This window comes from Oncorhynchus mykiss, chromosome 16 (genome assembly GCF_057628025.1).
Source record: "Oncorhynchus mykiss isolate SJ-2025 chromosome 16, ASM5762802v1, whole genome shotgun sequence".
Classification (NCBI taxonomy): Eukaryota; Metazoa; Chordata; class Actinopteri; order Salmoniformes; family Salmonidae; genus Oncorhynchus; species Oncorhynchus mykiss.
Window position 1 is genome coordinate 56,341,374 of NC_143037.1, and position 70,658 is coordinate 56,412,031.

At 42.7% G+C, this 70,658-nt stretch overlaps 4 protein-coding genes across 16 annotated transcripts; 1 reads left to right on the forward strand and 3 right to left on the reverse strand.

The window, feature by feature from the left end:
• Nucleotides 1-7,545: 7,545 nt before the first annotated feature.
• On the reverse strand, nt 7,546-34,881 carry arhgef10lb (Rho guanine nucleotide exchange factor 10 like b). Of its 10 annotated transcripts, none has more exons than XM_036947254.2 (28): nt 34,287-34,881; nt 31,318-31,372; nt 27,886-28,167; nt 27,694-27,721; nt 26,565-26,629; nt 26,310-26,375; nt 23,899-24,198; nt 23,677-23,816; nt 22,561-22,641; nt 21,381-21,489; nt 20,668-20,849; nt 20,256-20,435; nt 19,964-20,080; nt 19,571-19,663; nt 18,457-18,627; nt 18,100-18,245; nt 16,253-16,407; nt 15,516-15,631; nt 15,267-15,394; nt 14,670-14,770; nt 14,375-14,496; nt 11,423-11,509; nt 10,998-11,218; nt 10,489-10,646; nt 10,053-10,195; nt 9,654-9,825; nt 9,217-9,342; nt 7,546-9,035 (listed from the first exon to the last, which is right to left on the reverse strand). In XM_036947254.2, the coding sequence occupies exons 2-28, from the start codon at nt 31,343-31,345 to the stop codon at nt 8,464-8,466; spliced, it is 4,089 nt and encodes a 1,362-aa protein (XP_036803149.1). In that variant the 5' UTR covers nt 31,346-31,372; nt 34,287-34,881; the 3' UTR covers nt 7,546-8,463. The 10 variants fall into 10 exon arrangements, with proteins under 10 accessions (XP_036803149.1, XP_090059565.1, XP_090059566.1 ...); XM_090203439.1 differs by lacking the exon at nt 26,310-26,375 and adding an exon at nt 17,731-17,772 and having other exon boundaries at nt 34,287-34,742; XM_090203440.1 differs by lacking the exons at nt 22,561-22,641; nt 26,310-26,375 and adding an exon at nt 17,731-17,772 and having other exon boundaries at nt 34,287-34,860.
• A 2,472-nt stretch (nt 34,882-37,353) lies between these two features.
• Nucleotides 37,354-44,745, forward strand: LOC110492294 (protein RCC2 homolog). Of its 3 annotated transcripts, none has more exons than XM_021566496.3 (11): nt 37,354-37,559; nt 38,628-38,848; nt 39,026-39,119; nt 39,290-39,433; nt 40,713-40,933; nt 41,051-41,165; nt 41,337-41,503; nt 42,528-42,708; nt 42,984-43,162; nt 43,311-43,388; nt 43,499-44,745. In XM_021566496.3, exons 2-11 carry the CDS (start codon nt 38,642-38,644, stop codon nt 43,601-43,603), a joined length of 1,491 nt encoding a protein of 496 aa, XP_021422171.3. In that variant the 5' UTR covers nt 37,354-37,559; nt 38,628-38,641; the 3' UTR covers nt 43,604-44,745. The 3 variants fall into 3 exon arrangements, with proteins under 3 accessions (XP_021422171.3, XP_021422172.3, XP_021422173.3); XM_021566497.3 differs by lacking the exon at nt 37,354-37,559 and adding an exon at nt 37,680-37,881; XM_021566498.3 differs by lacking the exon at nt 37,354-37,559 and adding an exon at nt 37,705-37,833.
• Nucleotides 44,746-46,144: 1,399 nt separating this feature from the next.
• Nucleotides 46,145-48,881, reverse strand: LOC110492295 (large ribosomal subunit protein eL22). The gene is made up of 4 exons (XM_021566499.2): nt 48,782-48,881; nt 48,152-48,265; nt 47,005-47,129; nt 46,145-46,331 (listed from the first exon to the last, which is right to left on the reverse strand). The coding sequence occupies exons 1-4, from the start codon at nt 48,791-48,793 to the stop codon at nt 46,187-46,189; spliced, it is 396 nt and encodes a 131-aa protein (XP_021422174.2). The 5' UTR covers nt 48,794-48,881; the 3' UTR covers nt 46,145-46,186.
• Nucleotides 48,882-57,226: 8,345 nt separating this feature from the next.
• Nucleotides 57,227-63,943, reverse strand: LOC110492296 (protein-S-isoprenylcysteine O-methyltransferase). Of its 2 annotated transcripts, none has more exons than XM_090203445.1 (5): nt 63,805-63,943; nt 63,000-63,088; nt 62,391-62,560; nt 61,931-62,148; nt 57,227-61,590 (listed from the first exon to the last, which is right to left on the reverse strand). In XM_090203445.1, the coding sequence occupies exons 3-5, from the start codon at nt 62,554-62,556 to the stop codon at nt 61,405-61,407; spliced, it is 570 nt and encodes a 189-aa protein (XP_090059571.1). In that variant the 5' UTR covers nt 62,557-62,560; nt 63,000-63,088; nt 63,805-63,943; the 3' UTR covers nt 57,227-61,404. The 2 variants fall into 2 exon arrangements, with proteins under 2 accessions (XP_090059571.1, XP_021422176.2); XM_021566501.3 differs by lacking the exon at nt 63,805-63,943 and adding an exon at nt 63,526-63,781.
• Nucleotides 63,944-70,658: the final 6,715 nt, after the last annotated feature.

Sequence of the window (70,658 nt, forward strand, 5' to 3'; positions counted from 1 at the left end):
ACGTGCACACACACATGTGACAGAGCAACTTCAATAGGAACTGCATTCACTGAAATCACAATTATGCTCTCCCTCCCCTCAATTTCTATAGCATATATTATTGCCATATGATGGGATTGAAATGCTATACTTACATGTTATCACAGATCCTGATTGCAAATCATGTTACTTATATTAGATGCTTGAAATAATGCATATCTGCAATGTTTTGTTGGCTTGCATTCTGTCAGGTCCTAGAGCCTTGGGACAGTGGCATTTAATCATTTTAGAGTACAGATTACCTGTAAAATGGGTCAGCCAAATAGCCTTTATCCCTCAGATAATCAATCAAAAACTGGATTGGGTAACTAGGATTGTGACATCATAGCCTCACTAGCATGAGACAACTTTTAGCCTATTTAAGTCAAACATGCATTCAACGAGTGTACTCAATGTACAGTCTACAGAAATTGCTGTATGATACAGTGCATCTCGTCATGGACAAACTAATCATTTTGGATGGCTGTCAATACCTTGGAACTGTTAACAGTCAATCTAGGCTAGTGTAATGAATTTCAAATATGTAAGACAGGTAAGAAAATAACGTTTGCAGCCTATAATCATTGCAATGTCATTTCAATCTGCAGGCTTTAGAGCTACAGCCTAACACAGAAGTATGTTACATGTGAAATATATAGGTTAGTAAAAATTGTCTACAGCATGGAGCTTTAGAAATAAAATCAAAACTTTTTAGCTAATAACAAAATGCTCCATGTAGTACAAAAAACGGAGACATACCAACAGCTAAATCCAAAACATATACGAGGATACACAGAGAAAAAGCACAAGTCATCTTCCCCGTTCGTGTGGTCAAATTGACACTCCATCTGTTTTTCAGGCGATAAATAGTTGATAAAGTGCCATCCACAATGCCCGCGGCACGGGATCTGGTCCCCATTCGGAACGCTTCATTCTGCACCAAAAGGCAGAGCTACTTTTCTGTTTCTGTCAAGCGACCAGTGAGAAAATAAATCCTCATCCCGATATTGCTTCCAGAATAGTGTGAGGATTAAAAACTACAACAGATTTGATGTGAATAAAGTCTCATCAGCTCTTTCGCGCTCTCTCAACACACGCTTACGCGTGCGTGCGCAAACACCTTGGTGCTTCCCCTCTCTCTCACATTACATATATATACATATATACATATACGGTGCCATTCAAAAGTTGACACACCTACTCATTCCATTGTAGAATAATAGTGAATACATCAAAACTATGAAATAACACATATGGAATCATGTAGTAACAAAAAAAAAAGTGTTATAAAATATATTTGGATTTGTTTATTTGAGATTCTTCAAAGTAGCCACCCTTTGCCTTTGCACAGCTTTGCACACTCTCGGCATTCTCTCAACCAGCTTCATGAGGTAGTCATCTGGAATACATTTTAATTTCAAACAGGTGTGCCTTGTTAAAAGTTAATTTGTGGAATTTCTTTCCTTCTTAATGTGTTTGAGCCTATCAGTTGTGTTGTGACAAGGTATGTGTTATACAGAAGATAGCCCTATTTGGTAAAAGTCCCTATTATGGCAAGAACAGCTCAAATAAGCAAAGAGAAACAACAAACCATCATTAGACATGAAGGTCAGTCAATCTGGAAAAGTTCTAGAACTTTGAACGTTTCTTCAAGTGCAGTCGCAAAAACCATCAAAAACCATTGCTATGATGAAACTGGCTCTCATGAGGACCGCCACAGGAAAGGAAGACCCAGAGTTACCTCAGCTGCAGAGGATAAGTTCATTAGAGTTACCAGTCTCAGAAATTGCAGCCCAAATAAATGCTTCAGAGTGTTCAATTAACAGGCACATCTCAACATCAACTGTTAAGAAACTGCGTGAATCAGGCCTTCGTGGTACAATTGCTGCAAAGAAACCACAACTAAAGGACACCTTTAAGAAGAGACTTGCCTGGGCCAAGAAACACGAGCAATGGACATCAGACCGGTGTAAATCTGTCCTTTGATCTGATAAGTCCAAATGTGAGATTTTTGGTTCCAACTGCATGTCTTTGTGAGATGCAGAGTAGATGAAAGGATGATTTCTGCGTGGTTCCTACAGTGAAGCAAGGAGGAGGAGGTGTGATGGAGTGGGGGTGCTGGTGACACTGTCATTTATTTATAATTCAAGATACACTTAACCAGCATGGCTACCACAGCATTCTGTAGTGATACACCGTCCCATCTGGTTTGCGCTTAGTGGGGCTATCATTTTTTTTCAACAATGTCCCAACACACCTCCAGGCTGTGTAAGGGCTATTTGACCAAGAAGGAGAGTGATGGAGTGCTGCATCAGATGACCTGGCCTCCACAGTCACCCGACCTCAACCCAATAGAGATAGTTTGGGATGAGTTGGACCGCAGAGTGAAGGAAAAACAGCCAATAAGTGCTCAGCATATGTGGGAACTCCTTCAAGACTGTTGGAAAAGCATTCCAAGCTGGTTGAGCGAATGCCAAGAGTGTGCAAAGCTGTTATCAAGGCAAAGGGTGGATACTTTGAAGAATCTGAAATATATTTTGATTTGTTTAACACTCTTTTGGTTCCTACATGATTCCGTATGTGTTATTTCATAGTTTAGAAGTCTTCACTAATATGCTACAATGTAGAAAATAGTAAAGTCTTCCTTGCTGAGTGGCCTTTCAGGTTGTGTCGATATAGGACACATTTTACTGTGGCTATAGATACTTTTGTACCGGTTTCCTCCAGCATCTTCACAAGGTCCTTTGCTGTTGTTCTGGGATTGATTTGCACTTTTCGCACCAAAGTACGTTCATCTCTTGGTGATATAACGCGTCTCCTTCCTGAGCGGTATGACGGCTGCGTGGTCCCATGGTGTTTATATTTACGTACTATTGTTTGTACAGATGAACGTGGTACCTTCAGACATTTGGAAATTGATCCCAAGGATGAACCAGACTTGTGGAGGTCTACAATTTATTTTCTGAGGTCTTGGCTGATTTCTTTGGATTTTCCCATGATGTCAAGCAGAGAGGCACTGAGTTTGAAGGTAGGCCTTGAAATACATCCACAGTTACACCTCCAATTGACTCAAATTATGGCAATTAGCTTCTAAAGCCATTACATAATTTTCTGGAATTTTCCAAGCTGTTTAAAGGCACAGACAACTTAGTGTATGGAAACTTCTGACCCACTGGAATTGTGATACAGTGAATTATAAGTGAAATAATCTGTTTGTAAACAATTATTGGAAAAATTACTTGTGTCATGCACAAAGTAGCTGTCCTAACCCACTTGCCAAAACTATAGTTTGTTAACAATAAATTTAAGGAGTGGTTGAAAAACGAGTTTTAGTGACTCCAACCTAAGTGTATATAAACTTCCGACTTCAACTATATGTATTGTATATAGTTTTTTTTGTGATGTGGTTTTCATGTAAGCCCTTGGGCTTCAAACCTCACCTGCACATCTTTTAAAAATTTGTTTTAATCTGTATATCACTTGTTTTCTTTGGTGCAAATAAATGTAACTAAATTAAACAGTAGAAGACCCACTGCAAATACCCAGGGTGCACTTCATCTCATGTTAGTGCTCTACAATGAACAACAAGCTTCTCAGGCTCGCTCCGTCTTCTGAGCAGACACCATGACAGACAGCTGTCATCTACTGTATCTAACAGAGGACATTGTAGGCCTTCAATACAGTACACCCAGTCCAATTATTTTGAATTATACGGTGATCAGAGAAATAAACACTGGCACTGTTGTGAGACTTGATTCTTCTGAAAATAGGCACACTCAAGGCCTAAGCTTATGCTTGAAGCCTGCAAGCATTGACTCTGCGAAGGAGGAGGTCGTGAATGAAGCACTGACAGAAAGCTAGCAAGGAGATTACTTTCTCTCTCTCTCTCTCTCTCTCTCTCTCTCTCTCTCTCTCTCTCTCTCTCTCTCTCTCTCTCTCTCTCTCTCTCTCTCTCCCACTCACAGACCAACTTGATCTCACGAGCCGCTGGGGGTGGAGTGCCATTCGTCTGGCAAGCGAGACTACAGAGCCAGACTCAGATCCAGAGACACACAGATCCAGGCAGACACACGTGCACACACACATGTGACAGAGCAACTTCAATAGGAACTGCATTCACTGAAATCACAATTATGCTCTCCCTCCCCTCAATTTCTATAGCATATATTATTGCCATATGATGGGATTGAAATGCTATACTTACATGTTATCACAGATCCTGATTGCAAATCATGTTACTTATATTAGATGCTTGAAATAATGCATATCTGCAATGTTTTGTTGGCTTGCATTCTGTCAGGTCCTAGAGCCTTGGGACAGTGGCATTTAATCATTTTAGAGTACAGATTACCTGTAAAATGGGTCAGCCAAATAGCCTTTATCCCTCAGATAATCAATCAAAAACTGGATTGGGTAACTAGGATTGTGACATCATAGCCTCACTAGCATGAGACAACTTTTAGCCTATTTAAGTCAAACATGCATTCAACGAGTGTACTCAATGTACAGTCTACAGAAATTGCTGTATGATACAGTGCATCTCGTCATGGACAAACTAATCATTTTGGATGGCTGTCAATACCTTGGAACTGTTAACAGTCAATCTAGGCTAGTGTAATGAATTTCAAATATGTAAGACAGGTAAGAAAATAACGTTTGCAGCCTATAATCATTGCAATGTCATTTCAATCTGCAGGCTTTAGAGCTACAGCCTAACACAGAAGTATGTTACATGTGAAATATATAGGTTAGTAAAAATTGTCTACAGCATGGAGCTTTAGAAATAAAATCAAAACTTTTTAGCTAATAACAAAATGCTCCATGTAGTACAAAAAACGGAGACATACCAACAGCTAAATCCAAAACATATACGAGGATACACAGAGAAAAAGCACAAGTCATCTTCCCCGTTCGTGTGGTCAAATTGACACTCCATCTGTTTTTCAGGCGATAAATAGTTGATAAAGTGCCATCCACAATGCCCGCGGCACGGGATCTGGTCCCCATTCGGAACGCTTCATTCTGCACCAAAAGGCAGAGCTACTTTTCTGTTTCTGTCAAGCGACCAGTGAGAAAATAAATCCTCATCCCGATATTGCTTCCAGAATAGTGTGAGGATTAAAAACTACAACAGATTTGATGTGAATAAAGTCTCATCAGCTCTTTCGCGCTCTCTCAACACACGCTTACGCGTGCGTGCGCAAACACCTTGGTGCTTCCCCTCTCTCTCACATTACATATATATACATATATACATATACGGTGCCATTCAAAAGTTGACACACCTACTCATTCCATTGTAGAATAATAGTGAATACATCAAAACTATGAAATAACACATATGGAATCATGTAGTAACAAAAAAAAAAGTGTTATAAAATATATTTGGATTTGTTTATTTGAGATTCTTCAAAGTAGCCACCCTTTGCCTTTGCACAGCTTTGCACACTCTCGGCATTCTCTCAACCAGCTTCATGAGGTAGTCATCTGGAATACATTTTAATTTCAAACAGGTGTGCCTTGTTAAAAGTTAATTTGTGGAATTTCTTTCCTTCTTAATGTGTTTGAGCCTATCAGTTGTGTTGTGACAAGGTATGTGTTATACAGAAGATAGCCCTATTTGGTAAAAGTCCCTATTATGGCAAGAACAGCTCAAATAAGCAAAGAGAAACAACAAACCATCATTAGACATGAAGGTCAGTCAATCTGGAAAAGTTCTAGAACTTTGAACGTTTCTTCAAGTGCAGTCGCAAAAACCATCAAAAACCATTGCTATGATGAAACTGGCTCTCATGAGGACCGCCACAGGAAAGGAAGACCCAGAGTTACCTCAGCTGCAGAGGATAAGTTCATTAGAGTTACCAGTCTCAGAAATTGCAGCCCAAATAAATGCTTCAGAGTGTTCAATTAACAGGCACATCTCAACATCAACTGTTAAGAAACTGCGTGAATCAGGCCTTCGTGGTACAATTGCTGCAAAGAAACCACAACTAAAGGACACCTTTAAGAAGAGACTTGCCTGGGCCAAGAAACACGAGCAATGGACATCAGACCGGTGTAAATCTGTCCTTTGATCTGATAAGTCCAAATGTGAGATTTTTGGTTCCAACTGCATGTCTTTGTGAGATGCAGAGTAGATGAAAGGATGATTTCTGCGTGGTTCCTACAGTGAAGCAAGGAGGAGGAGGTGTGATGGAGTGGGGGTGCTGGTGACACTGTCATTTATTTATAATTCAAGATACACTTAACCAGCATGGCTACCACAGCATTCTGTAGTGATACACCGTCCCATCTGGTTTGCGCTTAGTGGGGCTATCATTTTTTTTCAACAATGTCCCAACACACCTCCAGGCTGTGTAAGGGCTATTTGACCAAGAAGGAGAGTGATGGAGTGCTGCATCAGATGACCTGGCCTCCACAGTCACCCGACCTCAACCCAATAGAGATAGTTTGGGATGAGTTGGACCGCAGAGTGAAGGAAAAACAGCCAATAAGTGCTCAGCATATGTGGGAACTCCTTCAAGACTGTTGGAAAAGCATTCCAAGCTGGTTGAGCGAATGCCAAGAGTGTGCAAAGCTGTTATCAAGGCAAAGGGTGGATACTTTGAAGAATCTGAAATATATTTTGATTTGTTTAACACTCTTTTGGTTCCTACATGATTCCGTATGTGTTATTTCATAGTTTAGAAGTCTTCACTAATATGCTACAATGTAGAAAATAGTAAAAAGAAAAACCCTTGAATGAGTAGGTGTGTCCAAACTTTTGACTGGTACTGCATATATACACTGAGTGTACACCCCCCCCCCCCCCCACCCATACCCCTCCCCAATTTGTCAGGACTCTACATGGTGTCGAAAGCGTTCCACAGGTTAGCTGGCCCATTTTGACTCCAATGCTTCCAACAGTTGTGTCATGTTGGCTGGATGGCATTTTGGTGGTGGACCATTCTTGATAAACACAAGAAACTGTTGAGCATGAAAAACCCAGTAGTGTTGCAGTTCTTGACACAAACCAGTGCGCCTGGCACCTACTACCATACTCTGTTCAAAGGCACTTAAATATTTTAGGTTGTCCATTCACCCTCTGAATGGCACACATACATAATCCATGTCTCAGGTCTTCAAAATCTCCTCTCCATCTACACGGATTGATGCCACTTGTTAAATCCACTTCAATAACTATAAGGGATCATAGCTTTCACCTGGTCAGTCTATTCCATGGAAAGAGCAAGTGCCCTTAATGGTTTGTACTCTGTGTATTTATTTAATGCATTTTAGGATACATGTGAAATATAAAAACATTGGCCAAATTTATTTTGTATGCATTTTTAAATGTATTTTAATGCTTGACATAAGTTTTTTTACAAACAAATGTTTCACATGTATTTTTTTCGACACACACACACACACACAGTAGCACCATGTCCCCCTCGGTGTCCAAGATAATAATGGTAGTCTGTTAGCTTGTATCTCAACTGCCTCCCCAAAGGCATTCACTGAGTTGGCAAAAATCAGCAAAAGAGCCTGTATCAGACCATGATCTCTTTATTCAAATAACAAAGTAACACACTGTAAACACACTGTCCAAAATAAGTACCTGTCAAGCATAAAGTAGCTGAGACATTCTTTCCCTTGGTGCTTTTTCTTCTTCACATCTTCTGGATTATTGAAATGGAAAACAGGACATTAGACAAAATCCTCACAGAAAGACAGGACAAGATGTTATTACACAGTATGTTGATCATCAAGTTGATTTTAGAGAAATGTTATATGTAGATTTCTCTTTTTCCCCCCAAAAGCGGGATACCTGTCAGTGTACTGTATCTCTACTTTACATTAAGTTAACTGGTAACACTTTACATGAACGTACCCTTTAAGGTGGTGGGGGGGGGGGGGGGGGGTGTAAAGAGTTTAGAAGTACTTTATAAACATGCTCCCATACACCCTAACATTAACATTAGCTGTCATGTTGTGTGTTAGCAACACACGTGATACACTGGCAATAGGAGTCAATTAGAGTGACAACAAGAATCGAAATCGAACATTCGTAACTGTCACTTTTCAATCACTTGTCAATTATACTTTTTTCAAGAACGTGCAAAATGCAAAATTATGTGGAGTGAACCTCCTCAAATTCCATTTGACGAGACCCCCTGGTCTAGATCTGCCAGACTGAAGAAGCATCTGCTGGGAGGAGTGTGTGTGAGGTCCTGAAACATGTCAAACACAGTTTGCAGCACACCACTACTCCCTCAGACTCCATCCAGAAATCCAACCACCAAGGTGGTAGAGGAATGTACCATCCTTTATAGCCCTTCATGACAGTCTAGTCATCCTGAATATATATTGTTTAATAGTCTCTTCTTCATAGAGCACGCAATACATCAGGCGAGTGGGAGGAGCCTGCGGAGCCAGCTCTCGTCTCGTCCAATCAGTCTTGTATCCTCATGGACTCACTGTTAGTGGGAGTTGCCAAACCATGAGCGTACTTTCATCTGGGTCCCCATTGGCTGCTATAGTCTCCTCCCCAAGTCGACGGAACCCCCTGCCTCCGGAGAAGACGGCAGCCGAGGTCACCTTGTCCTTCCCACGCCCCTCCCTGGCCGGGGTCTGCCCCCGTACCCATACCTCAGGGTCCTCGCTCAGCTCGTAGATAGAGCCGTCCTCAGGGCTGTGCTCCGGGGTCTCCGGTGGGGCGTCACATGGGCTCTGGTCGGGTTCGGCTGTCAGCAGCTTGCCGGGCAGCTGGGTGGTTGAGCGGAGGCGATACTGAAGCAGCATTCCCTTGGCCTTGGTGGGCTCTCCCTGAGGGGAGGAGCAGTCAGGTTGCGAGAGTGACTCCTGGGACAATTCATTCCTCCGCTCCCCACCCTCTCCTCCTCCCGCTCCCCCATTGGCCTGGTCGGCAGTCTCGCAGACAGAATCCCGTTTGAGCATGTCTGGGGACAGGGTGCTGGAGGTGACCACAAGGAAATCCACAGGGCCACAGTGAGCGTTTAGAGACGTCATCCCTTTACCTATGGGACAAATAGCACACAAGGCCTCGGTTAGAAAACACACAACTTGATTGGTGGGTTGGTTGGTTGATTTTATTACACAATTATAATACATAATACAGCCAGTCACACCAAAGCAATGGGAGTAACCGGATGCCAGTTTTCATGTGAAAACGTCAGTTGTGTCTGTGCTAAGCCTGACCTGTTATTTTGGGGATACCCTCCAGTTTGGGCACGGGCAGGGTGACGATGATGCCCTGGGCAGTGCCCACCCACAGCAGCCCCTGGCAAATGAGTAGGCTGGTGACCCGGACGCTGCCCTGCTGCCCTGGAAGAGAGACACAACCACCATTCTGTCACTTCCTCCTGTTCATGTCAACGTTACAGTTGCCCTCGTCAACATTTATGATCCATTCCTAGCCTCTATGCCAGCCTCTTGTGTATATCTGAAATTATTTAATAGATTATCACCAGGGGTTAAATTACACCTAGCCTTACATAGGGCAATGTGGAGCTAATACCAGTTTCTCATACCTGTATCCAATCCTTTTAGACCTACACAAGTGTCTAAGGACTGGTTTTGAATCATGTAAGTGAAACAAGTGGTCGGTAACCTGTGACCTTCTACACTGTACTTGCCTGGGCTGAGGAAGGTGGAGCGTGTGGAGATGTTGATCTCCTGCAGGTGCTCCAGTGTCTCCGTGTGGAACAGGCGGATGGATGAGCCCTCGGAGAAGGCCATCCACACCCCTCCCCCCGCCCGCACCATGTGACTCACACTGACCAGTGGCTCAGGGTGCGCGTCAAAACTCTTTCAGAGGGGGAGAGAGAATTAGTGAATGAATGAGAAAGAGGTGTTATGATCCAGCGAGATAGGAGAGAGGTTGTCAATTCACGTGTCCTTTCCTTACTAGCTACAGTATCATATTACACCTATCCAATCCTTTTCGGGTCATATAGTCGCTCTGTCCCTCTTCTCTTCCTCATTCCTTCAGCCCTCTGTAAATGAGGGTGTATAGAAGGGTGTGTTTTGCTAACCTGTGTGTGGAGGCTGGAGCCCTGGATGACGGTGACGTGGTTGGCACAGCTGGCCCACACAGCATTCTCTAGGGTTAGGAGGGTGCGGATGGGGCCACTGCCCACAGTCACCAGCCTGCACGATTCAGGGTCCCACAGCCCCTCTGGAAAAAAGAGAAAATGGTCAATGTTAATGATGGTTACTTATTTATATATCACATTGACTTAACCAGGTAGATTATTGAGAACACCATAGAGAAACATTATTATTATATTCAATTTAAGTCTATGAGAGCACTGTTCAGGAGAGTGTAGTGGTACAACAGCAGACTGAGAGGCAGACCTATAGGCCTATAGTATGTTCATCTTGATGTTGTCTTGTAACTTGTAATGGAATACCTTGATTATACAAGGACATGGCAGGATACAATATTATACAGTTGGTTTGCGGTCTCACCTCCACTCTTCCGAGCATAAACAGACACTTTTCCATTCCCCAGCCCAGCGAACAGGAAGGAGGCAGAGTGTTTCAGGCACAGAACTGGACAACTGTCTGGGTTGGAGAAGGTCAGCAGGCACTGGGTCGAAGTGTCCACGGTACCGTACACATGAATGCTGGGAAATGGAGTTCATGAGAAATAGGGTGACCTTTTACTAGTTATATGACAATGACATGAGGCAACTTGAATTCTACTGATAGAGTTGTGTGTGGCCACTTGGGCTGATACGTTCCGGTTTCTACTAACATTGATATGGACAATACAAAAGTCACAATGAACTGAATGGTAAATGTTAAGTCTGGCACTTTTTTCTGATTTGTTGGGTCCTTGGAGAATAGTGGATAACCAAATCCAAAAGGTGCAGCATGAAAAATTCAGCCATGTTCACTAAACACATGGGTGTCAGCATATTGTGTAAACTCATTCTGCAGTGTTTGCTTGTACTACAGTACACACAATGACTCACTTGCCATCCTGCAGGCCTACACAGATGGTGTTGCCAGTCCTGGCTGTGCTCTTGACAGCAGCCTCCCCCTCCCCTTCCTCCTCTGTGGGACAAGGCTCCATCACGTGATCCAGACACAGGACTGGCGCCCCCATCTGGATGGACTTGACCATGCGCGGCATGGAGCGGTTCAGAGAGAAGATTTCCACTTGACCATGGTTGCGGTCACCTCCACTGGCCACCTGGTCATGACAGATACAGGATGTTAATGGGGCTGACCAGCTATCGAACACAGGTCTACTGCGTGACTCTAGATCACCTGAGCCCGTTGAGCAAAAAAAGAGCTAAAGCCTAGGCTTAGGTTACTCATCACATGAACCATTATAGTTAATTGGACCACCTTCGCTACACTTCACCACAACTCAACCACGGTTTGCAGTACTCACCCAAAGGTAGCCCTGTGGCAGAGAGGTGCTGGCTGCAGAGAATGCCAGCAGGGCACATTGGACCGGGTTGTGAAGGGCCGTCTCCAGCTACAGACACAACAAACGCTCACTTTTACCCACAGACCTACTGTACTCAGTTATATAGCTACACGGAGTCTACGAAACGTTAGGAATACCTTCTTAATATTGAGTTGCACCACCTTTTACCCTCAGAACAGCCTGAATTCATAGGGCATGGACTCTACAAGGTGTCGAAAGCGATCCATAGGGAAGCTGGCCCTTGTTGACTCCAGTGTGTCCCACAGTTCTGTCAAGTTGGCTGGATGTCCTTTGGGTGGTGGACCATTTTTGATACACACGGGAAACTGTTGAGCGTGAAAAACCCAGCAGCGTTGCAGTTGACACTCAAACCGGTGCTTTTGGCACTTACTACCATACCCCGTTCAAAGGCACTTAAATATTTTGCGTTGCCCATTCACCCTCTGAATGGCACACATACATGTCTCAATTGTCTCAAGGCTTACAAATCCTTCTTTAACCTGTCTCCTCCCCTTCATCTACACTGATTGAAGTGGATTTAATCTCAATGTATATGTATTCGGGATTATAGACAATATATTGTATATTATAGCTAAATTCTGTCTATGAACGGGATATAACAGCAGCCCAGTGAATGTTTTAGCTGACCGTTCCTTTACCTCAGTAGCTTCATAGCATTATAAGAACATTTCTGGAACATCCTGCTAGACTTGATGTTCACACTCATGACAGCCTTATTCAAATGAAGCTGAGCTGTGGTTCTGGGTGCTAAGATTACACTCTGTGTAGTAAATTGTTTTGTTGAATAATTGAATCCAAATGTATTTATATTTGCAGCTGAAGACTAATTAGATTTCCAATGGGGTTTGATTGGACGAGGCAGATGATATTAGAGGAACAGGGATCAAAACAAATCAGCATGTTCTTTTCACACACACACACACACACACACACACTGAAGCCATATAACAAATTTGTTGACCCACAATAATGCAACATATGGATGATAATTGGAACATTGTGCATGTCCTCAAACAGAGTCTAGTCCATCGTCTCCGTATACCCTGCAGTGGTGTGAAGTCCCATGATAACTGGCATCTGCCACTGCTGCTGCATTTCCATACAAATGGTGTACATGTATATTTTCGCCAGGAGGACATTTTAAAAACGCCATCCAACACACACAAGCTCTCTTTTCAGAGACAGGCATCTGAATTTCAAATAGTTAAGATGAAGGGAATGGTGGTGAACAGTATGTAAGAGCTTGGAGGAGTGGAGGGAGTGTGGATACCCTTCCAGAAAAGAACACCGGGTTGCATTCAAAATGGCACCCTATTCCCTATATAGTGCACTACTTTTCACCAGAGCCCACACAGGGGGAATAGGGTGCCATTTTGGATGCATGTTGGTCTGTGATTTACTGTTTACTTGTAATTTATGCAGGCATAATTGTGGGAGAGCCTTTCCGGAGAGTCCAGGGGGGGTTTAGTTTAGAGAAACCAGCCGTTAGTCTTTCAATTTCAACTTGAAAAGACTACTTGGAATGCCATCCAGCATTTTCCTCGCTTCATGGATTATCTTCAGCAGTCAATGGCCTCAGCCGAGTCCCCAGAAATAAGGTGCTTACCCTTTGATCTCTCCTTTATCCCTAGACACAGATACTATGAAAGCGGAAACTGAATCAGATTCACTTATTTTAAAGGTAGAGTATGACCAGCAGTTGAGTATGTTGATACGTTTTTGGCAGTGTGTGTTCAATCCTCAATCAAATGTATTTATAAAGCCCTTTTTACATCAGCAGTCACAAAGTGCTGTACAGATAACCGGTCTAAAATCCAAAAGAGCAAGCCATGCAGATGTACAAGCAAGGTGGCTAGGAAAAACTCTAGAAAGGCAGGAACCTATGAAGAAACCTAGAGAAGAACCAGGCTCAGAGGGTGGCCAGACCTCTTCTGAAAGGGGGGGAACTTAGATTATCACTAGATCGGACTGATGACATGACTCCAGATTGAAACAAACTATGTAATTCATTTTTGTGCATCTTTCAGTGGAGGCTGTGGGTGATCTCTTTGCTCAAAAAATGAAACAGAAGAATAATAGTACCCCATCTCCTTAACAGGACATGTACGCACGCACAAGCACACACTCCCACAGGCTTTTACAAAAAGTTTACTTTCAACTACAACTGCATTATTCTAATATAATGAGTAAGTTTGGCACATTCAAGGTGCCAACAATGCATATTTCATATCCTCTTCAATCCTCGTTTCTTTAACCCTGCCAGGCAAACTAAGGGGGTGTGTTAGCATGGCATATCATTACACCTTTCATCTCAACATATTTGCTTTTTACTCAATAATGGCTTCTTTTGTGACAGCTCAAAATACTGCTTTAAGTTACGGTGCAGATTTTTTCTCTCTGAGTAACGGAAATGTGCCGGGGGAAATGCGTAGATGAGACCAAGACTTCATATCATCATACCAATCATAATATAGATGAACTCAACTCAGCAGTCTTGAAATACAATCAAGTGTCGGTCATTGCAATGGTAATGTAGTGGTCCCTTAGATGGGCAAGGACTGCTGTTCTCCTCATGTGAGTGAAGGATTCCATTTCCTTTATCAAACAGCTTCCATAATCTCATCAGTCAGCCTTATCCAGCTCAGCTGCCAGGAGACGTAGCAGAGACTGGCAATGAATGAGATGGGACTATTGCATAAACTGCTAATCATAGCCTGTGACACACAGAAACCCCAGTCACACTTCCTTGAGTGGCAATTATTTGATGGTGTTCCGATTCCCGTTGGATCAAGCCAACGCCTGCTACCTCTTGCCTCTGCTCTCCGTTCGACAGCAAATCCAGCACTGTATCAGACACCTTCACTGAGCTTCCTCTCAGCTGTAGCTGCTTACCTTTTGGTCTTGTGTTTTGGAGGAGAAGATGGGAAGTCGGCAGGCTAGCAGGGGACACCAAAATGGATGTCTAGTCTTCCCATCATCCTCTGCAAACACCCAGCCTGGCGTGTTCTCTTCCCCTGTATCAACAGTGATACGTTTAGTTGTACACCTCTGCAACATCCTTTCCCAGTGGACAAATTATGACCAATATGCCAAAAAGCGCCAACATTTATTATTTCTGTGTTATGAGTCCAAAGCTGAGCTAGGTTTGCTATAATGTTAAATGGCATTGTTGGAGAGCTCGACTTACTCTTGGCTATCTTGGCGAGGTGTAGACGGTTGACCCAGGAGATCTTGCTGAGGGGACTGGGAGTGTTGAAAACCACCATGAAACTGACCGGTCGTCCAGATCTGAGGAGCAACAAAATGCATGCATTAACATGTAACACACGTGCATGAACACAGACAATCACAACAAAGGATGGTGTGGATGGGAGAGGGGGTGTGAGAGGGACTTCATGAACATCCAGACTACCCCTCAGCTCTCCCTGATCTAGCCCTGTCCCTACTTTCTAGGGCTATGGGCTAGTGGATATCTTTGTTAATGCTGGACCTTGAATTGCTTCAGTAGAGATTGAGTTTCAATCAGAAACATGAATAAACGTGTAAGCTCTAACTGCCCATTTTGGCATTTAAATGGAGAGTTGTAAAGATTCCAATAACAAACCACACAGGAATAGACTAGAGCTGAGAGAGTTCCATCCACAGCTTGGCAGTAGAGGATGAAGAATGTGCCAGGCCTTGCCACCCACTCCAAGCTGCCCTGCCATCTTCTTACAACCTACCCACACATACACCCCCCCCCCCACACATACACAGGGCCCCAGTTAACCTCCTGGGCACTCACTTGTCAGGCTTGCCTGGCACAGCCAGCCGCAGGCGGCACTTGTTGGCACACTGGATCTGTTCATCTTTGATGTGGATGAGCCTCTGCAGTGCAAGGCACCAGTCCTGCCCTACTGTTGTGTTCAGGTTCTGGAGAAAAACAAAAAAAAGAGGGTGGTAGAGGGATGGTATCACATGATAAACTGCCAATGTGATACTGTCTGTCCAGTTGGAAAGAAAACGTAGGTGTGCGAGTGTGTGTTTCTCTTACCTGGTAGGTGCCTTGTAAAGTCCCCACCAGCAGGGTGATGTTTTCAACCACATACAGGTCGTGTTGTAGCTCCTCCAGCTCCTGGTACAGTCTGGGAGGGCCCAGGAACACTTTACCTGGCACATACAGTCACATCTTCACTGTCTGCGTCATCATCACCATCCTCCATCTCATCCTATTCTTACTCCTCTTAAAGCAGGTGTGTCCAGTCTTATGTACAAAGGTCCGTTGTGGTTGAAGTCTTTCTCTGTCGTACATCTGATTCAACTAATTCTCTTTCTTGAGGTGTGGACTGTGATCAGCTGAATCAGGTGGCTGGAGAAAAAGACGACACCTATACCTGCCCTTTGCGGTAGGATATCCTGTCTCTGTCACCATCATTCTCTGGCATTTCAACAGTTAGGAAATGTCCTGCTGGGTTTCTCCACCAAAAGACTTCCACAGTAAGTTAACTCCAAATGAGACTGAACCGCAAAATAATACAGGGATGTTTATCTCAGAAATGAGACCGGAGGGACAACATCTGAACTACTCCCAGAGGGTTACAATGTAGCCTCTTTTATCACTCAATTATGGAACTGAAGCCTTTAGAGAGATTTCAAAACTAGTCAGTTCCTCCCAAGCAGGTACCCGGTAATAGAGTGGGAAAAGTTGCTTTTCATTACAATAGTATCTTGTCTTGAATGTGAAAGTGTACAATGCATCCTTTTTTTATTGAACTGAATGTGTGTTCTTACCTGGAACATTGGCAACGTTTGGCCGTTTCCCAGTATCTTTGCTCTGGAAGCTCTCCTGTCCCACCTCTACTACCTGCGTCTGCAGCAAGGGGGCACTCCACTTCACTGTGTATTTAGGACCAATGGGAACTAGACTGCTGATATCAGGGGGACCCCTAGTGGAGGAAACAGGAACACATTTCACTGGCCTGAACATAGAGATGTTCCCAAAACTTGTTCTCAATGGTGCCTCCCATGCTGTCCAAGAAGCCGTCACTACAAAGATATTGTCCTCTCTTTTCCATCTCTATGGGCCTGAACTATAAACAGGTTGGTTGTATAGCAACAAAAATGATGTGTGTGCAACTATGGGGCAAACCATAAAGGGTTGGCTTAGATTGTTGACAACATGTCAATTATATTTAGTCTCCAAATTGTTTTTGAATACAAATACAACTCTTGAGCAGTGGTTGTTTCGCAAATATATTGTTACAGATGTTGGTTAGTTAGCTATCACATTTTTGCCATATTAGCATAGACATGACATGAGTCAAAACAAGACATGGTATCAATAACAGCGAGCTGAAACGAGCCACCTGCGATTCTCCACATGGCAGCTTCTTGTCATTGTTGCTTGTTATCTGGTTGTTCAGAATCTTAACACTGTCACACTGGCTTCTGCCTCGTCGATGCGTGCATCATTTTTGTGAAAAAAACTTTGAATGTAAGAGATAATGCAAATGCAGTTCATTCTCTTGGTTGTTGGTGCATTGGGGGGGTTCTTGGTAGTGGGGAATGGAATTGCTTTTCTTCTGGGGGGGTGGGGGGGTGACTGTGGGAGGGGTCTCGAATGTTTGAGGGACAGCTATTGGGGAAAGTGGGGGGGGGATCTTGGAGGGTTCGGGCTTCACAAGATTGTGATCGTCAAAAAGGAAACTATGACATATTTTATATCACTATCATGCACACGCACCCTCACCCTCACACATAAGGATGGCTCTGTTGCGGAAAGACTGATACATGTTTGATAGTGTCTTGATGCTGTATTGTTTGTCCTTCATGTTCTAATACTTTAATGTTACCCCTTCCTTGTGTTTTATGTAATAAATAATTATTACAAAAATAATAGAAAAAGAGATAATGCAATCCTAACAGCAATTGAGAAATCCTGTTAAAAGTGTCAAGGCTCTTTGAATCAACAGCATGAAAGGAGGTCAAGGAATACGTAATGCAATTACAGTCCTTCTGATAAGTTGAATCCTTCTCCAAACACCAGCACCCCCTACTGATTTTCAGGGCACGTTACTAATCATCAATCCCCATAATTGTGCATGAGAAGAATTGTGATCTGTTCCTCCGGAAATGTGAAAGTTGGGGGCAAAGTTGGCATGAGGCATGAGCCGAATCAAGTAGGGTGCAACAAATAATTTATCAGGCTCTCTGATCAAAACTGAGGTTTTGAAGCGTAAAGTTGCAATACATTTTGGGGAAAACTTTACCTTTGTTCATTTATGACATTATCAGTGCCGTGATTCTCATATCTACAATAGTTGTGTTGGACAAGATGGAGAAAAAGAGAGTTGGTCGACATGAATACACAGTGTGGTTGTCATTCCACAACATGACATTAGACCAGTGGAGGCTGGTAGGAGGAGCTATAGGAGGACAGGCTCATTGTAATGGCTGGAATGGAATAAATAGAACAGAGTCAAACATGTGGTTCCCATATGTTTGATGTGTTTGATATCGTTCCATTTATTCCATTGCAGCCCGTCCTCCTATAGCTCCTCCCACCAGCTTCCTCCACATGAGACAGTATGTCTCGTACATAGATGATCTATGGTCTCATCCTGGTAGTGCTGACTTACTTGACGTTGATGTTTGCACAAATGAGGGTGTCGTTCAGCAGGAAAACTTTGCGCTCCTTGGACTTAAGGACCTGTCCTTTCTCCCCATACACTGTCTCAATCAGTACCTCACACAGTATCAGCTGCCTCTGGTCTGAGTTCAAGAGCTATAGAGGGGACACAAATATCACACATCACACACACACACACACACACACAACACACTTCCTCACTTACTCTTACACACAATGGAATTGACTAAAACATTTGTTTTTCAAATTTACCTTAAAAAGAAAAGATGTTGTTTTGAGAAAGACAGACAGACATTGGAAATCATTGGTGGTGTCTTTAGCATATGTATATACACACACACGTCACCTTGCTCAGTTGACGGTCACCAATGCTGCGTGCCAGCTGCTGGATTTCAGCGACCTGGTCAGCGACTCGTTTCTGCTCGTTCAGCCTCTCGGCCAACGTCTCCAGCTCAGTGAGGGCCAACTGCAGGGGCAGGCGGTCAGGGTGGGCCCGGGGAGTGTTCTTCAGCATGTCCTGAAGGAGGGAGGGAGAGAGCAAGTGGGGGGAGAAGGAGAGAGAGAGTGTGTGTGTGTGAGAGAGAATGAGAGAGAGAGATAGAAAACAGTCTTTAGTAACAGAGTATTCGGAAAGTATTCAGACCCCTTGACTTTTTCCCACAATTCCTTCGACCTCATAGCTTGGTTTTTGCTCTGACATGCACTGTCAACTGTGGTACCTTATAAAGACAGGTGTGTGCCTTTCCAAATCATGTCCAATCAATTGAATTTACCACAGGTGGACTCCAATCAAGTTGTAGAAACATCTTAAGGATGATCAATGGAAACAGGATGCACCCGAGATCAATTTCGAGTCCCATAGCAAAGGGTCTGAATACTTATGTAAATAAGTTGTTTTTAAATTTGTAATAAATTTGCAAAAATATCTAAAAAACTGTTTTCGCTTTGTCATTATGGGGTATTGCGTGTAGATTGATGAGTGAAAAAATGTATTTAATCCATTTTAGAATAAGGCTGTAATGTAACAAAATGTGGAAAAGGGAAGGGGTCTGAATACTTTCCAAATGCACTGAAGGGAGCCACATTTCACTACAAACACTCGCCCTCTCACTTCCTCAGGGGAATCCTATGAGTTCATTAATACTAAGAAAGCTGTCTGGGTTTCTACCTGACATGCTTGGCAGAGCACACTATAATAAGGCCTTTTTCCAAATACATATTTATGAGAAGGTTTTAAAATAGTTTAGTTTTTTCTTTGTTCCTCTTCTCGACACATGCTTTGTTCCATGGAGCTTAATAAACAATACTTCAACATAATCAACACAAACTAAAATAGAAGTAAAGATGAGTAAATGTTAGTGTACAGCCTATAGCATATATTTATATAGATCATGAACAAGTATTATACATGAATCTTCAAAAAGATAAGATGCTAGTTTTTGCTGTGTCTTGGTACTAACCTGTAGCAGCAGGATGAACTGAGGGAAGCGCTGGATTGGTTTAACCATAAGGCCATAAAGAGTGATTCTGTCAGGACTTGACACTTGCTTCTTCTGTGGGGGCACAAGCATAGAGGCCAAGTCAACAGGGAGGTCATTACATCGTATCTAAGAGGATGATATACAGTATATAGTAGCCCTGAGATGTCAAACACATTCTCACTTTCAAATTCAGAATTAACCGTCTGGATGCGAATCTGACTGACCATTTCACCAAATGCTACAAGAAAACATTGAATGCAAATAGATGCCAAACTTTTAACTTATTGCATACAAATAGATATACTGTAGCGGGAGAGGAAATAAGTCTAATTCATTGTAAACTGAATGATCAAAGAGGAGAGAGTAGGCCACCTTGAGAAACTCCAGGAAAGCTGGCTTGGAAATGCAGGCTTTCTTGATGAGCGCCATGGCGTTAGTGAAGTTGTTGACGTAGTCGCTGTACACGTCTAGTACCATTGACTTGGAAAACTGTGGAGAGAAAAATGGATGCAACATCCAGTCATATAATATTAGTGGAAGGATACATAGAAAATCTATCCTTTCCTTCTAAGTATTCCAACAGGGCCGTGTTCATTTGCGTTGTGTGTCCTAATGAACTGGAGCCTGGTCCCTGCACTTGGATAGATCCATCCTCCATACTGACCGAGGCCACAAAGAGGTCTCCGATCTTCTCACTGAGGTCCCACTCGGCCACACGGGATGCCAGGGCGATTTGGAACATTGAGTGGCACTGCAGGATCTCCCGCAGCCGGTAAAATATGGGCCGCACCTTCTTATCGCTCAGGATCCGGGCCTCTGGCTCAAGCAAGGGCTTCTGGTACTCCTGAGAGCAGCAAGGAGGAGAACCAATCAGAGTGATGCTCACTGATATCTGGTTAGCTGGACTCATCATCAGTGTTAACACCTATCCAGTCAGTTCAGATCTACACAGGTGCTGCAACCAGCCACCCGGAGGATGACCTCTGAAGTTAATGTCTGTGAATCAAAATGACTTCAGACTGTCTGGGTATGGTTCAAATGAAGTGTTGAAAAAAAGAACAGTGGAGGTCACTCACCACTAAGATTCTCTTGAGAGAGTCCACATAACTCCTCTCACTTTGTACAATGGAACCAACGATGTGGCGTCTGATAATCTGTTGGGTGCTAAGCCCCTTTGGCATAGGGCTCAGCTGGGGCGGTGGGTGCTTCACTTCAGACACCATCACGTCCAGATAACCAGCGTCATCATCACTCTCCTCTGTATGGTGACAGTGACATACCTTTAAACTCATTTGCCTATCTACCAATACTGCTCTGTTCTCACATGTCCTGAGGATATAGTGTAGCCCCAGCCCAGGGCCCTATTCATTAGGGAATGCAAATGTTTTGCAATAGAAAACATAAAATATGTGTTTCTTATTGAACATGTCAAGGTTGTCCCTGTATGTTTCAATCCATTTTCTACCATTTGGTGCCCAATGAATACGACCCAGCCCTGGCCTTGTGTCCTTGTCTGTGGTTGTCTGACACCTTGATGATGGAATTGACAGCCCAGTGCCTACCACAGCCACCTCAAGAACCGAATGAGTGACGTGTTAAATCTCTGATAAACTTCTTTGATAACTGGGACATTTCACTTTTACATTTGTTTAACCAGCATTGACTAGTGATATTGACAACAACAACGATGCTAAAAACCATGACAATATATGAGCTATGACAACTGACATTAACCAATACATACTGTTTTTAAAAAGAAGAAGTTGGTAATAATAATAATAATGCTTACCCGTGGTTTCTTTTTTCTGCAGGAAAGAGACTTTACGCATCATAGCTAACTTTGTCTTTTCCAGTCCGTCCTTGGTGCCATTTCTCGCTGCTTTCATCAGCATCTGGACCTGAAAGAGAAGTGAAGTAGAGAGAGAGAGAGAGAGAGACAGAGAGAGAGAGAGAGAGAGAGAGAGAGAGAGACAGGGTGAGAGAGAGACAGGGTGAGAGAGAGACAGGGTGAGAGAGAGAGAGAGAGAGAGAGAGAGAGAGAGAGAGAGAGAGAGAGACAGAGAGAGAGAGAGACAGAGAGACAGAGAGACAGAGAGACAGAGAGACAGAGAGAGAGAGAGAGAGAGACAGAGAGACAGAGAGACAGAGAGAGAGAGAGAGAGAGAGACAGAGAGACAGAGAGACAGAGAGAGAGAGAGAGAGAGAGAGAGAGAGAGAGACAGAGAGAGAGAGAGAGAGAGAGACAGAGAGACAGAGAGACAGAGAGACAGAGAGACAGAGAGACAGAGAGACAGAGAGAGAGAGAGACAGGGTGAGAGAGAGAGAGAGAGACAGGGTGAGAGAGAGAGAGAGAGACAGGGTGAGAGAGAGAGAGAGAGACAGGGTGAGAGAGAGAGAGAGAGACAGGGTGAGAGAGAGAGAGAGAGACAGGGTGAGAGAGAGAGAGAGAGGGTGAGAGAGAGAGAGAGAGAGGGTGAGAGAGAGAGAGAGAGAGAGGGTGAGAGAGAGAGAGAGAGAGAGGGTGAGAGAGAGAGAGAGAGAGAGGGTGAGAGAGAGAGAGAGAGAGAGGGTGAGAGAGAGAGAGAGAGAGAGAGAGAGAGAGAGAGAGAGAGAGAGAGAGAGAGAGAGAGAGAGAGAGAGAGAGAGAGACAGGGTGAGAGAATAATGCTCTGTAAATATGTGAGAAAAGAGAGGAGACACCGCAGAGCTATGCTTCCCCTTTAAAGAGACCACATCAACCATCCTTTGACCAGAGCTAGGCTAGTCGGAGGCTGTGTCCAAAATGTTTTACACTGCCTCCTATCCCTTTTGACCACTTGATACCCAAACAATCCAGATAACAATTATAGACTAGTCTTTTCACTTACCAGCAGTCAAGGCAGGTAAGAGAAGGTAAAGGAGCCAGTTAAGAGAAATGGGACACAGTCGCTGTCATACAGTATTTTTACTCTACAACAATGATTCAGTACCTTGAAGTCACAGCTGCGCATGGCCAGATCCTGCTTGGTCTTGGCACAGCGCTCTTTCAGTCGCCACATGTCCTGAGAAAGCTAAGTTCATCGCCATGCCAATGCCCCCGGCCCCACAAGCAAGGTGGAAGGACAGGACACCAGATCAGGTGAGCGGACAGAAGGGTTGAGGGAAAGAGAGAGGAAAGAGAAGGATAGTCAAGGCGAAAGCAAGAGGCAACCAGTGAAATCACAAGATGTGAAAATGGTTGACAAAATTATGTCAATTGAAGGTAGAACAATGATTGGTTTCAGAAAGTACAGATAAACTCAAATCTGTCATTCTCCTTAGATAGTCATTATAAAAATACATTGGTTCTATTTGTTGAATTGTCTTATTTATAGTATTTCATTCAGCAAGCAAAGACAAGACACTTTTGTTGCCTTCCCTCAAAAAAAAGAGACCATTTCCCCTTGCTCCTAACCCACACAAAATATCATTTCAAATCTCCAATTAAACCTTTTTTTAAATGTTGAAAAACCTTGTGATAAAAAAACAACAACATACAAGCATATCAACAATACCTCATATTATAAGAACCATACTCCTGCCTCTTCAGAAAAACAGATCTTAAATCAACACAGATTCAGGGAAGAAAGAAACTTAAGCAGCAGCAGTGGGAGGAGCAGCAGTAAGTGGATGGACAGGGAATATCCAGAGAGGAAGAAGAGGAACCAAGAGAGACTGCTGACAAAGCCACTAACTACTGAACCCACGTGTATCACTTCCTCATCCAGCGAGCAAGGCAGTGCATTTAAACCAGCTGTGTACAGTTCCTCCTCAGTATAAACATTCATTCACTACATTACCAAAAGTATGCTGGGGTCACACCATGAGAGGGCACTAGACAACACCACACACAACAAACTACTAAACTATACCATGTTGTTCCTACATGTATTGTTGTCTATAGGTATACACTGTAAGTATACTCTAGGGTCCCCCAGCTGGTGGCCCTTGGGTGTCATTAAATAATTGTAGCAAGTATTGAGCAAAAAGGTCTGAGCAACAAATACAACACATAATATAGACATTGCAAAAGCAGCAGAGTGGAGTATACGAGACAGGAGGCTTACCTTACTACTGCTTCGGGCAACAGTGGGTATTTTGGTCTCGCTGTCTGACTGCTCATCATAGCTCTCAAACTCACTGTCGCTCCAGCCGTTGTTGGTGCCATGATGGCTTTCTGGCCTCTGGACGTCCTCGTAGATGTCATCTGACACAACAGGGGAGACATTAATCACACACACAAACAAACATGCATCCATGCACAAACACCACTGTATCAGAGTCCCCACCTTCCAGAGGAGAGAGGAGGCTCTCACAGGGCACGTCATCATAGATGACCTCTGGACGACTGGTCCTAAAGATGGCCTCTGGACTAGTCATGATGATGTCATCAGGGCTGGTCGAGTTGGTCATGTCATGGCGGAGGGTTGGATCGGTCATGACGTTATCGGGACTGGTGGGGCTGGGTGGGCTGTCTGTGCAGGCCAGACCATCTGGACTTTGCAGGCCCTCCGGACTAGACACATTTTCATTTTCAGGACTTGCTGCATCACCTGGACCTCCTACATCAAGAATAGGGGGAGGTTTCCCTGGAAGAGAGAAGTGCACCATTCCAACCTTAGATAATTGGCTAAAAGGCTCAATTGGGCACTAATACCAGTCCCAGGTTTATTTTGCCATAAACATAGTAAATAGCAAAGTAACCAGACTAAAATGGTGGGTAGTAGGCCAATAGACTACACTCAAGGTTACTACAAGATTACCAAAGCAAGGTCACTAGAAGAGACAGAGCAGAGGCAAGTCAATCTGGTGTACAATCCCACTGGATTTTCCTCTGCAATGGGTATCGTGGGCCACTTTCTGAAGAGTATGCAATCATGGCACATCACCATCATCATTGAGGACGTCACGTACCAAAGCGAGGCGTCTGAGGGAAAGTGTTTATGCTGGCAGGAATCTGCAGGGTGACCGAAGGCAGCTGTATCTCACAGGCATTTCTGCCCGGCACCAAGAGCATTAGAGACAGGAGTCTCTGAAAATCTCAACCATCCCTACGAGCCTGACTAGTGTGGGGCGAATTAGCTATGGTCCTCTCAGCGTGGAAAAGTATGCCCTATCGATGAAGAAAAGGATTCATGTCCTGGTCAATAAATACTCTCCCATTACAGAGGTGAAGGTGGCTGAATTGTAAAGTGAGAGATCTCTGGCCCCTGTAAGAAGTCCAGTTGTATATCTAGCTCTAGAGCACATGTTTTGTATTTATATTAGGGAGTATTCAGTTTGCCAAGGTGTGTAATATGTTTAATATCCAATAATGAGGTTTGCACAGAGAAAATAGACATTGCAAACTTTAACCCACACTTACCTGTATAACTAGGGATATCTAAAGAAATAAAAAGCATGACCAAGAAAGACAAATTCCCAATTTCCAATATTTCAAAATGAATTTTACTAGGGCTTCATTGGGTAGGATGTTGCTACGCTGGGTAGGATTGAGGTTGAGGTGATACTGACTAGGGTTGCAAAATTCCAGGAACTTTCAATAAATTCCCTGCTTTTCCAGAAATCATGGTTGGATGATTCAGGGTATTTATTGAAAGTTCACGGAATTTTGCAACCCTAATAGTGACAGGTGCCTTATACTAGAGGAGCTTAGACTGTGGGTCACGTACAGGGTGGCTAAACTAGACTAGTCTGGTGTTTAATATACCTTTATGCAGTCGCAGAGTGAGCTCTGAGACCACACTGAACCACTCCTTGGCTGAGGTGGCTCCATACGGTGCCTGAACTGAACAAATAATGCACACACTGCTGTGAGGACACACACCACTGAGATCACACATACGTGGAACCCGGATATCTCATATATATACACACACACACACGCACGCGTGGGAGAAATCACACATGCAACTGAGATCTCTCATAAACATGCGTACGCACACACAAAGCGGACAGAGAGACTCTGCCTATGAGAGAGAGAGACTGCCTATGAGAAAGAGAGACTGCCTATGAGAAAGAGAGACTGCATATACAGGGATTTGTAGCCTATCATGTACTATTATACTCAAATAGATGTCTCTGCTTTAGAGCAATGATTACTCTGTACTTGATTAATACAGCCTAGATTTGTCTGCAATTGATTGCTAAGCCATCCATTTCCATTGGATGGATAAGGATCTGATTGGTTAAGTGTGATTCTGGGCTGGTGCCCCATGCAGTGCTGATGTCACATTTTTATTTTTTGTTTCACCTTTATTTAACCAGGTAGGCCAGTTGAGAACAAGTTCTCATTGACAACTGCGACCTGGCCAAGATAAAGCAAAGCAGTGCGACACAAACAACAGAGTTACACAAACAAACATACAGTAAATAACACAATAGAAAAATCTATGTACAGTGTGTGCAAATGTAGAAGAATAGAGGGGTAGGCAATAAATAGGCCATGGAGATGAAATAATTACAATTTAGCATTAATACTGGAGTGATATATGTGCAGATGATGTGCAAGTAGAGATACTGGGGTGCAAAAGAGCAGGAGGGTAAGTAATAATATGGGGATGAGGTAGTTGGGTGTGCTATTTACAGATTGGCTGTGTACAAGTACAGTGATCGTGCTACTTGTGACTCAGTATGATTGTAAAAGTAGGGAAGTGCACAATGTGTGACACCACAGCCCTGCTGAAACAGGGTCACAGACCTGTCTGAGTGTCTATGTGGTCAGCCTTTAAGATAGGGGTGTAGTAGCACTCATTCATAGATCCTGCTGGAGATGGCATTGACAAAGATAAGGGGCGAACATTACAATGTGTACTGGCTTATGGCATTGTATCACACAAAGTCAAATTACCAGGGAAAGTTGTCTCAATAGACTATAAAACAACAAGGAAATGTCAGATGTACTGTATAATATGATTACACTCAGAAGTAACATGTGTTCAAGAGTGTCCCTTACCTTCATAAATGCTATTTCTTCTCCCAGAGCCCTCTGTGTCTCCTGACAGTCCCAGCTCAGAGCGGCTGAAACATTGACAACAAATATGGGCATCAAAAAATCTGTGAGTGACACTGCTGCCATGGGTGGTTAATTAAGGGGAGATGTCATTTGAGCAGTAATTGATGTCACAGATGACAATTAATGTATTCATTTATTTTTATTTTACTAGGCAAGTCGGTTAAGAACAAATTCTTATTTACAATGACGGCCTACCCTGGCCAAACCCTGACACAGACGACGCTCGGCCAATTGTGTGCCGCCCTATGGGACTTCAAATCAAGGCCGGTTGTGATACAGCCTGGAATCTAACCAGGGTCTGTAGTGACGCCTGTAGCACTGAGATGCAGTGCCTTAAACCGCTGCGCCACTCGGGAGCCCCAATACAGTGGACATTGTGGTATATAACATTACAGTGGACATTGTGGTATATAACATAACATTACAGTGGACATTGTGGTGTATAACATAACATTACAGTGGACATTGTGGTATGTAACATTACAGTGGACATTGTGGTGTATAACATAACATTACAGTGGACATTGTGGTGTATAACATAACATTACAGTGGACATTGTGGTGTATAACATTACAGTGGACATTGTGGTATATAACATAACATTACAGTGGACATTGTGGTGTATAACATAACATTACAGTGGACATTGTGGTATATAACATAACATTACAGTGGACATTGTGGTGTATAACATAACATTACAGTGGACATTGTGGTATATAACATTACAGTGGACATTGTGGTATATAACATTACAGTGGACATTGTGGTATATAACATTACAGTGGACATTGTGGTGTACTGTATAACATTGTATAGCTAAGTTGATCAATAGTGTTTGTGACACTGAGCAGTAAAAGTGACTAGATTCTCCTCTGAGTTAATGATCTCTAGTAACTTATGAGAACATCTGCTACTGTTTAACTTCTGCTCTCACCCAATTGAAACAAAGTTTGGGAAGAAATTGTGATGATATTACAGATAAGGTGTTTGAATAAATATATGAATGGGTTTCGTCTATACAGTTTAATCAGAAGTCATTATAGATATAAAAGGTAAATATCCTACCCCTCAGGAGACCTTCTTCCAGCCATCTCTGTGGAAAACAAAACAGTTTAGACTAAGTTATTACCTAGATAAAAACAATGCAGTCAATAGCAGTCTCATTCTAAAAGCTTATATATGATAGCATGGCAGAGCTCACCCAAGCAATTATGAATGAGATCCAATGGGACCATGACCATGCTGAGACAGACTCACCTGAGCTATTGGAATGAGGGAGTGAGTGCATGCTCTGGTCCTCCTTTCCAGCAGACGGCAATCCATTGAGCCTTGGCTTTACTGTTGGGTCTTGGGCAGAACTAGGGCCCATTGTGTTCCTTTTTGATGCAAGTCCCGCCATCACAGTGGCTTCAAAGCCCTTGGCCATGGTAGAGACAGAGTTCGCTGGTGTCGTACTGCACTCTTCGTCACTGTTGTCAAAGTCAAACTTCATACCTTCCTCTTCCTCCTCCATCTTAGAGGCCATGTTGGACATAGGCACTGGAAACATGAGGGGAGAAAGTTAAACAAAATGAGACGTACTGTTACAAATTACAATTACACAATGTATCTTCAATCATTCCGGAGACAACACATTATTTCCAAAACACTGCAGTGATCTCATATGTTGTCAGTGTACTATTGACTACCAGCGCATTTGTTACTGATCAGCCTTTTCTCTCAAAAAATACTGTAGGTCTAAATGAGGTATTCTCACACTAAGGCAAAGTATTGGGAAGATTGAGGTCTGCAACAGCATTGACAGTATACAGTGCATTCTGAAAGTATTTACACATTTTGTTACGTTACAGCCTTACACCAAGATTGATTAAATAAATAAAATATCTCATCAATCTACCCCATAACGACAAAGTGAAAACAGGTATTTAGACATTTTTACAAATGTATTACAAATAAAAAACAGAAACACCTTACTTACATAAGTATTCAGACTCTTTGCTATGAGACTCAAAATTGAGCTCAGGTGCATCCTGTTTCCATTGATCATCCTTGAGATGTTTTTACAAGTTGATTGGAGTCCACCTGTGGTAAATTCAATTGATTGGACATGATTTGGAAAGGCAAAGATCTGTCTATATAAGGTCCAACAGTTGACAGTGCATGTCAGAGACAAAACCAAGCCGAGAGGTCAAAGGAATTGTCCATAGAGCTCCGAGACAAGATTGTGTCGAGGCACAGATCTGGGGAGGGTACCAAAAAAATGTCTGCAGCATTAAAGGTCCCCAAGAACACAGTGGCCTCTATCATTATTAAATGAAAGAAGTTTGGAACCACTAAGACTCTTCATACAGCTGGCCACCCGGCAAACTAGGCAATCCTGTTGGAAGGTGAACCTTCGCCCCAGTCCGAGTTCCTTAGCGCTCTGGAACAGGTTGTCATCAAGGATCTCTGTATCTCATGGTCTGTGTAGACAGGTGTGTGCCTTTCCAAATCATGTCCAATCAGTGGAATTTACCACAGGTGGACTCCAATCAAGTTGTAGAAACATCTTGAGGATGATCATTGGAAACAGGATGCACCTGAGTTCAATTTTGAGTCTCATAGCAAAGGGTCTGAATTCTTATGTAAATAAGGTATTTCAGTTTATTTGTAATAAATTTGCAAAAAATTCTAAAACCTGTTTTTACTTTGTCATTATGAAGTATTGTCTGTAGATTGATGACAAAATATTTAATCCATTTAAGAATAAGGCTGTAACGTAACACAATATGGAAAAGGGGAAACGGTCTGAATACTTCCCGAATGCACTGTTGGTGATTTATATACTGTGTTATATTTTAATGCTGGGTTGGAACAAAAGCCTGTACACCTGGTACTGTAGCTCTCCAGGTGACTATAGCATTAAACACAATGGTCTAGTCCAGCCATACTCAATAGGCAGACTGCGCCACTGCAGTTTGCATCCAGACCCAGAACAGGGTCAAAATGGACCGCGGATCCCGACCAAAATAAACACCAAAAACATTTTACTTCTTAAGCCTCCCGGCAGTCTGTCATTTTATTTGTTAAATCATGTGTTTAATGAAAATAACTCAAATATATTTTCATAATTTCCCTGTGCCTTGTTTGGTCCTGGAAATGCTCAGTCTGATCGTGTGGGTGTAATGAAACAAATTTGAAGATATTTACACAGCCCTGACTGGCTGAAAGGATGGCTTAGAGCCCACCCCCTTACACAGATGAAAAAGTAATTGGTCTATAATAATCAGATCACATTAGAATGTCATGATGTGAGCCAAAAGTTCCATCCTACCTCAAATTCAGAGTGTTATTTCGAGGTTGTCCTTGTCCTATCACGCTCTAGCGACTCGTGGCGGGCCTGGCGCAATGCATGCTGACACGGTCACCAGGTGTACGGTGTTTCCTCCGACACATTGGTGCGGCTGGCTTCCGGGTTAAGCGAGCATTGTGTCAAGAAGCAGTGCGGCTTGGCGGTTTGTGTTTCAAATTGTATTCGAGTACCACTTGTCTAGCCGCTATAGGTCTAGCGGATTATAGGTCATTGTTGTGCCAAGTCTAATAAGGAAAACAGTCGCTGGGAAGGACTAAACCTTAACATATGGTAGCATTTCATTTTAAGGAGTGTAGCCTATGCCTGGATCTGCCTGACAGTCAGAATCAAGCAGGAATAACGTCACCTTGCTGACTTGCCTGGGATCAATCAACTTAGACATATAAATCCCAGGACTCTCGGCCCTGTAGATGACAGTGGCTAACTGACTCGCCACGCACTGTTATTCTGCTCCATTAAACCTTACCCTGTCTAAAAAATTATTAAACTTCAACAGGTACATTGATGCTAAGTTTACGGCCATCCTCTTTCATGCCACAAAAAAAATATAGGACATACCTAAAAGAGAAGCAGGTCATGTCAGGGGCCTAACATTGCTCTGGCTAGTGCATGTTAACTGCCCGTACTCCTATTCTCTGCAGGTGGATTCGTGTGGAGGGTGAGACATATGGCCCGGGTGGCAGCAGGAGTCCTTCTGACGCAGCATATGGTCAGTAGGCTAAGACCCCATGCCGGGAGCTCTCACCTTTTCCCCTAGCCCTCCCCTAGCCATCCCCTAGCCCTCCCCTAGCCATCCCCTAGCCATGAAGGGATTAAGTAGCTCCAGACTGGAGCCTGTTAGCTGCCAGGATGTTATCAGCACTGCACTCTGTTTGTCTGGGACAGGTTCCTTGTTTATGTTTGAGTGTACAGATTCCTCAGGTAGCACGTAACACTAGTACTGCCGCTGCCACTGCTATGTCACTGTGTGGCTGCTGACCTAATTTAATGGTAAAACTCACAAGTCAATGTTTGTCTCCACATTGTTACCAAATAGGGTTTGTAAGGAATGCTTCTCAGATGGAACTTCTGCTTGAGGAAGCCCAAATAGATTCACAAATCCTTTATCACACATGGACATACAGTATGTACATTACTACAACCTGAACCACCTACCACCCGCCTCTGTTACATAGTACTAATCGCTTTGTAATTGTATATAAATGGGGAGTTGTTACAGAATAGTCCCCATAACTCTTGTTTATTTATGACTGTTTTAATAAGATTTGACGTAAATCTCCTCTTTGTAAGGCAGAAATCTACAGCACATAACGATACTGACGAAAGTAGAAACTCACCTGAGGTTGGAGGGGGTGGAGAAGCCATTGGTGTACTCTGTGGTCACATCAGCCTCTGTAAAAACAAACCAACCCAATTAATCACTGAGAACATTCTTTAACCTGATACGATGTGACAAAATGTCAATATCAGATTTGCTCCAATATAGATTTTTTTAGGCCATTGGACTTTTGGGTCTATTGGATTTTTGGGTCCGTTTCATAATGACCTTTTTGAAAGTATCAGCATAAAAGTTTGTTTTTCTTATAAATATCCATAAATGTTACATCAGTGACTTATGGTAACATAGTTTTCCAGGGCTAACTATCCAGTAAATAACTCATATTAATGAGTTATATAAATAACTCATAAATACTCACATATTGCTGCATTTCATGGTGACGAAACTCTGAACAACTCACTCACATGGTCTGTAATAGTTGACACTTCACCTCTCTCAACCTCTAACCTACACTTAGGAAGACAGCCTGTGAAGACTAGACTGACCAGACAGTTTATTAGGTACACCCATCTAGTACCGGGTCGGAGCGCCCTTTGCCTCCAGAACAGCCTGAATTATTTGGGGCATGCTACAGGGTATTGGAAAAATTCCACAGGGATGGTGGTCCATGCTGATGCGATGGCATCACGCAGATGCTGCAGATTGGACAGCGGTACATTCATGCTGCGAAGATGCTCTATTGGGTTGAGGTCTGGGGACTGCGCAGGCCACTCAAGTAAACTAAACTTGCGGTCATGTTCCAGGCAATGTTTTTCCACTCTTCAGTTGTCCAGTGTTGGTGATCGCGTGCCCACTAGAGCCAGTAACTTCTAGGTTTTAGCTGATAGAGGAGTGGAACCCAGTGTTGTCGTCTGCTGCAATAGCCCAACCGTGACAAGAACCGACGAGTTGTGCGTTCCGAGATGCCGTTCTGCACACCACTGTTGTACAGCGCTGTTATTTGTCTGTTTGTGGCCCGCCTGTTAGCTTGCACGATTTTTGCCATTCTCCTTCGACCTCTCTCATCAACGAGCTGTTTTCGCCCACAGGACTGGTGCTGACTGGATGTTTTTATTTGTAGCACCATTCCCGGTAAACCCTAGACACTGTTGTGCGTGAAAAGCCCAGGAGGGCTTCCATTTCTGAGATACTGGGTCCGGCAATCATACCAGACTCAAAGTCGCTAAGGTCACTCGTTTAGCCCATTCTAACATTCAATTGAACAGTAACTGAATGCCTTGATGCCTGTTTTATATAACAAGCCACGTCTGTAGGAGTGATCCATTTTTGTGAAAGTACCTAATAAACTGTCCGGTGAGTTTATATGTACAGTACAAACACACACGTACACCTTGCGACAGTTCCTTGCATGCTCACAGTTGACTGTTCTGCCATAGGCTACCTGCGTGTGTTACATTCTTCAGATGTGTGTTGCAGATCCAGACATGCAGTACAGACTGACTTCACTCAACTGTGAACTGGGCAAGGCAGGCAGAAACTATAAACACATCATAACACAGGATGACTATCATCTCAGGCATGAAAGATCATAAATGCTCCTCATGAATGATTAACAAATCAAAATGGCTCCCAACTCGGTGGACCTTTTAATTCTAAAGACACACCCACACTGTGGTCAAAGGTCTTCATTCAAAGAACGCTTATCAAAACAACTAGCGGCTGTAGCTGAATGCAAACACTCTGATAAATGAAGGTGGTAGCAGCGTGCTGTTCGAGGGGGCGTATTGAACTTCTAGCTCTCACACTCCAGGGAGGGTCATTCCTGGCCTGTGTCCCAAATAGAATATCATTCCCTATATAGTGCACTACTTTTGACCAGAGACCATAGGCCCACAGGGCTATGGTCAAAAGTAGTGCACTATATAGATAATAGGGTGCCATTTGGGATACAACTTTGATGAATAATTCACAAGGCTATGGGGAGAAGGACGCCCATAGATGGAGCGGTCTTATGAATAGACCCCAACGGAGAGAAACCTCTGATCTACAGTCAGTCTGAGAACAGAGAACAGCGCATGGATTGTTTGGCTGAAGGGAACCCCAGTCAGTGACTGACTCCATACTCCCACACCAAGGACATTACTCAATCGAAACCTCTATCCCGGTTTCTGGGATGTATGTCGCAAACATCACTGCCCCACTGTAGCAAGAAAGCATGTAAAAACTACTGACAACATGTGTTACAGCGGCAACACTGAAGTTTTAATAGTTCATACATGTGTCACTTTAATATTGATATCTATATTCAACTAGCAGATTAGTTGTGTTGGTATTTAAAGTAATAAGGGTGGTTAATGTATTTAGTCAGGGACAAGAGATTGGATTACTATGCAATAGTCAGTTCTGCTTGATCAAACATAAGAGTCAGACAATACTGTGGGAATGAAAAATAATCTGCATCATTTTATGACCAGCAAGTGAGTATTACATTTCAAAATGCACCACATAACATTGCAACAAAATATGCCCACACATGAAATGTCCCAGACTTTACGAGAGCATGTGACAGACCACATGCATCAATAAAGGTAATAGCTGTTCTTATAGCAGGTGCTGCAAACTAAAGTTTACCATGTCATCCCATCTAAAGACAAAAATAATATATGAAACTGTTGTACTTTATGTCATTACACCTAGACTTATCTCCCTAGGTAAAATCACTGGATATTTTAGAAGATACTTACACCTCTCTCTCTCGAGCAGTCAAAAGGAGTCAACCTCAGGCATTTAAAGACCCTGTGCAGTATTGCAGAATTTGTTATCTACAATCTTTTCAGAATGCACTTCTCCTCAAAATGGGTTGCTCTGTAAGCTTTTCAAGTGCACCAGGTCACTCTCTTGAAATCTGGAGGTCACTCCCCAACACACACACCTCCCCATCCTCCATAGTGGGGTCCAGGCTTTGTTGCAATGTGATGATGCAGAGAAACGGAGTGTAATGGACAGCCAAAAACAATGAGATCTCACCTCCTTGTTCTCTGTAAAGATTACCACCAGCCAGCCGAAAGCCTTCCTCCAGCCCTTAATCCCAAGGACTCTCCTCTGCACAACCCCAAGTGTTAACAACGAAGCCGGTTTGTCGAGTCTGCACCATCCCTAATACCCTCACTTGACTTGATGACCAAGCCCCTTCCCTTGAAGCTAAATCAGATGTCCTCTGTACGGTCCACTCTCATAAAACAGGGTTAGCTCTGAGCTTCTGGCTCTTACCAAACAAAGGCTGTCACTAGTTGCTGCTCCCACACTAGGATCAGGAAACTCCTCTCTCTATGCTTAGTGCTCTCGCTCCCTCTCTCCCCGCAGTGCGTTAACCGGCTCTTGATTGGCTGGTGGGGTGTTGAGCGCATTTATGCCTCTCGTGTAGGGATGTGCCGGTTAACGCACTGCGGGAGAAGAGGGAGGAAAAGGGAGGGCGGTTGAGCGCTAAAGCATAGAGAGAGGAGAGTTTCCTAATCCTAGTGTAGGGGTAGCAACTAGTGACAGCCTTTGTTTGGTTACGGCCAGAAGCTCAGGCTAACCCTGCTGTGTGAGAGTAGACTGTACAGAGGACATCTACAACCCTCCCTGGAGAGCAATGGTTGAGTTCGTTTTGCATGGCCCGGTGCCCCACGTGAGTGGAGATTTTTCCTAAGGACCAGTGGTATTGTCCAAAATGAGCAAACCCCGCCTACCCGGGGCATATACATGTACAAATTACCTCGACTAACCTGTACCCCAGCACATTGACTCAGTACAGGTACCACTTGTATATAGCCTCTTTATTATTTTGTGTTCGTTTTTATTATTTTTTTACTTTAGTTTATTTAGTAATAAATAAACTTTTTTTTTTTCTTAACTCTTTCTTGAACTGCATGGTTTGTTAATTATGGGCTAGTAAAATAAGCATTTCACGGTCAGGTCTACTACACCTGTTGTATTCGGGTATGTGACAAATACAATTTGATTCGACTTGAAATTCATCTCGACCATTGTCAGATTTCAGGGTCAAGACTGACACCTATAGGCCTTTACTAAGTTACACAGGCACAATGTATTAACTCATTATACTGTTGTCACTAAACTTACCCTATTATAAAAACATTGTCTACAATGTATAGCTCCAAATGTGTTTCAAAATATCATGCCAGCTCATGGACTTTCAGTCCTTCTGAATTTCAGTGGTGACATTTCCCAAACCCCATCCCTAAATTTACCAAACAAAGTGGCAGGGTCAGGCTGTTGAAATGAACAGTTAAAAAGTATGTACAGTGCCTTGCGAAAGTATTCGGCCCCCTTGAACTTTGCGACCTTTTGCCACATTTCAGGCTTCAAACATAAAGATATAAAACTGTATTTTTTTGTGAAGAATCAACAACAAGTGGGACACAATCATGAAGTGGAACGACATTTATTGGATATTTCAAACTTTTTTAACAAATCAAAAACTGAAAAATTGGGTGTGCAAAATTATTCAGCCCCCTTAAGTTAATACTTTGTAGCGCCACCTTTTGCTGCGATTACAGCTGTAAGTCGCTTGGGGTATGTCTCTATCAGTTTTGCACATCGAGAGACTGAAATTTTTTCCCATTCCTCCTTGCAAAACAGCTCGAGCTCAGTGAGGTTGGATGGAGAGCATTTGTGAACAGCAGTTTTCAGTTCTTTCCACAGATTCTCGATTGGATTCAGGTCTGGACTTTGACTTGGCCATTCTAACACCTGGATATGTTTATTTTTGAACCATTCCATTGTCGATTTTGCTTTATGTTTTGGATCATTGTCTTGTTGGAAGACAAATCTCCGTCCCAGTCTCAGGTCTTTTGCAGACTCCCATCAGGTTTTCTTCCAGAATGGTCCTGTATTTGGCTCCATCCATCTTCCCATCAATTTTAACCATCTTCCCTGTCCCTGCTGAAGAAAAGCAGGCCCAAACCATGATGCTGCCACCACCATGTTTGACAGTGGGGATGGTGTGTTCAGCTGTGTTGCTTTTACGCCAAACATAACGTTTTGCATTGTTGCCAAAAGTTCAATTTTGGTTTCATCTGACCAGAGCACCTTCATCCACATGTTTGGTGTGTCTCCCAGGTGGCTTGTGGCAAACTTTAAACAACACTTTTTATGGATATCTTTAAGAAATGGCTTTCTTCTTGCCACTCTTCCATAAAGGCCAGATTTGTGCAATATACGACTGATTGTTGTCCTATGGACAGAGTCTCCCACCTCAGCTGTAGATCTCTGCAGTTCATCCAGAGTGATCGTGGGCCTCTTGGCTGCATCTCTGATCAGTCTTCTCCTTGTATGAGCTGAAAGTTTAGAGGGACGGCCAGGTCTTGGTAGATTTGCAGTGGTCTGATACTCCTTCCATTTCAATATTATCGCTTGCACAGTGCTCCTTGGGATGTTTAAAGCTTGGGAAATCTTTTTGTATCCAAATCCGGCTTTAAACTTATTCACAACAGTATCTCGGACCTGCCTGGTGTGTTCCTTGTACTTCATGATGCTCTCTGCGCTTTTAACGGACCTCTGAGACTATCACAGTGCAGGTGCATTTATACGGAGACTTGATTACACACAGGTGGATTGTATTTATCATCATTAGTCATTTAGGTCAACATTGGATCAAGTTCAAGGGGGCAGAATACTTTCGCAAGGCACTGTAATTCACTGACATTGAGCAATTAGCTCTGGCAAATAATTGTTTTAACTAAGTCCCCTTTTATCTGTGGCTCTATCTTATATAGAGGGCTCCCGAGTGGCCCAGCGATCTAAGGCACTGCATCTCAGGTGTCACTACAGTCCCTGGTTCGAATCCAGGCTGTATCACATCCGGCCGTGATTGGGAATCCCATAGGGCAGTGAACAATTGGACCAGCGTCGTCCGTGTTTGGCCGGGATAGTTCGTCATTGCAAATAAGAATGTGTTGTTAACTGACTTGCCCAGTTAAATAAAGATTACATTTAAAATAAAATACAAAAAATAATAATAATATACAATTTGCATTTGTAAAACATGTTACACTCATGGATTGTATTCACACCCCCGCCATAAGAGGGCGACATAATACTTTGGTAGCTTAATGGGTTGTAGTTTTCTTTACATTTTCTAAGTCCCATGTGTTTTGTAGTACCGACCGGTATGTCACGTCTCTGCACATATTTACATTTTAACAAAGAAGACAGACGAAAAGGAGGGAGGACTCATAACTATAAAAGACCATCAATCAAAAGACCTATAGGCCAGACATCCACAACGAATCCCAGGTAAGCATTGAAACATATAGCTAGCTATATTTTACAAATTTAAATCCCATGCAGCAGCTAATATACAAAAGGGAAAGTTGTAAGTATTTCACAAGTTATGACTTTTTGCATTATCCGACTAACTAGAATGTAACCAATGTACGGCAGTACCCACGTGGTTTCATAGAGCCGGAGACTGCAAGATTCTATTGTTTAAAATCAATCAAAGACGGACAGATGCACGACAGCCGCAGAATTAGGAAATCCCTCTTGCAAGCTTGTTAATTACAGTAACGTTAGTCACCAAATTAACGTTAGAAGGAAGATTATCTGAAGCCAAAAGGTTTAGCTAAATTTTCTTCTCACCTTCAACTTTTACAGTTGGGGGGGGAGAAAGTATTTTAATCGGGTGTATTGCAACTAGTTAGCTAACGTTACCCAATGTTTGTCTTAGTTTAGAAATCGATTGCTAGATTACGCTAGCTACTTAGCTAGCACCGTTGGCTTGCTAACTCATTTAACAAAGTCCAGTAAACCGTCACTGTGTGGCTATTTGTCATTTCCCGTAGCTAACTGACGTTAGCTAGTGGTATGTTTGCTAACAGGCCCTTTTTTGAGCAACTATCTAGTAGCCACTGATTATGCTAGCACGTAGACAACAAAGAAATGCGGACAGGAATGCTAGCTAACCCGCGAGCCGCTATGGCTAATCTTGGCTAGCATTGGTGGCTTTGGCTTGTATACTTGAACTTAGTCTTTTAATGTTAAGTTTACGTATATGCTTAGTTTTCTTTGACTGTTTGTTTACATGTCTTCCTCAAGTCCAAACGCATTGCAAATTGCTATGTCATCAGTTCAGCGTAGCAAGAGTTTGATTTCGGTATTGATTTTAAAATATTTAACTAGGAAAGTCAGTTAATACATTTTCAAAGACGGCCCGAGGAACAGTTGGTTAACTACCTTGTTCAGGGGCAGAACGACAGATTTTTACCTTGTCAGCTCGGGGATTCAATCTAACAACCTTTCAGTTACTAGTCCAACGCTTCAACCACTAGGTTACCTGCATGTCTGTTTTTGTTTCCCCCCCAGATACCTTCAAAAACATGCCACGCAAGAAGGTAACTGAAGTCTCTGGAAATGGTGGGATCAAGAGGAAGAGGGCAGGAGGCAAAAAGAAGGAAAGGGAGTTCAGCAGTGATGATGAATTTGATGATTATGAAGAGCAGGAGAACACAAAGAAACCTGGCAAGCCTGCTGCAAAGTCAGGCCTTCAACCAGTCACTGTGCCTGACGACATTAAAGAAAAAATAGTAAGTTTCCTGACCTGCAGGAGGTAAAATCAAAACGTCCAGCTCACCAAAAGAGGGGTTTGTGACTATAGAATTGTGGTTAACATGACTAGATATGTTATTAGTCAAATGAATAAGGAGTGCTTATGCAGAGTAAAAGACACACTGATCTTAAACACTGATCTGTCATTTTTGTAGAAACTTGACTTACCTAAAGTCAAAGGTCAACTGCTCATTTTCGGAGCCACCAACTGGGATCTCATTGGAAGGAAAGAGGTTCCGAAAGCACAAGGTATAACCCTGCCAAGTCCTGTAATGAAAACATTGCGTAATGCAAGGCTCCAGACTCAAAGCTATCCCTCAATAGCACTGGTGCTACCTGCTTTGGAAGTTTATTCAAGCAATCATCCTAATTGACTGCAGTATTGAAGTCACTTGTTTGGTGTGTGTGTGGTCTCGCAGCGGCCTTCAGGAACCTAGGCCAGAACCTGTGGGGTCCTCACCGTTACGGCTGCCTGAATGACGTGCAGGTCAGCAGTGTGGTGTCTGGGCCCTGTGCCGCCCACAGCCTCCTCATCACCACAGAGGGCAAGCTCTGGAGCTGGGGTAGGAATGTTGTACTGTAATAGATTGTAGTTTATATACTTTCCAAATGCACTGTATTCAGACCCCTTGACTGTTCATTGTTACAGCCTTTTATAAAATGGTTCATTGTTTTTCAACCCCTACACACACACCATAATGACAAAGCAAAAATGTTTAGAATAGTTTGCAAATTTATTACAAATAAAAAGATCACATTTGCATAAGTATTCAGACCCTTCACTCTGTACTTTGTTGAAGCACCTTTGACAGCAATTACAGGCTATAAGCTTGGCACACCTGTATTTGGGGAGTTTCTCCCATTCTTATCCGCAGATCCTCTCAAGCTCTGTCAGGTTGGATGGGGAGTGTCGCTGCACAGCTTCAAGTCTGGGCTCTGGCTGAGCCACTCCTGCATTGTCTTGGTTTCATGGTCTGAGTCTTTAGGTGCCTTTTGGCAAACTCCAAGCTGGCTGTCATGTGCCTTTTTACTGAGTAGTGGCTTCCGTCTGGCCACTCTACCTTAAAGGCCAGATTGGTTGACTGATGCAGAGATGGTTGTCCTTCTGGATGGTTCCCCCATCTCCACAGAGGAACTCTGGAGCTCTGTCAGTGACCATCAGGTTCTTGGTCATCTCCCTGACCAAGACCCTTTCCCCTTGATAGCTCAGTTTGGCTGGGCGGCCAGCTCTAGGAAGAGTCTAGGTGGTTCCAAATTTATTTTTAATTAAGAATGATGGAGGCCCCAGTGTTCTTGGGGACCTTCAATGCTGCAGAAATGTTTTGGTACCCTTCCTCAGATCTGTACCTCGACATAATCCTGTCTCGCAGCTCTACAGACAATTCCTTCAACCTAATGGCTTGGTTTTTGTTCTGGTGTGCACGGTCAACTGTGGGACCTTATATAGAGAGGTGTGTCTTTTCAAATCATGTCCAATCAATTGAATTTACCACAGGTGGACTCTAATCACGTTGTAGAAACATCTCAAGGATGATCAATGGAAACAGGATGCACCTGAGATCAATTTCAACTCTCAAAGCAAAGGGTCTGATTACTTATGTAAATAGGTATTTCTGTTTTATTTTGAATACATTTGCAAACATTTCTAGTCCTGTTTTCGCTTGGTCTTTGAGGTATTGTGTGAAGATTGGTTTAACAATGTAATGTAGTCCATGTTAGAATAAGGCTGTAGATGTGGAAGAAGTCAAGGGGCCTGAGTGCACTGTATATCTCAGATGCAATCATTCTAGCTGGTTTGAGTCCAGGAGGAAAGGTCCATGTTGACCTCCTCCTGCCTCTTAGGTCGAAATGAAAAGGGTCAGCTGGGTCACGGGGACACTAAGCGCCTGGAGGCCCCAAAGCTGATTGAGGCCCTCGCAGACGAGGTGGTGGTGGCTGCAGCCTGTGGACGCAACTACACCCTGGCATTGACTGAGGGTGGCACCGCCTACTCGTTTGGCGAGAACAAACTGGGTCAGCTGGGCCAGGGGAACCAAACTGATGCAGTCCTCAGTCCAGCCCCGGTAAGCAACATAAACTTCCCTATTCATCTGCCTCATTATTGTTGCTGCTTTATTATAGGTCTAATATGGCCACTTAACGAGCCTGTGTTTATTGAATCTTCTACTTGCCCCTCTCAGATCCAGTACAACGGGCAGCCCTTGGTCAAGGTGGCGTGTGGGGCAGAGTTCAGCATGGTGGTGGACTGCAAAGGGAACCTTTACTCGTTCGGATGCCCAGAGTATGGCCAGCTAGGTATGGTTTTAACTAATAGTACTGGACCGATTTTAAATATATATAATATATATATATCTTCGCCAAAGTTGTTCTTTGAAGAGTTAAATGGCAGCACAGTGACCCAGTCAAAAAATCATTCCAAATCAAACACTGACGTAGCACTTATTTTTACCTTGTTTTGGGTCACAGGACACAACTCTGATGGAAAGTTCATTGCCCGCGCCCAGCGCATTGAGTTCGACTGTGAGACCATTGCACGTCGCGTGACCATCTTCATCGAGAAGAGTAAGGATGGCCAGGTGACGCCCGTACCCAACGTGGTGGTCCGAGATGTCGCCTGCGGAGGCAATCACACGGTGAGGAGAGAAAAGACCAGGTCCTGTATTCATTGTCTTAGAGAAGGAATGCTGAGGGCCTCCCGAGTGGTGCAGCAGTCTAAGGCACTGCATCGCAGTGTTGAAGCGTCACTACAGATCCGGGTTCAATCACAGGCTGTGTCACAGCCGGCTGTGACCGGGAGACACGTTTGGCTCAGCGTCGTCTGGGGGGGGGGATTTCCTTCTCCCATCGTGCTATAGCGACTCATTGTTGCGGGCTGGGCGCCTGCAAGCTGACTTTGGTCGCCAGCTAGACTGTGTTTCCTCCGACACATTGGTGCGGCTGGCTTGCTGGTTAAGCGAGCAGTGTGTCAAGAAGCAGAGCGGCTCGGCATGGTTGTGTTTTGGAGGACTCATGGCTCTTGACCTTCGCATCTCCCTAGTCCGTAGGGGGGAGTTGCTGCTTTGAAACACTTTATGAATACAGGCTTTGATCCCTACTGCCACAATTACCCCCATCAGACAGAAATGTGAATTTTAGAAATGTGCGTTTAGTCAAAATGTTGATTTACATTAGTTGCCCCCCCCCCCCCCCCAGTTAGCAGATGTTCTTATCCAGATCGACATAAGTGAGTGCATACATTTTCTTACTGGTCCCCCATGGAACCCACAACCCTGATGTTGCAAGCGCCATGCTCTACCAACTGAGCCCCATGCTCTACCAACTGAGCCCCATGCTCTACCAACTGAGCACCATGCTCTACCAACTGAGCCTACTCTCTGCTTTTGCATAAATTCTGAATGTCGAGTATTCCCTTCATAGTTAATGCACCTGCAGATGGAGACCTTTGCATTCTGATCCTTAAATCTGGGTCCAAAAAGGAGCTAAGCTGGTCTGAACATTTGGTACCAGCCTGCATTGAAAGTGATACTCTACTCAATGTGTTTTCACTGTCAATGGCTCTGGTTAATTCACACATTTTTGTGAGAAAAACATTTCTACCATGTTTTGTTTGCACGAGGCTAACTCGGGTCAGTGTGTAAACTTTGTATGTGTGTCCAGCTGATATTGGATTCCCAGAAGCGGGTGTTTTCCTGGGGCTTTGGTGGCTATGGGCGGCTGGGTCACACAGAGCAGAAGGACGAGATGGTGCCCAGACTGGTGAAGCTCTTTGACTTCCCCGGGCGCGGGGCATCCCAAATCTACACTGGCTACCAGTGCTCCTTTGCTGTCAATGAAATGGGTATGGGACACAATGCGTAACTCCTTTTGAATGTTGAGTAATGAATAGATAACATTTAAAAAAATTTAAAAAAATGTTTAACCCCTATACCCATAATACTGTTACTTCCCTAAGTACCTGATGTATATTGTGGTAATTTCAAAGGGTACACTAACCAGGATTTGAACCTAGCATCTGTCAGTCTAACGCCTTAGCCATTACGCGATTTGGAAACTCTTGACCAGGATGCTGGTGTTTTTAATAAGGAAGCTACGCTAATTACCTTCCGTGTGCAGGGGGGCTGTTTTTCTGGGGGGTCACAAATACCTCGCGGGAATCTACCATGTACCCCAAGGCTGTGCAGGACCTGTGTGGATGGAAGGTCCGCAGTCTGGCCTGCGGGAAAAGCAGTATCGTTATCGCTGCAGACGACAGCACCATCAGTTGGGGACCCTCCCCTACCTTTGGCGAGCTGGTAAGACGTAATATTTAATTGTATGTATAAAACACATTTCTCACACCATTTTAGAAACATACCAAGGTGCTGGTGTGCTCATAAAAGACTGCTGAATTGGTGCATGTGTTCCAGGTTTTCCACCTATTATGACGTGTGTTTGTTACAGGGTTACGGTGACAACAAGGCCAAGTCCTCCACTACTGCTCAGGAGGTTAAGAGCCTGGATGGAGTTTACGCTGAACAGGTATGGAGCGGGAACAGAGACTGAATAAACACAATGATGCATTCTGTAGATGGGAACTGCATTTGTGTGTTCACTAGTTTGGGCCAGTTCTCACTGTGGTGTGGTTGCAGGTGGTGATGGGATATGCACACTCCCTGGTCATCGCCAGACAGGACACTCCACAGGAACAAGAGAAGCTCAAGAAGCTGCCAGAGTACAACCCACGCACACTCTAATATGGTATCCTCCAGCCACCTCTCACTGTTTTTGTTTTTTTGCTTTCACTTCAGAGGCCCTCTAGGTCAACTAAGTCATGATGGATGGCTGGGGAGGGTGGGCTCTCACGAGTATGTATGTATGTATGCATACGCCTTGAAAAACAAGTCGGGCCTACATATATTCTGAGGTTAATTCAGAGAAAATGCGCTGCAAAAACTGAAACAAATCCACTCTGGACAGAATTCGCCCTGACCTCACAACAGTTGTCAGACATCTACAGCTGGAGAGAGGATCTCTACTACTCATCTCCAAACACATTCTTCCACTAGGAGTTCTACTCATACTCCCCTTTCATTCCCCATGCAAGTCCACTGAAGCATTCTCTATTTTCACGTTGTCTCTTTTTATTCTTCAGTTGTGAACTGATCAATGCCCTCGTCTCCCTCACAATAATGGGTGCTACATCAAAGTCCTCTTCGGGCTGATTTTAATTTCCAAGCGAGGGATCAATTCAAGACCAACACTCCATATCTGTGCCTTTTGAAACAGTCTTTCGGGGTATGGAGTGAATGCATTTGTTATTTGTTCCCAAAGACCAATAGCAAAATTTAGTTTAAACTTTGTTCTTGAAGTCCATGGCAGTGTTACTGTTTGTCTGGTTGATCGGTGTGCACTGTCAGAGCATAATCAGGATCTGAGATGTGCCACCAAGTCGATGCTCTCCAGCCATTGACTTCTGTTACATTCCTTGGTTTTATGTCTCTTCATTTGTATGATTAAATGTTGGTGTTGAGGATGCGTAACTGTCCCTCAAATGCCAGTGTCTGCTTGTTGTCATTCTTGCCTCTTTTTTTTTCAGTGACTCTTTTTAGCCTGGGAAATTAGGTATGGTCACTGTGCACTCTTGGCAATGAAAACCAGCAGAAATGTGGGTTGTGAGGACTTGCGTCTTACGCCTCTGTTTTAGTGCAAATGGTCAACTAAGTATGTATGCAATGAGTGGATATTCTGGTTTTAAATCAAGATGGGTTGTTTTCTTTTCATTTGTTAGTCTACCTGTATTGCAACAAATAGTTTTTGTCTGGGTCAGAAGACCCACATCTTGTTCAACATTTTGAAACTTTTTCATGGAAATGGTAATAAAGGTTTATGTAAATTGGTTGATTTTTCTGTAGTCTGTTTTTTTGCCTCCTGCCACACCACTTCAAGTGGGGAGGGAATGCTAGCTACTGCTAGTCTCAGTAAATCTTGTCATCACTACTGTTGGTGTGAGTACATTTGATAACCAATCAGCCACTGTATTTTGCAGTTGCTAGAAGTAGATGGGCCAGTTGTTTTGTACATACTGATGGCTATGTCCACTACTTCATTTGGTGTCACTATTCTAATTCATCTTACCAGGCTTTGTCTGCCATAAGCACATTTCCCCATTTACTAATGAACATATCACACCTTACAGTTGCCAAATACTAAAGATTCATGATGTACAGGTAACTACCAAAATAATGCAAACTTGAGTAAATGAGGGATCTAAAGTACACTAAAGGCAGGTGCTGCCACACAGGTGTGGTTCCTGTGTTAATTAAGCAATTAACATCCCATCATGCTTGGTCATGTATACTTTATTTTGGCTACGATGGCTATGCTCCCATCCACAAGCCACGGGTGGTCAGACTGGTTTGATGAGCATGAAATCGATTTAAACCATATTGCATGGCTGTATCAGTCAGATGGAAGTGCCTTAGCGTTTTTCATCTCCACCAAATGATGGAATGTCTCAGAAGAATGGTGTTGCATCCAGCCAATCTAGTTCCAGACACTTGTAGAATCTATGCCAAGGTGCTTTGAAGCTATTCTGGCTCACGGTGGCCCAACACTTGGCATTTATTTGGTTATGCTGGATTAACAGCCATTTAAAAAAAGTCAACCTACTAACTTCATCTAGTGCAGGGTTGGGCAACTTTGATGGGGGTGTGCCCACCTTGCAAACTAAACATTTTAGCAGCTCCCCTCAACAGCAGAGGAAATCATATGCAATTCCACACATTTTGCTATGGGGTGTAGAGAAAATGAGCTGTTTTACTGCTAATTTCCTGCAATTTTACCATAGGGTGAAAAATGTTTGCCGGTTTCAATCTGAGACTAACAAAATCAATGGCCCCCCCAGGCCGGTAATTCAACCATGATTACTAAATTTAGATGGCCGCTAGACTAATTTACCAATAATTAAAAAATGGGGTGACTGATAAGCAAAAAAACTGATGCAGAACCAAATTGAAATTGCACCTCGTCTGTTCTAACTTGCAATAATACGAGACCCTGACTAAATTTTATTTTAAATTGATCCAATGGCCTTCAAAAAGGGCTGCCAGTTGCCCATCCCTGATCTCGTGTACTGCATTGTCACAACACTATGACTGATCGTCACCCAGATACAAAATTAGTTTCTTGCTGTACAAATTCAGCTAGATCCCTCCAATTTTTGGACCATTTGCTTTTGTTGGTTCCTAGTGAACATACCCGTTGTCTTGTCACCATAGAGAAAAATAAGTACAAAATAAGTACTCTAAGAATTTATTAAATGTACAAAATCCAGCAGTTTAATCCTCATCTTCCTCTTCCTCCTCATCCTGGTTGATCTGGAAGTAACGCAGCTCGTAGCTCTCCTTGGTATTGGCCACAACACGCAGCCAGTCGCGAAGATTGTTTTTCTTCAAGTACTTCTTGGTCAGATATTTCAGATATCTACAGACAGATGGCATTCAGATGTGTGAGGTTGCGCTTTGGCTTTCAATGTTTTCCCCAAAGCAATATACACATACAAAACAACCTAGTAAAGCTAATGTTTTTTGTTGTTGCTGTACACCTCAACCCAACTTAATGAATCACAAAAACACAGCACAAAGGTTGAAGAATGATACTGTAGCGCAGTCACGTGCGGTTAGCGTATTCATGGGCAGGGGTGGATAAACTCAACAAGGAAGTCTGAGGGAGAATTCAGTTCACAGCCAGTGTATTTTCATGCACATAATGTTACTGGTGCATGGCAGATGCAGGAGATAAGCCATAAAGCATTTGGGAGTTGGTTAAGTGGGAATTATTAAGTTGAATTGTACATAGCCAAAAGTCAATATTGGCATCATCAATATCAACACCAGCAACCTAAACAAAAATATTACAGATAAAGGCTATAAAAACACGGGGCCTCTTATCCATCATAAGCAGTGCAAAAGTGTAAGTCAATTATTCAAATGAGCAATTATTTTGTGAGGACATAAGCATTTACCAACGTTTTAATAGCTTGAACATGTAAACAATGTATTGGGTGAAAGACATTTGATAAATATTTTCTTTTTTTCCAAGAACAAATACACAAATGTCTGCATTGCAATTTGAGTTGCCAGTGCAGTTACCATACCTTTTGGAGAAGGGGACCTCGGAGGAAACTGTGATCTTGCTCTTACTCCTCTCAATAGACACCACACCACCACCCAGGTTTCCAGCTTTCCCATTCACCTTGATGCGCTCCTGGAGGAACTGCTCCTTTAACCATTAAAACATACTATGTAAGCATATACTTCTAATTTCCAACAACAAAAGATTGACTGTTGCCCAACTTTACTTTTTTATATTTTTTTAAATTTATTTTTTATTTCACCTTTATTTAACCAGAGACTAGTTGAGAACAAGTTCTCATTTACAACTGCGACCTGGCCAAGATAAATCAAAGCAGTGCGACAACAACAGTGTAGTGGATGTGAAACTAGCCTGTTGGCTGGAGCACATCAGTGACATCACACCTTCACTTGGATCTAAAGCCAACTGTGGTTCATGGAGTGACCAACTAGTCTCTTGCTCTATCAGCAAACACAGTTGGCTTTTAGTTGTGTGTTGTTGTGCAGGTCACTAGCTAGTGTAAACCCCACTTGAGATTTAAAGGCCCAGTTTTATATACATTTCCACACTATGAGGTTGGAATAATGCTGTGAAATTGTGAAGATGATAAAAACCCTTTTAGTGTAAGAGCTGTTTGAAACGACAGCCTGAAATTTAAGCCTGTTTTGGTGGGATGGTGGTTTGTTCTTCCTGGTGACATCACTAGACAGTAAATTAGTTAATAGACCAATCAGAGTTCCAAACCTACCAATAACAGCACATTTTCAGTGTCCTCCTCCCCACTTAAGACCACTCCCATAGCCCTACCAAAATTCTTGCTTGAGAAATTGCTCATTGCTAAGAAGCTATGTTTTCTCTTAAAATGATAAAGAAACAATCCCAGTACAGTACATAATTGTTACTCATAAATTAATTGATAATGAGAAAAAAAACAGCTGTATTGGACGATTCTGTTCAACATGTCGATCCCATGAACTGTCATTTCATAAGCTCCTTCCATCCTTCAGTTTATTCTAAACCAAGTGACCATTGTGGAAGGGCAGAAATCATTCAGGATTGTGGCTAATGGGGGTTTCGAATAAGGGCGTTTGTGCAACTAAAATATTAGAATCTTCCTTGCAACCAGGCACAGGTATAAAACCTGTCAGTGTAACTGCAAAACTACTTACAAAGTTGGCAGCATCCATGATGCCATCTTCAACAGGGTGGGTGCAGTCCAGAGTGAACTTCAGGACCTGCTTCTTCTTCTTGCCACCCTTGGACCCCTTGGTGCTCTGCTTCTTCTGCAGATAAGATTGACAGCCAATTAAAACTATGAGTCACTACAATTGTAGCTGTTCCGTTTAGTTAGCTGCCTAGAATCTAACAGTTAACGTTACCTAACATTAGTTCACCAACATACGCGCTACAACCGCAGACATCAACTATGTCTAGGCTAATCCCCAATTAAGATGAAGTTTTAGTCAGGTGGCTCCTTATAAGTAAATACCAACATTTTTGTTATTTAACTAATCAAACTACTGCTGACCATAAAACGAACAGAAAAATGTTAAGCTAGTTTTGTGTAGCTACAACGTGGTGGATCTGGCAAGCTAACGTTAGCTAAACTAAAAAAAAAAACCTTGCTAATTTAGCGGGCCTTGGAAAAACAAAACCCAATTCACAGTGCCTTGTTTAGCATGATTAACGATTACATAAGCCCTCTCAAATATGCCCCGATTTATACAAATAATGTACAGCCATTTTAAGTGTGAAAAATGTATATATTTGAACAATTTTCCACACGCGATTGTACCCACCACAGGAGCCATTGCGAAGAATTTAGCAGAAAGGAAGCGCTGGGTTTGCGCGTGCGTTACATTTTGGCCTGATGAATCAATCGCAGATCTAGTCGATACAATCACGGCATCAGAGTTCGATTAAAAGGCTTAACATTGTTTATACATCTTATTGAAATTCCATATATTTTGAAGGATAACAGGTACAAACGTGTTAGAAACAATACATCCTTCTACAAATTGTAACAAAAAAACAATACAAACAAAAAATAAACAGAAAAACACTTAGGATGTTGTTGTTTTTTGGTCCATATTTACCTATTTGGGAAAGGGGATACTTAGTCAGTTGCACAACTGAATGCATTCAACCGAAATGTGTCTTCCACATTTAACCCAAACCCTCTGAATCAGAGGTTCATCATAATGACGTTGTCAAAACCCTGCTCTTTGAATGGTCCTTCATAATGTCATCGTCATAACCCTGCTCGCTCATTGGTTCTTTGTTATGCTGCTCTCTGATTGCTCCCTTCATTACTACGTCATCATAACCCTGCTCCCTGATTGGTTATCCCTCCATGACTAAGTCATCATAATTCTGCTCTATGATTGATCCCTTGATTATGACATCACCATAACCCTGCTCTGGTAGGTTGTTTATTATGACATTGACATAACCCTCCTATCTGATTGATCCCTTCAGAATGGCATCATCATAACCCTATCTGATTGGTCCCTTCATAATGACAAATACAGGCTATAGCTCCTTGCCAATAGTGACATAATAAACTCTGGCATAGTGAGCAGAGAGGCAGACAACAAGGTAAAAAATGACATGATATACTACGTGTTCCCTTTATTGTTCCGCTCTGCATTAGGAACCAATGCATGCAATTTGACAGGAGTCAGTGGAGCCTGCAGTGTCCCCTATGAGGCTCTACTAGGCCAGCACTCCATCCCCTCCAGTCACACTCAAAGACCCTCCTCATATCTGTCATTCCTGCTTGGGACAGCAGATAAGGCAGCAAGCAGCAAGGTAATTGTTCAGCTCATATTCTTATTATATTTATTAAGTATCTGCTTCTTAACATATTCATTAAGTATAGGCTTACAGGTGCATTTTCAATCATTCTCTGAAACGTCACCGACATAGATCAGCATCACTATGATGGGCTTTCCTGTGTTGTATTTTCAGATGTGTGGAGCAGTGGAGGCTGCTGAGGGGAGGACGGCTCATAATAATGGCTGGAACGGAGCAAATGGAATGGCATCAAACACATAGAAACCATGTGTTTGGTGTATTTGATACCATTCCACCAATTATGCTTCAGCCATTACCACGAGCCCGTCCTCCCCAATTAAGATGCCACCAACCTTCTGTGTTGTGGAAGAATATTCTGCCTTTTGGAGAAGCTATATGATCCAGACAGTACCAACTGTCACCCCTTGGTATGCCATGAGCAGTACAAACACCCCTGTCTGCTGAACCTTAACCACAAAGGCCAACTCTCCTGCCTCCACTGTGGGTAAGAAAGTTTGGTTTCTTGTGACTGTATTACAGCAGCTTGGAAACATAAAATGGGTCATTCCATTGATTTAGTGGATGGCATTATATAGGTATTTTAATTTCTTATGGAACAAATTACCTTTTGCTTTATAAAATCAATGACCAACTCAGGGGCCTTGTTGGCGCCCCCCCCCCCCCCCCCCCCTTGGGTTGTGCCGTGGCGGAGATCTTTGTGGGCTATACTCGGCCTTGTCTCAGGATGGTAAGTTGGTGCTTGAAGATATCCCTCCAGTGGTGTGGGGGCTGTGCTTTGGCAAAGTGGGTGGGGTTATATCCTGCCTGTTTGACCCTGTCCTGGAGTATCATCGGATGGGGCCACAGTGTCTCCTGACCCCTCCTGTCTCAGCCTCCAGTATTTATGCTGCAACAGTTTATGTGTCGGGGGGCTAGGGTCAGTCTGTTATATCTGGAGTCGGAGATTGGAACGTTGGGGGTCGAGTCATGTACATTGAAAGATATCTATAGCAACACAACTTCTCCAGTTAGCAATGGTAGGATGAAAGTCCCAGGGGATTATCTGGGGGAAATGAACAGCTGCAGTGTAAATCCTGCCTTTGTTTCATCCTGCCTGGCATTGAGCACAGTGTGGTCCTAGAAACCTGGCAACTTTCAGTGACAAGATAAAGAGAATTTGGGCACCTAGGCATTTGAATGATTGATCCCTCTGGGCACCGGTGAAGTTCATTGCTGTGACCTCCAGGACTGGATTATATAACGTTGTCATTTTGCAGTACTGTGGATATGGATATGTTAATGTCAGTGCAAACTAGTTTAGATGAGATTGTGGTGGTATTTCCAGGAGGCATATGAGTTTATTTAGCATAAATCACATGAAGCTTAACATGACATAACTAACTTACTGACATGGATATTAAATGCTCTGTCATATAGGCTATGTGCTCTGTTTTCTATGGGTTGCTGTCAGCATTCTATTTACAATGCTCTTGCATGAGAGGGTGAGAGGCTACAGTGGACCTTACTAAGTGTGGGATAAGTCTAGTCAATCCTCTAGCTCCCCTTAAAAGACTGAAAATATGCTCTCTAAGTAGCATGTTTGTTTATGAGATGAATTCAGTCAATGACATGGGAAATCACACTGGTGTAAAGCAATATGCAGTGTTGTTTGTCAGAATTCAGTGTGATACTACAGTACCAGTAGTGTAGTAACCTAAAAAGTGTTAAACAAATCAAAATATATTTTATATTTGAGATTCTTCAAAGTAGCCACACTTTGCCTTGATGACAGCTTTGCACACTCTTGTAGCCAGCCGCTGTGTGGAGCTTGCAGGGAAACAACCCACAAGAACAAGATACTCTCCCGCCACGACATTGTCTCCTTTGCCAATCGCACGATGGGGCCCACAAAACATGTGGTGTGTTAAAACTACAATCTTCTTCAATCTTAAAGTGTTACGTACCCCTTTAAAAACAGCTAGAAATATTTGATGGATAAACTAGCAGGTGCACTGAAAATGTTGGTGAAAATGTTGGTGAAATCCAAGGCTCTCAAACTCAAATTCTCTCTTCTCGGAGATTCCATTGTAATGTCTGCATGTACAGTGCCTTGCGAAAGTATTCGGCCCCCTTGAACTTTGCGACCTTTTGCCACATTTCAGGCTTCAAACATAAAGATATACAACTGTATTTTTTTGTGAAGAATTAACAACAAGTGGGACACAATCATGAAGTGGAACGACATTTATTGGATATTTCAAACTTTTTTAACAAATCAGAAACTGAAAAATTGGGCGTGCAAAATTATTCAGCCCCCTTAAGTTAATACTTTGTAGCGCCACCTTTTGCTGCGATTACAGCTGTAAGTCGCTTGGGGTATGTCTCTATCAGTTTTGCACATCGAGAGACTGAAATTTTTTCCCATTCCTCCTTGCAAAACAGCTCGAGCTCAGTGAGGTTGGATAGAGAGCATTTGTGAACAGCAGTTTTCAGTTCTTTCCACAGATTCGATTGGATTCAGGTCTGGACTTTGACTTGGCCATTCACCTGGATATGTTTTTTTGAACCATTCCATTGCAGATTTTGCTTTATGTTTTGGATCATTGTCTTGTTGGAAGACAAATCGCTGTCCCAGTCTCAGGTCTTTTGCAGACTCCATCAGGTTTTCTTCCAGAATGGTCCTGTATTTGGCTCCATCCATCTTCCCATCAATTTTAACCATCTTCCCTGTCCCTGCTGAAGAAAAGCAGGCCCGAACCATGATGCTGCCACCACCATGTTTGACAGTGGGGATGGTGTGTTCAGCTGTGTTGCTTTTACGCCAAACATAACGTTTTGCATTGTTGCCAAAAAGTTCCATTTTGGTTTCATCTGACCAGAGCACCTTCTTCCACATGTTTGGTGTGTCTCCCAGGTGGCTTGTGGCAAACTTTAAACAACACTTTTTATGGATATCTTTAAGAAATGGCTTTCTTCTTGCCACTCTTCCATAAAGGCCAGATTTGTGCAATATACGACTGATTGTTGTCCTATGGACAGAGTCTCCCACCTCAGCTGTAGATCTCTGCAGTTCATCCAGAGTGATCGTGGGCCTCTTGGCTGCATCTCTGATCAGTCTTCTCCTTGTATGAGCTGAAAGTTTAGAGGGACGGCCAGTTCTTGGTAGATTTGCAGTGGTCTGATACTCCTTCCATTTCAATATTATCGCTTGCACAGTGCTCCTTGGGATGTTTAAAGCTTGGGAAATCTTTTTGTATCCAAATCCGGCTTTAAACTTCTTCACAACAGTATCTCGGACCTGCCTGGTGTGTTCCTTGTTCTTCATGATGCTCTCTGCGCTTTTAACGGACCTCTGAGACTATCACAGTGCAGGTGCATTTATACGGAGACTTGATTACACACAGGTGGATTGTATTTATCATCATTAGTCATTTAGGTCAACATTGGATCATTCAGAGATCCTCACTGAACTTCTGGAGAGAGTTTGCTGTACTGAAAGTAAAGGGGCTGAATAATTTTGCACGCCCAATCTTTCAGTTTTTGATTTGTTAAAAAAGTTTGAAATATCCAATAAATGTCGTTCCACTTCATGATTGTGTCCCACTTGTTGTTGATTCTTCACAAAAAAATACAGTTTTATATCTTTATGTTTGAAGCCTGAAATGTGGCAAAAGGTCGCAAAGTTCAAGGGGGCCGAATACTTTCGCAAGGCACTGTACCTATAGACAGCAATACGTGTGGAGGAACTTGGTGGAGTTTAGTTTGTTGGGGGTGTGTGTGTGTGTGTGTGTGTGTGTGTGTGTGTGTGTGTGTGTGTGTGTGTGTGTGTGTGTGTGTGTGTGTGTGTGTGTGTGTGTGTGTGTGTGTGTGTGTGTGTGTGTGTGTGTGTGTGTGTGTGTGTGTGTGTGTGTGTGTGTGTGTGTGTGTGTGTGGTGTTGTCTAGTGCCTTCTCATGGTGTGACCCCTGACTCCTAGGCGGTGAAGGAGCTCCAGACGTCGGCCAGAGGCCATCATCCTGCTGAAGGCCATGATCGAGGAGGTCAGAGAGTATGTTGATGAGGAGGAGTGCGCAATCAGCACTATTTTCAACAAAGTGCAGGTGAGCTGACATAGTCATCGGCCATTTTGAAAACATTAAACTCAACTCAGGGGGTGGCAGTTAACTTAGAAGTTAAGAGCCAGTAACCGAAAGGTCTCTGGTTTGAATCCCAGAGCCAGCAAGGTGGAAAAAATCTGCCAGTCTGCCTTTGAGCAAGGCATCTCTCTGATTCAGAGGGGTTGGGTTAAATGTGGAAGTCTGTTGTGCAATTTCCCTCGATTTCCTCAATTAATCAATGTTGTTGTTTTTTTTTATGCAGTTCCACAAATTGTATTAAATTCTACCACAAGATGTCATTCTTCATGTCCTATCTCATAAAGTAGCTGAAGGTTCAATACCTTGCACAACATTACATTAGAGCAACATTTTATTGACTTATACTGGATACAGTTGTAATGCTCAAGTAGTGCTTTTCATTTACAAACCGAGAGGAAATTTATGTAAATTAGTTTTGGTTGGGAAAGTATTCATTAGAGTACAGTAAATTTAATTTTGAGAGATTTGCAATGCAATTAAATGACCCAGATAATATTGTCCTCTTTTGAATGAAAAACTGTCAGATCGAAAACAAATTATCCTAAGAGCAGCGCAAAGGTGAGAATAGATATTGCTTCATGCTACCTTGCCTGAAAATCATGTTTATCATGTAGCCCTAATGTATAGCCTATGATCAGAGAAACCGTTAACCTGTTATTGTTTGAATGGGCCTTCCGAACAGAGCGCACACAGATTCAGCCTCAATGGTTGCCTCTAGCCATTAAAAATCGCTGTAAACTCAATTAACTCTCGAAGAAGAAGGAAGTCTTACCACACACAGACAAGATGCGTCCCAAATGCCACCACATTCCCTTTATAGTGCACTACTTTTGACCAGAAGTAGCGCACTATATAGGAAATAGTGTGACATTCGGGTGCACAAGGCTTCCTGCTTTGAGAAGAGATATTGAACAGCCTAATGGCTTGTCTAATGCCTGCCTAATATGTATCCTGTTCCACATGTATATATAGATCCTACTGGGAGATTAAGGTGTCCCTGGCAGCAGACCAATATAGATTAAAGCCAAATGAATAATAATGTGTCAGGACTAGCTACATCAGGCTTGCCTGGCACCACTTTCAACCCAGTAGCAAATGAGAACAGCTGCCTCATCTGGCTGCACTCTTACCCACTCTCCAGGTAATATCCTGTCTATGGTATGCCTGTTCATCCTGGAGTAGTGATACATGAAGCCTATTTTTACAATGTCTTATTCACAGTGCCCAACTGTATTTGTAATCCTAATTGATGTTCCATCTTGAGCAGGTGTAATATAATCAACTCAAGCCAATGTTCTCCTCCACCTTGCTAGTGTAGTATGATGCATAATGCCCAATCTGGTTCTATGAATCCAGAAGGGCACAAACCAAAACATTAAATGGAATATTAGCAATTATGAATACAGTCTTTAAGCAAAATTGTTTGACTTTGATATCTGTTATCCAGCGACTAAAGAAGAATAGCAGTATTAAGTCCCTCTCTCTTGTCATCTTGCCTCCTCAACTGATGTTTGGTGATGTCACATCCCAAATATACACCCCATATGTCTTCTTCTATGTTTCTGCTTTAGATCAACACAGAGTATCGGTCCGAGTTTATTTATTGCCTTGAGTCTCTGTTACTGCTGGGCTAAAGACGCTCCGTGTCCATTGCCGGGAGTGTCGGGATGGAGTTTGGGCAATGCCAGCAGACTGTGAGTCATATTTCACCCCTACCATATGGAAATTGTGCAGACCTACACGCTCAAGGGGAAAATGTAATCAGCATGTTATTGATGTTCCCAATGAGTGAAACCTCAACATTCAAGACAGTATGCTTATTCTTTCCAAATATGCTCGTCATGTTCTGAAATAGCCAGCGTAATATGAGGACACCCCTACCTGTTGTGTAAAAGACATTATGTAAATATATTTATTTATTGTGTTAATGTCCTTCTGTCTCCTCAGTCTGCAGTCATCCCTGTCCGTGCCCTGCCACTTCCCTCCCATCAGTGACATGTCCCTGGGTTCATCCATGGTGCCGAAGCCCACTGCTATATCATCACCAAGGTCCTCCTGGTAAAGTTTTGGGAGACCCCATTTACTGAGCACTGTCGCAACTCTGAGAACAGCTACAGGGTGAGTGAGCTTCTACAACATTTTAAAGTTACTGTACAACTCTGATACCCATTGTTACAACATTACTGAGGGATTTCACAGCCAATCAGTGTTTTTGTATGTGTATTTGAAATGTGTCATGAAAAGATCTGACGTTCAGAGGTGCCTGGTTTATTGATTTCTATGAAGGCGCTACACTGAATCTGAGGAGGTGGGAATCACCAAAGCAATGACGATTCTGAAAAAAGTATTCAGACAACACTGTTTATAAATGTAACCCAGCTCTCTTTTTAAGGCTCATCTCCATCTTGTTATCTTTCCCCTAAGTCTGGGAGGATATCTTTCAGAGGGTTGCAAATGAACAGAAAATCTATGAAGGTAAAAGAGGTTTTGTTTTTCTGTTAGATAAGGTGAAGTTGGTGTTTAATATACTGTATGTGTCCATTCTGTTTTCTGCCCAGCTTCATGAGCTGACGCAGCTAAAGGAAGAGAACAGATACCTGACCACCATCGCCAGGCAAATCGGCCCCTACATCCGATCCATCGCCAAGGTGAAGGAACGCCTTGAACCCAGGTACTGGAACCAAGCCACTGTAACTACTGTACATATCAGAAACTACAACATTATTTTGACTAACAAGTTACTCTGGCAAATGTACAATTTGAAATGTTTGTTTCTATCATGGTGACCATGTAAGACATGGTGTTCCGTGAAGTATTCTCTATTCAATGTTCCCACAGACTGAAAGAGCCTAAGGAGCTGAAAGATGACAGTACAGAGGACATGCTGAAGACCTGAGGACACCACTATGGCCACAGATACTAAACAAACCATTTTAACACAGATGTAAGCTAGCTAGATTACTTAACTTGTTGGAAGAATTGATCATTGATTTGAGTGAGAACTAACTTCTTTGTTAAACCTCAACTTTATGCGCAACAGAAATGACTTGACCTGTACCAGGTGATAACCACACTCTCAGCAACCTCTCTGACGAGGCTGCCCTCAAGAACAAGAATCTACTGGCCAGGGAAGCAGAAAAACAGAGATTTGGAAGACGTCTCCCTAAGCAACTGGATGGGGTCATGAGACTTCAATGTGCTCACCCATAACTTATGTAAATTATATTGAATATAACATTTACATGTTTCTAACATTACCCATATTAGGACTACAGTAGCAAACCCATGAAAGAAAACAATGAAAGGAAGACAATTTTCTTAGGATAAATTTTATTTAATTTCACAGGACAAAGTTGTTCAATCAATTCAGAACATTTCAGTCAAGTGAATAAAAGTAATCAGCCAAGAGAGAGATAAATATTCTCTCTGCATGATACATTTACATTACCTGTAATAAACTGTAGTATTGTTATACTGTAGTGCAACAACTGACTTTTTCCATGTTCAGCTCAGCTGGATCATGCTTGGAGCAGTAAACAGTTGTACGTCTGCAGCCAACAATGTGCTCTTATATTATTGAATCTACAGATAATCTTCTCATCTTTATTCATCTAATACACATTACTTTTACAGTGCTCGACTGTCCTCATTTCAGAAACTCTAAACACACACACACACTCTTGTCTTGTGCAACATACAGTTACAGTGCTCGACTGTTCTAATTTCAGGAATTCTCTTTCAATCACACACACACACACACACACTCCATACAGTCTGGGCATACAGAGTAGAGGGCAGAGGCAACCTTTCACCTGAGACAAGCGGTAGTTCAGGAGGAAGCAATGCTGGGTTGAGCTTATCGCAAAGGAGACGACCTTTCCTCTGAACCCCTTAGCCATAGGAATGCATCTATTGGTTGGTTTCAATACAAATGAATAACAGGTGGAGTTATGATCAAGTGGTGGTTGAAAGAGAGACAGTCTTGAGTGCATTTTAAAGATGACTGTACCATGTGGGTGCCCCTATAGTTAAAACCTTATGGAAGAAACAACACCCCTGATTCATAGTTTATATACCAAGGAACAATGTTAAAACTTACAGCAGACTGGAATAGAACAGTGAATGGATTGTCAGTGTTCATTATGTTTTCATAATTCACAAAGTAGACATTTCTGACTTGATACGCTGTACCGATTTGGAAGAATCAGAGAACCAGGCTGCAACTTTCCCAGGTTGTCAAATTAGCAAAATATTAGTGATTGTGCAGCCTTTTGATCCTGAGTGGACATGGGATGTGAATTTAAAATAAATCATTATTTTGTGTAAGGATAAATCAATATTGAAAGTCTGGGCTGATACCTAAAACCAATACATTTTCATAGCATACATTATTTTAGTAACTTTGACATTCATTAAAAGGCCTTTTTCTTATAATTTATGAAAGAGCAAAATAACTTAAGGGGAAAAGACCATGTTGCAAGGGACCCCATTTCCGTAACTTTCGGGCATTTTTGTAAATGTATAACAAAGTCACTCATAAATAAATGTTTCTTACTGGGACAGAACACACATGTGTGTGTGTGTGTGTGTGTGTGTGTATGTGGACACCTCTTCAAATGAGTGGATTCAGCCACACCCGTTGCGGACAGTTTAAAAATATATATATATATATTTTAAATCGAGCACACAGCCATGCAATCTCCATAGACAAATATTGGCAGTAGAATGGCCTTACTGAAGAGCTCAGTGACTTTCAATGTGTCACCATCATAGGATGCCACCTTTACAACAAGTCAGTTCATAAAATTTCTGCCCCGCTAGAGGTACCCCACCCCAGTCAACAATAAGTGCTGTTATTGTATAGTGGAAATGTCTAGGAGCAACAATGGCTCAACCTCGAAGTGGTAGGCCACACAAGCTCACAGAAAGGGACCGCTGAGTACTGAATCGCATTGCACATACATTTTTTAATATATTTTTTAAATGGCCTGTTTCTCGGGTTGCAACACTCACTACCGAGTTCCAAACTGCCTCCGGAAGCAACGTCAGCACAATAACTGTTCGTCGGGAGAATCATGAAATGGGTTTCAATGGCTGAGTAGCCGCAGACAAGCCTAAGACCACCATGCGCAATGCCAAGTGTCAGCTGGAGTGGTGTAAAGCTCACTGCCATTGGACTCTGGAGCAGTGGAAATGCATTATCTGGAGTGATGAATCATGCTTCACCATCTGGCAGTCCGAAATCCAAATCTGGGTTTGGCGGATGCCAGGAGAACGCTACCTGCCCCAATGCATAGTGCCAACTGTAAAGTTTGGCGGAGGAGGAATAATGGTTCGGGCAAGGCCCCTTTCCCCTGAAGGGAGATCTTAACGCTACATCAAACAGTACAATGACATTCTAGACAATTCTGTACTTTGTGGCAACAGTTTGGGGAAGGCCCTTTCCTGTTTCAGAATGACTATGCCCCAATGCACAAAGCGAGGTCCATATAGAAGTGGTTTGTGGGGATCAGTATGCAAGAACTTGACTGGCCTGCAGAGCCCTGACCTCAACCCCATCGAACACGTTTGGGATGAATTGGAACGCCGACTGCAATACAGGCTTAATAGCCCGACCTCACTAATGCTTTTGTGGCTGAATGGAAGCAAGTCCCCACAGCAATGTTCCAACATCTAGTGGAAAGCTTTTCCAGAAGAGTGGAGGCTGTTATAGCAGCAAAGGGGAGACCAAGTCCATATTAATGCTCATGATTTTGAATGAGATGTTCAACAAGCAGGTGTCCACATACTTTTGTTCATGTAATGTATGTATGAGGGCTGATAAATTTAGTATCCAGGGCTCTACATAAAAAAAAAAATAATGGGTAAAACTGGTGCTCCAAACTTTAAAACATTAAGTGCACAACCTGAAATGTTAGAAATGTCCTTGTCCCAGAATGACCCAGCATGCACCGTGCGGCCCCATTGAAGCCGCATGGGCGACAATACAATTCCAATGGGGTTTCCCCATCTCAAAAGTATCTCTGATATGGGTCAGATTTTTTAAACTGTATTAGAAACAAGCAATTTTTGCTGTAGTAAAGGTGCAAGCATGACACTAACGAATCTGCACCCAGGAAACAACTGTACAGTGAAGCCTTACCATTACAACTAATTGTTATAAAAATGTACTTTCTTCCCGTACCGGTACTCCCAAATTAAAATTGCAGTTCGCACAGCAAAATATTTTTGTTGCATATGCAACCAAATTGGGTCACACTTTAGAGCCCTGCGTGCATCCCTAATATTGTGTAAAACCATTCTGATGTCAACGCTGAGGCCTAATAATGATGACTCTGTGATATGACAGACAAACAAGGAATAGAAGAAACTCAACCAGGCTCATTACAGCACTTCTGACTCAGTAACCAAAGCTAAAATCAATTCAGCATCCACTTAAGGCCAGGCACCACAGGCTAAAATGTTGCACAAATCTAGCAATTTAGAGTTTTGGGGGAGGGGGGTATTTGTCAATTAATATTAGTATTTTTAAAAAGTAAAAAATATCCAAAAGGTTTATAAAAATATTTGTGTTAGTTTATCATACATGAACTGTAACCACTTTTAAATGGACATACATTCATAATTTGAATGCTCACTACATTGAAATCACACATCGCTTAAAAGTCAATTTCTTAGAGAATGATACTTTGAAGATATGGTGATTGGGTGTAAGGTAGTCTTAATTCAGTCCTTGTCTTACTGCCATTTCCTGAAAAAAATCACACTCTTCCCAAACGCCAACTTATTTTCTGTGGTTATCTTTAGATGTATTCTCCAGACTTATACATTGGGAATTGTTGATATGTTTATGACACAATCAGATGTGTATGTAAATTCAGTCCTAGAATGTCTTAACAAAATAAAACCAAAATATTTAGGTTGATTTTTACTTCATCCAGTGTCCAGAAAAATGGGTTTGTTTTATATGCAAATATTTAATGGTATTACCTAATTTGCATATTTGTATACAATTTTTCAGAAAAAAGGACCAAAATATTATAGTGTCCACACTCAACTGGTAAAAGTTGATTGTAATATGATTAAGTGGGGGGGGGAATACCCTATTAGGGTGTGGTGCCTGGCCTTAAGATACTCAACTCCTCTCTAAGGAAAATACAGAAAAAGGAGCCTTCATCAGAACATTGGAGATTAAAGAAAAATACAAACTCAAGTCTCTAGTAGTTAATTTAACCAAACAAAAGAGAAAACAGAGGTGGTTGAATATATGGGGGGGTGTGGTTTCTTTTTGAGAGTCTACCCAGGCCTTGGGGGTGGTATGGGGATGGGAGCCCTTCACAACACTCATAGGTGTCAGTCTCTGTGAGCTCTAAGCACCCCAGGGCGGGCAACCACAGGAGCTAATCCACAGTACGCTGACCAGGGCTGCCCCTCACAGTGCCTGTCTGTCTGCCTGCCATTTTCATACATCCAGGACTCCATCTCTCACACCTAGGAGCTGTTGATGCGGATGCCCGAAATAAACGGCAGGCCAGTGCCCACCTTCTTTTTGTACTCCAGGTAGTCCTCTGCAAAGAAATGGATGAGAGAAAGCTCCTCCTCCTCAATCCGTTCACGGAAGAAGCGCCAGCTTGCCATGGTATAGCCCGCGATGCAGACAGGGTTGCACAGCATCACCTGGAACATTGGACATAGAAAAGTGAAATCAGCGTAGTGGGCTTGACTAGAACATGTTTAAGAAACAAACATGTCTCGATTCTTAAAAGGGAACAGAGTTTAGCTTGTGTATTAGCCTGCATGCTAATATTGCTGTGACAAGGGTTGCAATAGTCTGGTAACCCAAGACTACAAGGATTTCCAGAAATCGCAGTTGGAGGATTCCGGATTTTCTGTTTCCAGGAATATTTCTACCGAGATTTCTGAAAAATCTGGACATTTTGGGAACATTTCCAGAATTTTGCAAACCGTGCCTTGCCATTCAAGAGTTTCCTTAGCTATTGACAGAATAGGCTGGTACCTGTGTGCCAATGCTCCAGTAGAACCATCCCACGTAGGAGGGGTGTCTGAAGAAGGCATAGACCCCATCCGTGACCAGCACGTGGCTCTGGGCCTTCTCGTTCTGGACAATGTGGTTGAAGTTGGAGCCGGCTGTCAGCATGGCAGACTTACGCAGGAAGTCCCCACACAGCACCATCACCAGGCCCACCAGGCTGAGCCAGCTCAGCTGCTTCAGCTCTGAGACATAAAATGCACAGCCTATTAAGACATTTAACTCCTACTGTGACAACATGTCATGCCCATTTCAACTGAGGCATTGAAAAGTTATTGGCTACATTCCAGGCTGACTACAACGCAGAAGCCTGCACGACTGCAATTGATGACGTGGCACATAATCATTGGTTGATGCAATGCAACACAAGCAATGTCGTCGGGCTGAAACACGGCCATTGACCCCAAGTGTGGTATGGAGGACAGACCTGGGACAGTGAGCTTCTCTATGGTGAACTCCACCCATGAGGACACAGCAGCCACAGTGTACTCCACACTGTGGTTGAGAAGGAATGAGTCCAGAGACAGGCTGCGGGGGTTAATGATGGCTGTCACCAGGTACTCGGAGTAGTGGAAGAAAGACAAGGAGCACATGTACCTGCAAAGACATGCATTGACTGAGAACTATGCATAACACGTATCGAACTAACAACGGTAGTATTGTGCGCGCATATAGATATATATATATATATATATATATATATACACACACACATACGAGAGAGAGAAAAAAAAGGCAGCGTCCGAGAGTATCAAAACCCTAGTGTATCATGGGTAAATTGACTGACTGATCTACAAATAATAATAAGTTGTTATTTATGATACAAGGTTCTTTGTAGATCTGTCAGTCGCCTGTAATATTGAACAAACCCGGAAAGTGTGTGTGAGAGGAGAGAGCATGTACAAAGGTTTATTCATTACGGAAACCATTTAAGAACCAAACAGAGCAAAACTAGAGTTTTTATTGGACAAACAAAGGTAGGTACTTCCCCATTTCGTTCTGTTTAAGAAACTTTTTGCAAGAAGTTTTTGCTTACCAGCCAAAGTGTGTCCATGTGGTTTGGGAAAAGCTTATGATCAAGCCACACCCAAAAGTAAAGCCAAGGAAGCAGGCTCGCACAGCAACCTGGGAGAAAGAAGAGTATGCTTAGGAAACATTTCTACCTTCAATTTGTTTAACTAGCTAGTTATCTAACTATACAAGTAGAAAGCTGGCTCCAAATCAATAGCTAACACAATAACCTGCTCTTAGGCATAGAATATCTGTCTAACTTCAATAGTGTTATCTAATTTACAGTTTAGGGCTCTATCTTTAGCCAATCAAGCTGACAGCTGTCTCAATCCAATTCAGATAATAGGATTAGCTAGCTAGCACAACATATTGTTAGGAAGAAGAGGGGCAATGAAAGTGTACCAATAATTTAGATAGCTAAAGCCTAGCCATCTGGCTGCCGTTTTGGCTAATGGGCAAATAAAATAGAAATCAAGATGGCTTGCTATCTAAGGAGCTTAGCTAACGTTATAGCTATCCATCTTCTTTCAGACGTTAGTTAGCTTGCTTACCTTATATAGAGGTCCCTTGTATATGATAAGCAAGAAGCCATTGATAACAGCGATATACACAGCAATAGCTATTTTCCCCCTCACTCCAGTGAGATAGTCGAATACCCAGTCAAGATGTCCAGCGAATGTTCTAATAAGGGGAATTATAACAACACCCAGTCCTAAAAGAAAGCTTATAATACTTATTTTCCCCTCTAACACCAACTTGCCTGCCATGATGAAGTACCGTTACTCCCTATGGGTTCTCGCGAGTTTTCCACAATGGCAAAATTTACTCACTAATCTTGGCTGCGTTCCAGGTGGTCACGCTGCGCAGATGCATATGATCACTTCATCATCACACACACTCAGCAGGAACCACATCAATATGGCAGCAATCTTCTGAGAACGCCTGGGAAGATTTCTTTATTCTATTTATGTTGTTCCTGACACGTTAAACACTTCTCCAGGCGTTGTGAAATGTGATCAACTTCGCAGCGCGACTCTAATAAAGACTACCTACCTGGAACGCCTATATACGTGACGTGACAGACGACGTTTACAATTTATTGGCTGTAGATGGCGCTTTAAAGCCATTTAATCAAAGGTCACTTCTTGAACCCCAGCAAGAAATGTTTGACCAGACATCACTTTTGCAACTGTCTAGCAGAGGACATAGCACAGAGCAATGACTGCATATATGAAAGGACAAAGCTCTTGATCACGTGACACCATTCCTTCATAAGCGAAGAATCAATAGCGCCACAGAGTTTCTAAAAGACAGAGGCACAACATCGAGAGACTTTCGTGAACGCTTGCGAAGCAGACCAAGCAAACCAGACCAGGGGTTTGAGAAGTAAATGACCCAATGAGAGAAGTGAAAAATTACTCATTATTTGTTAGTTTTCTAAAAGTACAACCTACATTAAAGCCAATGTCTTAAGTAGTTTAACATGTTATTACTCCAACCTCGTGAAATTGACAAACTGCCACATTTATTTTTTATAGGAGTGCCCTTGATTTGACAGCACGCGCATCTGCAGTTCGGCGCGAGATGCCTACATAACCTAAAATTAAGACCAAAAAGCACTTCTTTTTTTAAAATACATTTTTACGATATTGCTAATTTTTACTTTGTTGCTGTGGTAACTAGTGGAAAACCGTTAACCCCAATGATGACTGATAGGGGCGCTGTTTTTAAATTAAATACAATTTTATTGGTCACATACACATGTTTAGCAGATTTTATTGCAGGTGTAGCGAAATGCTTGTGTTTCTAGTTCCAACAGTACAGTAATATCTAACAAGTGATATCTAACAATTTCACAACAATACACACGTAAAGTAAGGAATATATATGTTTGTTAACCTTTATTTTACTAGGCAAGTCAATTAAGAACAAATTGTTTTTCACAATGACGGTCTACCCCGGCAATGCTGGGACAAATGTGTGCTGCCCTATGGGACTCCCAATCACGCCTCTTGCACTGAGATGCAGTGCCTTAGACCGCTGCGCCACTCGGGAGCCCAGATGAGCAATGTCGGAGCAGCATAGACTAAAATACAGTAGAATAGAATACAGTATATACATATGAGATGAGTAATGCAAAATATGTAAACATTATTAAAGTGACTAGTGTTCCATTATTAAAGTGGCCAGTGATTTCAAGACTATGTATATAGGGCAGCAGCCTCTAAGGTGCTAGTGATGAAGCCGCTGTGCAGCCATCTTGGTACTCCTCCATTGAAAAAAAGATTTTGGAAGCTATAGAAATGCATTTATTAATGTCTACATTTGTTTTGACATGTTCATTCTATTACAGACACCTTAATGCTTACTTTTACTTTTATTATGTTAGTTAAACATGAAAAATATAAATTATACAAATACAATCTTAAAGTATAGAGTACTGTTATTGTCTCCATTAAAAACATTTCTTAAATCCATGTCATTTTGTCCTTAACATTTAATTTAAATACTGTAAAATTCCATAAATTCCTATGGAGTCCTTCTCCTACTGGGGAGTGCCAATATGGCCGACCGGTGGCTTCAAAGCCTCTCTATGACCAATACATAGTATGAGTAATCCAGGGCGCGTGTGCTATTGTGCATAAATGTATTTTGTCCCCCTACACCAAACGCGATCACGACACGCAGGTTAAAATATCAAAACAAACTCTGAACCAATGACATTAATTTGGGGACAGGTCGAACAGCATTAAACATGTATGGCAATTTAGCAAGTTAGCTTGCACTTTCTAGCTACTTTGTCCTATTTAGTTAGCTTGCTGTTGCTAGCTAATTTGTCCTGGGATAGAAACATTGAGTTGTTATTTTACCTGAAATGCACAAGCTCCTCTACTCCGCACATAAAACGGCCGACCGAATCGTTTCTAGTCATCTCTCTTCCTTCCAGGCCTTTTCATGTTGAACTTATATGGTGATTGGCATCTAAACTTTCATAGTATTACCACGACGACCGGCAAAACAGTCCGTATCACCCACGTGGGTATAACCAATGAGTAGATGGCACGTGGGTACCTGCTTCTATAAACCAATGAGGAGATGGGAGAGGCAGGACTTGCAGCGCGATCTGTGTCAGAAATAGGAATGACTTCTATTTTAGCCCTTGGCAACGCAGACGCTCGTTGGAGAGCGAGCAGTGTGGGTGCAATAATTGAATAACATGGATTTCTAAATTTATTTTGCAACGCTCGCGCACCCGACGTGTCCAGTCTGGTCAGCATGTAGACACATCAATGGTTAGACCTGATGACATGTTTCTGCACCGGATGTTTAGCTACCCAACGTCACCATGACATCGCCTACAAGCGTGATCTGGATTTTCTATTGGTGTAAAAAAAATACTGTCCTGCTCCTCTCCTCTCTAACTAACTTCCCCTCACAATTCCTTCAATTTCCCCTAAATCCCGTTAGTTTGGCTGTTTAGCCTACCTTAATTATCCCTCACCCATTATAGCCCTGCCATTCCCAACCAATCAGAGTGCCTGGAATGCTGATCTTGACACCGCACCCGCCCACTCAGAGTTTTATCGTCGTCTGAAGGGAGAAGACGCATGTTTCTGAGGACCTTTAATTGTCGACAGTAACACAAATGTCTGAAGGTTGTGCATGCATTGAAATAACCACAACAATAAGATTCCAAGTCATTCGGATTACCAAAATCATATGAACATCCTCAAATCGAAACAGTTGTGTCTGTGTGGTGGAGACGATCAAGACTACAGTGATGGGCCTCAGCATCATGTTCTAACCAGACAGCACTATAGAGGTCAGAACCAAACCAATCACTTATAAGTATATAGTGGAGAGGGCGTTCACAGCTGACCACTAAGATTGCTGAGGGCATACCAGCTAACTGTTTTTACGTAGTCATTCTAGACAGATTTAGTGACCAACAGTTTTTTACATGGTCCGTCATTTCTCCGGATTTAGCTACCAATAGTTTTGACAATTGGAGAAGCAGTTTCTAACTATCTTCATACTGTACTGTCTTTGATAGTGCACTGAAGCCATTGAGCTATTGTAAGAACTGGAGAGACAGCCTCCAAGATGGCCGACCGTTGAAGTAATCTACAGTGCATTAAGAAAGTATTCAGACCCCTTGACTTTTTCCAGATTTTGTTAGGTTACAGCTTTATTCAAAAGTGTATAAAATAATACCCCAGAATGACAACGCAAAAATAATGTTTTAGAAATTTTGCAAATATTAAAAAAATACAAAACTGAAATATCAAATTAACATAAGTATTCAGACCCTTAACTCAGTATTTTGTTGAAGGACCTTTTGCAGCGATTACAGTCTCGACTCTTCTTGGGTATGATGCTACAAGCTTGGCATGCCTGTATTTGGGGAGTTTCTCCCATTCTTCTCTGCAGAACCTCTCAAGCTCTGTCAGGTTGGATGGGGAGTGTCACTGCACTGCTATTTTCAGGTCTCTGCAGAGATGTTTGATCAGGTTCAAGCCCGTGCTCTGGCTGGGCCATTCAAGGACATTCAGAGACTTGTCCTAAAGTCACTACTGCGTTGTCTTGGCTGTGTGCTTAGGGTCATCTTGCTTGAAGGTGAACTGTTGCCCCAGTCTGAGCTCCTGAGCGCTCTGGAGCAGGTTTTCATCAAGGATCTCTCTGTACTTTGCTCCTTTCATCTTTCCCTTGATCCTGACAAGTCTCCCAGTTCCTGCTGCTGAAAAACATCCCCACAACATGATGCTGCCACCACCATGCTTCACCGTAGGGATGGTGCCAGGTTTCCTCCTGGCTTGGCATTCAAGAGTTCAATCTTGGTTTCATCAGACCAGAAAATCTTGTTTCTCATGGTCCGAGAGTCATTTAGGTGCCTTTTGGCAAACTCCTAGCGGGCTGTCATGTGTCTTTTACTGAGGAGTGGCTTCCATCTGGCCACTCTACCATAAAGGCCAGATTGGTGAAGTGCTGCAGAGATGGTTGTCCTTCTGGAAGGTTCTCCCATCTCCACAGAGGAACTGTGGAGCTCTGTCAGAGTGACCATCGGGTTCTTGGTCACCTCTCTGACCAAGGCCCTTCTCCCCAAATTGCTCAGTTTGATCGGGGGAGATGTATGGCCTTGAACCGATTATGTTAAAATCGCACACAGGATCATTTAGTTGCTAATGGCAGCATGCAGTACACCGGTCGGCCTTCTACAAAATGAACTGTAAGAAGAAAATATGCATTTATTACCCAGATAAGACTGAGTATCATTTACATAAAATAGTAGACAGAAAAGCAGCACTTCTCTCATTTGTTTGTTGGCTACCAGCAAAATAGCCATATGCAAACTGTGTGTTGGGTTCGGTAAAGTTGAATGTGTGCCTGCTTGCATGTATAGGTTACATGAACATACGAAAAGACTGGCTAGTAGAGCTGCACATTTAGGACTATTATGTTATTTGGGAAATACTTATTAAATAAATGTGATGTACTCTTTATCACAGGGGTGTCAAAGTCAAATGGACGGAGGGCCAAATAAAAAAATCAGCTACAAGACGAGGGCCGGACTGTTCGAATGTTCATTGAAAAATTTTTAAATGACGCATATAGTCTAGTGAACCTAATTGAACCTACTGAAAACCTAACAAATATATTACAATATGATCAGATAAATAAAGCAATATTTTCTTATGGCTCTGTCAGTAATCTTTAATTTTCAACAGACACAAAAGACAAATTTCCTTTATATAAATATCCCCATAACATGAACATTAAATGAAAGAAACCGGTATTCAAGGCACCATCAGTAGACTATATTTTCTATTTTAGCAAAAGTGGGCTAAATTTACTTCAAAGAAAAAACAATAATAGCAATTTTCTATCATCCACTCAACTGAAATATTTTTAAAATATAATTGGATTGAAATACAAAAAAATAAAGTGCAAAAATCTATTAATCAAAAACAACACTTTGTTTAAGGAGAAGTAACATGCAGTGAAAACAAATATTACATTTTAACTTTTAAACTTGAACTGAGTAAAAACTCTAAATATGTGATTGCACAGTAATGTTCACTTGTTTGAGGTTGAGGGTGATACTTGGTGGTGTCCCATCTTTTCCACAAGTTCATCAATGTTCGGGGTAAGGCTCTGAGCTGAAGAAATCCTCAGAATTGAGTGGAGGTGTTCAGCAGTAAGTCGACTTCTGTGTGATGTTTTGTTCAGGTTCATCAAAGAAAACAGTTGTTCACACAGGTATGTGCTGCCAAACATAGACAACGTTTGAGCAGCCTGGATGCGCAGCTGGGGCATTGTGCCGGGGAGGAAACGGGCGAACTCCGCAGCACCCACTGCCGCATATTTTGCCCTCAGTGCATCATTGCATTGGAGGTCAATCAACTCCATTTGGAGGTTTGGTGGTGAGCTTTCCACGTCAACAGCAAATGGGTTACCGAGCAGTTCCAACCTGCTTTTTTGTGCTTCAAAGTCAGCAAATCGGCGTCGAAAGTCAGCGGCAAGCATACCTATTTTATCAGCCAACTGTGTGCTCGGGAACGCACTGGTAGAGAGCTTCTCTTTCATGGTCTGGCAGCTGGGAAAGTGGCTCAAATTTTCTTTCCGCATCTGCGTCTCCCACAGAGTCAGTTTGGTTTTAAATGCCTTCACTGTACTGTACATATCAGAGATGACACGATCCCGACCCTGCAGCTGCAAGTTTATTGCATTCAGATGACTCGTAATGTCACACAGAAAAGCCATTTCACACAGAAACATTTCGTCTCGGAGTTGTGTTGTGTCTTTCCCTTTGCTGTCCAAGAACAGACAAATCTCCTCACGAAGCTCGAAACATCTTTGAAGCACCTTTCCCTGGCTTAGCCATCGCACCTCTGTGTGATAAGGCAAATCACCATGCTCCGTTTCTAACTCCGTCAGAAATGCCTTGAACTGGCGGTGATTCAAACCTTTGGCTCTGATAAAGTTAACTGTGCGCGTGATGATGCTCATTACATGCTCCATTTTCAAGGCTTTACCGCACAACGCTTCCTGGTGTATGATACAATGATAAGCTGTCAGCTCACCTGTCGCGTTTTCCTCTTGCATCTTTTCCCGTATCTTCGCCACCAGTCCGCTCCTGTGTCCACACATCGCAGGTGCTCCGTCGGTTGTCAAACCCACGAGTTTTTCCCAAGGCAGCTCCATCTCATTTACACATCTTGACACCTCTTCATACAAATCATGCCCCGTAGTTGTGCCATGCATAGGACGTAAAGCCAAAAACTCCTCTGTCACGCTTAGGTTGGAGTCCACTCCGCGGATGAAAATTGACAACTGGGCAATGTCAGAAATGTCGGTGCTCTCATCCACAGCCAAGGAATATGCAATAAAATCTTTTCCTTTTTTCACAAGCTGCTCTTTTAGATTGATGGACAACTGGTCTACTCTCTCGGCAATGGTGTTTCTGCTCAGACTCACATTTAAAAAGAGTTGCCTTTTTTCTGGGCAAACTTCGTCACAAACTTTAATCATGCAGTTTTTGATGAAATCCCCCTCCGTAAATGGCCGGGCTGATTTAGCGATCTCTTCTGCCAAAATAAAACTGGCCTTGACAGCAGCCTGGCCTTGTGATTTGGCTTTTTTGAACAGAGCCTGTCGAGATTTGAGGCCTCGTTTTAATTCCTCT

Bases quoted from the DNA above. Each gene is read 5' to 3' on its own strand.
- LOC110492295 (XM_021566499.2), bottom strand. The intron at 47,130-48,151 runs GTAAGTAGTTTT...TAATGGTTAAAG, and splicing joins TCATGGATGCTGCCAACTTT to GAGCAGTTCCTCCAGGAGCG. The intron at 46,332-47,004 runs GTATGGTAACTG...ATCTGTCTGTAG, and splicing joins GAGGTCCCCTTCTCCAAAAG to ATATCTGAAATATCTGACCA.
- arhgef10lb (XM_036947254.2), bottom strand. From the start codon at position 31,345: ATGGCTTCTCCACCCCCTCCAACCTCAG. The intron at 26,376-26,564 runs GTAAGGGACACT...TGCCATCTCCAG, and splicing joins AAGAAATAGCATTTATGAAG to CAGGATCTATGAATGAGTGC. The intron at 21,490-22,560 runs GTACTGAATCAT...CTTCTCTTTCAG, and splicing joins TGCGCAGCTGTGACTTCAAG to GTCCAGATGCTGATGAAAGC.
- LOC110492296 (XM_021566501.3), bottom strand. From the start codon at position 63,741: ATGGCAGGCAAGTTGGTGTTAGAGGGGAAAATAAGTATTATAAGCTTT. The intron at 62,149-62,390 runs GTCTGTCCTCCA...TTTATGTCTCAG, and splicing joins AGAGAAGCTCACTGTCCCAG to AGCTGAAGCAGCTGAGCTGG. The intron at 61,591-61,930 runs GTACCAGCCTAT...CCAATGTTCCAG, and splicing joins ACTGGAGCATTGGCACACAG to GTGATGCTGTGCAACCCTGT.
- LOC110492294 (XM_021566496.3), top strand. From the start codon at position 38,642: ATGCCACGCAAGAAGGTAACTGAAGTCTCTGGAAATGGTGGGATCAAG. The intron at 39,120-39,289 runs GTATAACCCTGC...GTGGTCTCGCAG, and splicing joins AGAGGTTCCGAAAGCACAAG to CGGCCTTCAGGAACCTAGGC. The intron at 40,934-41,050 runs GTAAGCAACATA...TGCCCCTCTCAG, and splicing joins CAGTCCTCAGTCCAGCCCCG to ATCCAGTACAACGGGCAGCC.